Source organism: Drosophila obscura, unplaced genomic scaffold, assembly GCF_018151105.1.
Source record: "Drosophila obscura isolate BZ-5 IFL unplaced genomic scaffold, ASM1815110v1 contig_17, whole genome shotgun sequence".
In the NCBI taxonomy this organism is placed as follows: Eukaryota; Metazoa; Arthropoda; class Insecta; order Diptera; family Drosophilidae; genus Drosophila; species Drosophila obscura.
Window position 1 is genome coordinate 359844 of NW_024542757.1, and position 52503 is coordinate 412346.

The following is a 52503-nucleotide window of genomic DNA, read 5'->3' on the forward strand; positions in this document are numbered from 1 at the left end:
TTGCATAAACAACCAACAGAGGGCGTGGACCAAGTGTTTTGCTATTTTAGCAGACACCAAAAATTGCAGCACAGCCCCTAGCACGGGTCCCCCGCTCCGCCTGCTGTCAGTCCCGCTTGCTGGCTGGACAAACTTGAGCCAATTTCATGCTGCAGCCCACCAGCAACGCCAGGCAAAAACTGACTTCTATTACTTGCTTTCTCAGCTTTCCCAGCCCACCTTCTACGCCACTGCCAACGCCAACGCCTCCGTACCCGCTTCTGTCGCAGGCCGGGGCTACTCACTGTCTGGGCCAGGGCCATAAATTATTAAATTTTAACAAGTTTTTATGCAACGGCCACTTCCTGTCTCCTTGTCCGTCTGTCTGTCTGTCTCTCTGTAGCTGCAGCCAGCGCTGCTCTAGTACATCTTCAGTGTCCATCTCCCATCACCATTCCCATACCCTGCAGGGCCCAGCCTGCCCGAGCGCACACAGTTGGCTCAAATGGAGAAACTTGGCTTACTTTGTCAGAGTGGCGTTGTGGCCGGAACGTGACTGAAAAACCGAGCTGTGGTGCCGTGCCACGCCCCTAATTGCAAAGCATGCGGCTACATTGATTGCAATAATGATTGTATTAATAGGAACAGAACAACTTTACCCTCCGCAAATTGCATTGGAAACTGGAGCAAAAACTCCTGCCCACTGCTCTTTAAGTAAATTATTCCAATTAAAGTGGGAAATAGTTGTGGATAAATTACATTTACGATACTTCAACAACTGTCTGGGAAAACAACGAAAAGTTTGTGTATCTACTAAAAAGTTCTAGCCCGCAGAGAGCCTTTGAAGGCAATCGAAGTCGAAGGATGGTCTATTAAGAAATAAACTCTTTTCTATAACTCCATCTGGCTGGAGCCCTTTGCCCGCCATTAAAGCCTTCTGCAGCACATCCTGAGGTTGCTTTAAGTTGCTGAAGCGCATAATGTGATAATATCTAGATGAGACTAATTAAAAACTTTCTTTTAATGGATTTAATTACATGAAAACCGGAAAGAAAACAAAAAGAAAAACATCAAAATAGAAGAGGATTTCCTTTCTTTGCTGGCGGCTCTTTTGCAGGTGTGGCTGCAAAAAAAAAAAAAGAAAACAAAAACCATAAAGAATAAAGCATATAAATTAATAATTATAATTAAAATTATAATGGAGATGGAGTGCGTTGCCCCATGCAGTGTTGCAACGAACACAAGGGTTAATTACCGCCAGCCGAACGAAAGTCACACGTGAATCCTTTGGCCAAGGAGCTACAGCTGGCAGCAGACGGTGGCAGCAGCAGGCACAAATTGTTGCCATAATTACAGAATATTATGCTGCTTAACCTTAACGAGCATCTTCTGACACTGTCTGTGGCACTGTTCTGGGGCATTGTTGCTGGAGCACCATCTGATGGGTATGTACATTATTTATGCCATTATGTGTGAGGCGTGAATGCTGCTGAAGAGCAGCGTAACGTAACCTGTGGATGTGTCCAAATCTGTGCGCAAATTTATTCAAAAGTGAGCGCCACGTGACCGACATGACAAAGCAGTCGAGCATCCCCAAAATATGCATACGGCCTGACATCTGATGTGGAATATGGCATCCCATATCCCATATCCCATTTGTGTGATGTGCAACTACTCGTATCAAAGGCATCTTGATGAGGGAAGCTGGGGGGTGCCACTCCTTTCCAATTTCCATTTGAATGCCGCTTTCATTGAATTTGGAAACCATTTCATAGCTCGGAGGTATGAAGACAACATTTTCATTATAAATATATCTATCAGAAAGAGTCGGTTTTGTGTTTGATTAGTGTTATTAAGTAATGAAAATTGTTTTCCCTGCCACTTGATGTACCGTTACAAACTCAACAGCAGACCAAAAGTCAAGAAAATTATAATAAAAATGAAATTTCCTTAGTTTTATTATGCAAATTGCTAATTGCACTCATCAGCGGTGGGGTAGGGGTGGGGTAGGGACATCCTGTCGCTCCTCTAATGAGAAATGCAAAATAGTCTCAATTTATAAAATGTTCAATGGAAAAGTAGATGAAAACAAAAAGGAAAAGTGGAAAAAGAGACTAGAAAAAAAGATGAGCGGAGGGTTCGTTAGGGCAAAAATTAAGCATTGACTCGAGAACTGAAGGATGAGGAAGAGGAAAAGGCAAAGGCAAAGGAGGGAGCGAGCAGTGGGACATGGGCTGTATAGAAACTTAAGTGCCCAGAAATGCGCACGCACTGAGGCGTACAAATTGTTACGGGACCTCGAAGGGCGCAGCGAGAGTGGGAAAGAGAGCTCCGAGTGGGTGGGTCTCCACGGCTCTCGCGTGGACTTAAACAAAGGCTCCCCAGCGCCTTTTCTTCGGCGGTACTTTTTTTCCTGCTGCTCCTTTATCACTATAGTGGGCGCATTATGCACAGGACACACGGCAAGGACAGCCGAGAGCTGCATGGCTGGCACTCCCCAGCAGTGGGGGTGGCCAGAAATGGCCAGAGAATGTCACGGATGCCACAGCAACGCGCAATAAGTGTGAAGTATTTGCATGAGAATAAACAGGGAACAGCAAAAGAAAAGGGAAACAGAAAAAAGAAGTAAAAGAAAAGGAAATATAATAAATAAAAGAGAGAAGAAAAGCTTGTAGCTGCTGGTGCCTTATGCAGTCACTTTCGAGGCTATTAACGAATTTCATGTACCTGGATATTGGTATGCAGTGTAGATCCCATATGTAGAATATTCATAGCAGAAGATGTCTAACTTATAATGGATGTAACTTCTACATAGATGCCGCGTAGATGTACAGATCCAAAGATCCAACTGCATCGTAATGCCCACCAATACCTGTCGCATAAGTATCGGGCTTCTTGCCAAAAGTTTCCCATTCCATTGCCAACTGTTTCGCCCAGCCTGTAGTATAACAGTTTCGCCTGACAATGCAACGCGTTGGCAATTGGAACAACACTCCTTCGGCGCCTGGCCTCTGGGAGGCGAGGACGAGTAACTTAACATAAATTTTAGTCAATTTGAAACTGGAATCATTTGCATATTTTATACATCTTGATGAAGCGACTGAACTGCCATGTAGAACCGGCATAATTGAGGCTATCAACTGCTGCTGGCTGCCTGCATACGCATACTCGTACGCTGCGAATGCAAATGAAACAAAGGAGGTGCTGAGGCAGTAGTCCTTGCTTGCCTAGCCCTGCCACATCCACATCCACCCCCCATTCAATAAGCCGAACTGATGTAGCTGCCCGAATTAGAAAATCTGTTTAGGGGCAAATACCTAGCTATACCTACACTGAGCGAAAATCACTTTGGCTATGAAGAATATATGTATGAACACACCAAAGGCAAAAACATATAATATATTCTAGAATATTTTCACTTTAATGTATTCGCGAGGATAACATTTTTGGTTGGTAATTTATTTTGGGTTACATTTTAAATGTTTAAATGGATGTCTAAAAAGAGGATCCCTACATCAAGATATACATATATATATGTTATATGTGTGTGTGTGTGTGCATGTAGGCCTTGGGGGAAAAGAAGGAAATGGAACATCCGATGCAAAGTACTAAAGTGCGCCACTGGAAAACGCAGAAAGTGGCAAAAACATGGACACGGAGGACACAGTCACGGACACAGACACAGACACAGTCACGGAAACAGACATACCCATCCGAAAACGAACTCAACTGCGAGTATCACACGGCCTGTAGACTCCAGTGAACCGCACTGCACCGAAAACTTAAATAAAGTGCCTAGCGACCAGCCAGCGACACACATACACACACACATCGCCCGTCTGATAATGCTGATGACTCCTAAGATGGGAGACCAACTCCTGGGCTTCTGATGACATTGCGGGGGAGGGGGAGGGGGAGGAAGAGGCAGCAGCGAATCCGAAAATCTGAATGCAGAAGAGCGGGAAATGGATGGCCATGAATGAATGAATTGCGGATGGTGGCGGCGGGAGCCGTCGCACCGATTACAACAACAATTAGAGCCCAGAAAGATGGCCAAATGGAGTAGAAGCAGGCAAGGGAGAGCGAGTGCGGACAGAGACACAGTGCACAGTGCACAGTGTGCAGGGCTGTGGGGATAAGCAAAATAATGTGACAAGGCTAAATGGCGTAGCTGACATTGCACAACTCCGGCCGGGCTCCCGGGCTCCCGGGCACCCGGGCATGGCCAAAAGCCAGAAGATGTCGGCAGCGTAATAGATAGACAGACAAAGAGAAAGGGAAAAAAGGAAAAAGGAAAGAAAGGAGAAAGGCCAGCGGGTCGCCGTCATGGCGACGCGACCAAGATTTCAGTATTTTAAACAGTTGACTAAGCCAAACTTTTGTGACTTTTAATTGCTGTAAAACGTAATTACACGATGCTTGTGTGAATGTGAATGTGCGGCATGCGGCATTCCCGATTCTCATTCTCCCTTATTGGTTACCTAATTAAAACTTACGGTTTTGGGCAGCTTTAAAGCTCAATAAAATCATGAATATTCATTTGAATGAGAATTTCTTTCATAAACTTATATTTAGTTGCCAGAGCTGCAACTCCATGATCAGGCTTATTGTAGACAAGCCTCTGAAGTGGGTGTATAAAGAAGAACAATTTTCATCCCTTTAAATGGAATATGTAGCATGATTCAATGCCTTTCCTGATTTCTTAATTAAAAATTATTAAAGGAAACAAACTTATTGCCTTTGTAATCAATTTTCTTCGGGGTATTCTCTAAGGGGGGCAAATACATTACTTTTTTTTTTGCCGCAAAGAATGGCACAAAAATGTTTGATGAGGCAAACGCTCAGAGTGGTAGCCGTTAACGGGCCGAAGCATGTTGCTGCCAGATCAGAGGTTAGAATGGTACGTATAGCAGAAAACGAAACCGACGAAGCTAGCGCGCATGCGCTGCCCGAAATTTTTTCTCAGGGCTACGCTGTAGCCGCCTCCCCGGGGATTCGGTTCCTCAGCTATTCCAGAATACCCGCTATCCACCAGATCCTCGCATCTGATCACTTCCAGCGGCTCCAAACTGTGATAGATGCATTTCATAGTTCTCTCTCCTCTTTCCCCCTAGTTTGTTGTTTGCTTTTTCTATTATTTTGCATAGATCATTAAACGCAAAGACGCCATATTCAGACCACTTTAAGAATGGTGTTGTTGCTGTTGGCGGACCTGCCATTTAAATGTTTTCGTTTGACATGAATTACCCTCGGTTTTCGTACCTAGTTACATATATTATCCAGCTGACAGGACTGAATATTTAGCCCACCAAAACCAAACATCCAAGTCGTTGGCAGCGCACTCATGCATAAGATCTACAATCGACATGCATGTTTCAATCGATAATAAAACACTCAAACCCACACGGATGCACACTACACGAATTTCGGCGTTATGGATACGGATTGCACTTGGAATCTATGCACTGGCAGCTTGAACAAATGCATTGAAACTTTCCCTGTGATTGAGTGTGTTTGGCATAGAAAGTTTTCCTCAAATTTTCACATCAAACAAGATTATTGGTTCGCCTTTACACATGTATAATGAATGGAAATGCTTGAAGTAATAGAGTAAAACGAACTGGCTAGTAATAACCATAGCTAGCCGCACATAGAGTAAAACAGTTGCAAGGACCACTCGAATTCCCATTCACCCATAAAGGCCAGTGAACGGCATGCAGTGGTTCACATTCCCTGACCATGTGCAGGCTGATGCAGACCCCAACGAATTGTTCGATTGCCAGACCATAAACGTGTGCGTGTACTTTTTGTCGACCATTCCCTTTTGTTAGCTTGATTTAGACGGCACTATAGATGAATTATTATTGTTAAATATGAATATTTATTGCATTTTTCGGGGCAGCAAATCCCCGTCCCTGAACGCCAGCTGATGCATAAAGCCTTTGATCCTTCAGGGCAATCTGTGGATATGCTCTTTTATGTGTACAATGTACATTTTATGGCCATGCTTAGTACCAGTTGTAATGCATTTTCCCCCGCTTTCATTTGCAAGCTTTCATGATGAAAACGCTGCCTTTTCTGCTGCCACTCGACTAGGGGACGACAAGAGCCTACAAATTAAATTACACAAAAGTTTTCGAGAGACCGAAAATCATGAAATGAGAAAGTTTTATGAGTAATCATAAAATGTGGGTGTGGGCGGGGGTGTGAGTGCGACGAGGGCTCTTCTGGAATGCACTTTAATTGAAACTTTTGGAAAAATCAAAGAAACCACAAAAAGTGGTCGAAATGTAATTAGTTTTGAAATGCAATCTAATTGCATTTCCATTAGAAACCTAGAAAAACAATCACATTAAATACGAACAAACAAGAGGAACTGCAAGCGCACAGGCTTAAGCGAAAAGAGCAGACGGAAATAAATAATTTATTAGGAAACCCTCTCGACTTGGTCCTGTTGCTGGGTTATTCCTTGGCCATAAATTGTTGCAGCTTTCGGCCTTACCTTATGCAGATTTGTTTGACTTCAAAACAGCAACAAATTGCCCCAACACTGGCTGCTGCTGCTGTTGTTGTTTCCAAAGTCGGTTTTATTTTTCTTTATTTTTTTTTATTCCGTACTCTCTCCAGAATTAATCCACTAAACCGTAAACAAACGAGGGCAGTCAACAAAAGACCAACAGGGCGTATGAGCTATTAAGTGTGGCATGAGTGTGTGTTGTGCGTTGTGCGTTGTGTGTGTTGGCTCAAGTTGTACTGTACTGTAAGCCCTCCTGGTCCCCTCTCTGCCCACATCTTGGCTGTTTCCGTTGTGTAGGTGTCCCATTTCTTTCCCCTGCAACTACAAGCTGTTTTCATTTCAAAGCGTGTCGCTTTTGCAATATACCAAGAGATTTACAGCACAGCACTGAGAGATGCATTAGGAACGGGATTCATGGGGGTGATAAAAAAGTAAAATGATATTTTCTTTGTAGTTTACTTTAAAGCAGAAAGTCAGTCTCCAACCTGGCTGGCAAATCATGGGAAATGCAAAGAAAATAATCTGTTATTCCGCAGCCACATTGTAAATTCGCAAATAGTTGAGTTTGAGTATATTTGCTGAATTCAGGCGAATTTTCAACTCTGCCAATTCAATATTTGCTCCCAAGTAAACTTCAAGACCTCGAGGGTGCTCTGCCTTACAGCATTACAGCACACACACAAAGCGCAAGGTCAAACAAGAGCTGAAAACTTGGCTTTCATTGGAAATTTGCTTTCTTTTTTTTTTTTGTTTTCGTTGTTTTGTGGGTTTTATTTGAGCACAAGCCAGGAGCGGGAACAGAAGCAGGAGAACGGGGTGGGGTGGCCGCAATGAAAGTTAAACAATGTTTGCGGGCTCTGCTATCCGTTTCCGCAATAATTTCTTGAATCTGCCGCCTCTGCAGTGGATGGGGGGGAGGGGGACCGCGAGCGTTCTGTGTCCTTGACACGATTTCCCCAGCCTCCAACGAAAGCGGAAAACTTTTGATTTTGCCACAAGATAATTTGCTAGCCCAGTCACAGCCGCTCCAGGATAGCGCCAGCGCCAGCGTCATGACTGGGGCCTGTGGGGCCACTTAAAGCCATGCAAAAAGTCGGCGGCGGCGGGAAAGGAGTACACACCAATCCAAATAAGGAAATCAAAATGACAAAGCGCCGCAAAAGGCAAGCGAAAATTGAACATCCTGCAGCAGGATGCCAAGAACGGGGGTGGGCCGCCCAGCCAAGATGTACACCATAATTATGGGCGACCGAGATAAGGAGATGCCAGTCCACTCCACTCCACGTTGCACAGGAGGACAATTGATGCCAAGGACTACACCCTAGGACTGTGGCTGTGGGTGTGGGTGGGGCAGGGAACCTTTCCGGCACTGGTCAGCCTGCATGGTGGACGTCCTGGTGCTCCACTTTGTGCAATGAGAAATTTCCGCCTGTTCGTTTCTCTTGCTTGAGGGATGACATTTTTGCAAATTGCCATCATAATAATAATCAAATTCGTGTAAATTTGTTTGCAAATTCAAAAAGGAAATGGTGTCAACGGCCCTTCCCCTCCCATTCCCATTCCATCAGTGTCCCAGTTTCCAGATGGCAGACGGCACGAAATTATTAATTTAATATCTCTTCTCGTTTCAGTTTAATGTTGCTGAAATTGAAAACATAAACTACAGTCGAGTGCTAGGCCGAGGCCTGGACGGGGCAGAGATTGAGCTGGAGATCCGAACAGAGCCATGGGCATGGGCAGGGGCAGGCAGTAGGAGGATAAAGTAAATTCCCCAGTGAAATGGCTGGAAATGAAATATTTTTGTTAATTAGAATGGCAAAACATTCGGATATGGCCATAGAGTAATTAAGTGTAAATATTTTAAGTGAATTTTACGCTCACAGCTGAGCCATCGCTTGGAAACCTCAAGCTAGTTTGATGCTCAGTCAAAGTGACTGCTAAACTTTGACAGTCGCATAGTCAGTGGGAAATCAATTCACACTTTTTCCACAGCTTTGAGTTTGCAAATTAAATTCGAAATTAAACCTGTCCCATACGTACATATATCTCAATGCATTTATGCTGCTCAAAGAAGCTCTTCCGACATGAATAAAACTTTAAATTGACTTGCCCGCTATTCATACTCAGGCACACACACACACACAGCCACTGCCTAAGCCACTGCCACTGCCATTCACACATACACATTTAGGCCAACACCTTGCTCCAGTAAGCCGCACATTTCTAGGACAGAGCCAGCGCACAATGCGAGATCTGTTTTATGGTAACCTCAAGTGGCTTATTTTAACGGCCAGGCCTGAAGAAAAGTTCCGACAAGGCCACACAGGGGGAGATGAAATGTGTGTGCATGTGTACCTGCAAGTGGGAGTGAAGGCGACACGGAAAAGAACTTGTAAAAGCCCAAGGATTGGAACGTTACGATGTTATTACATGCCCGTGCCTGGGCCTGGGCTCTGGGCTCTGGGCTCTGGCTTAAACTGCCCAGAAAACTTGTTTAATTTCAATTTTATGTGGTCACCCATCGATGACGTCTCGTGCCAGCTCCCAGCTCCCAGCCCTGTCAAAAGTTCCAGTCAACTTCATTAGGCCAAATCTGACGTTCAACAGAATTTCAGTCCCTACACGGCAGCAGCCACTTGTGGAATCCCAGACATGCCTCTTTGGACTCTGGACTCTGAAATGAAATGATGCAGAAACTTGGCAAAAGTTATTTAACCAGCGAGACCGTTCACGATAGGCTTTGCTGCTCGTTTTCCTGGGATCCATGGGATGTGCATCGGAAAAGGGTACTCGACCCGGTCGAGTATTTCGAAGACATCACCTGGCTGACTTATTTGCCCCTTTGCCTGCTGATTGTGGAGGGCGCAAAGTTTGCCAGCGCACAGCTCGAAAGTTGCCGCCGAGTGTACTGCCAAGGGTGAAATAACTTTGACACAAAACTTGGCAAGACCTGAAAGGTTTTTCAGGAGTCCACTTCTCTAACAAATGCTAATCAAGACTGGTCGCGGGAGCGGGAGCGGGAGGAGCGGCAACTGGTAGGTGGCTGGCGGATAAAAGGATCTGCATAAACTTTTAAAATAGCTCGCAGAGAGTGCGACAAAAGCCACTGGAGAACCAAACTTCCTGGCCGATAATTGTCTGCTGCTTCGGAGAATCCTCTCTATCCACTCTCGGTCCCGGAGCGGATTGGTTATATCTTATATCCCAGCACTGAGTTATCTGTATGACTTTGCCTGACAGATAGAACAAATTAAATGGTTTACTCTAAGTCATGCACACTCTCCGTTTCCGTTTCCGTTCACTGGCCCCCACCACGAGCTTTTGGCTAATCGGTCGCCAGCGGTCCACCTGTGTGGGGGATGGGAGTGCGACTGGGGAGTCCAAGGGCACCTGGACCAACGACTGGGACCAAAGCAATCCGATGGCAGCCCAAGTGAGCAAGGGACAGAAGTCGAAGGCCTCGCGACACATCATCATGGTGAGGCACGGGCATTACAAAAAGACGCCGACTAGCGGCGAGCAGCTCACGGACCTGGGGCGACAGCAGGCCAAGTGGACCGGGCAGCGCCTGCGGCAATTTAACATCAGCTGGGACCAGGTGGTGGTCTCCACCATGACGCGGGCCCAGCAGACGTCGGCGATCATACTGAAAGAGCTCGACTTTGATTCCTGCCAAGTAATCAATACGGATGAGCTGCGAGAGGGAGCACCGTATCTGGGTGATCCCCCGCAGAGAGGGAGCTCGCAGAAGCTGCAGGATTTCGTTCGACGTGATGGACCACGCATTGAGGCCGCCTTCAAGCGCTACTTCTACCGTGCCCCGTCCGACCAGGAGCGGGACACGTACCACCTGATCGTTTGCCATGCCAATGTCATCCGGTATGTGACGCTGCGTGCCCTTCAGTTGCCCCCCGAAGCCTGGACACGGCTCAGTCTGAACCACGGCTCCATCACCTGGCTGACTGTATTCCCATCGGGCCACGTATCGCTCCGCTTTATGGGCGACTCTGGCTTCATGCCCGTCGATGAGATCAGCTGCTGCCGTCGCATCGCCAGGGCGACTCCTGATTAAATCATTTCTGTGCAAAGTGGAATGTCTATTTTCGAATACATCACATCATTTGCATCCGGATAGTGTACCGGATAGTTACCCCCCAATACAGGCTCTCACCGGCCTGAAACGTGACTTTCATGCACATTTGGCCCAATGCGGACAGGCAACTGCGGCTGCACTTCATGCCGGAACAGCCCGCTGGAAAACCACTTTAACTTTGGCCAAAATCAAACTTTACACACAGATGTCGTTCGCATCTGGCAGGCATGCAGCATCCAGTGCAGCATCCAGTGCAGCATCCAGTGGCCACAGCGGTCATGTCATGGACCGTTACTCCATGCCATGCCATGCACCATGTAGCCACATTTTCGCTACACTTTCGGGCTGACTCTGTGCTCATTAGTGCGGCTTTAATTTTGGTTATTGTTCTTGTCCCCATGTTGTTCGGTTTTGGTTTCTGGTTTCTGGTTTCGGTATCGGTTTCGGTTGTGCCGCTGCTGCGACTGCGACTGGGGCTGCTTCTATCGTTTCATTAAATTTGCATCACTCCACAATTTTAAATTAATTTGTGCGGGCGCTCCCGTCGCACTCAACTGGCATTCACAAGTAGTGGCAGCTGCTAGAAGGTTCACTTGGTGGGTGCTGCGGTGGCTGCTGCAGAGGATGTTGCGGTGGCTGCTGCAGGGGATGCTGCGGAGGCTGCTGCGGATAAATGCAATGCAAAGGCTTTTCCAGCAGAGTTCCCCCTTTAAATCTGACACATTGAGTTTGTGTTGTGTTGTTTTGTTTTGTTCTGTTTTGCTTTTGCCTTGGGAAATGCTAATTATTGCTTTCGTTTTGGGAGTCTCCCTGTGGAGCTCGGCCGCTGAGGCCAAACGCGGTGTCGTTGCCGATCTGCACGACAAGACCTTCGAGATGCTAATTGCCGGCGGCCATATACCGGACAGTGGGATTCTGGTCAGGCACATCGTCTCCATACGAACCCTCAACTACATTGAATTCAGGGGCGACAACCACTTCTGCAGCGGCGTCCTGGTCAGCAGTCGGGCGGTGTTGACTGCCGCCCACTGCGTCACTGAGTAAGTGGAAGTTTGAGTAGCAGGACACGCATTGACAGGGCTCTGGTACAGCTGGTTCAAGGCTGCCATGAATCCGCGGGCACTGCTGATTGTGTTCGGAAACACGCGGCGGCTGGGCTTCTATGAGCTGGAGGAGTGCAGACGCGTGGACCGCTTGGTGCTGCATCCCGACTACAAACGCTACAAGGAAAACGATCTGGCTGTGCTGCAGCTGAGCAAGCGCATTCCCAGCAACATGATCAACGTGCGGCCAATGCTGATGCGCCACCGCTCCCGGGTCACCGTGGGCATGCACTGCATCACCATGGGCTGGGGCCAGGTCTATCCGGTACGTACGCCGCTCCAGTTCTAGCCGCAAATGTAGCAGCCACCGATTTCGCCTCCAGCACGGCCCCTACTCGAACCTGATCCTCTCCCTGGATGTTGTGATCCGCAATCACAGCTTCTGCGAGGGAAAGGTCTCATCGTACAACAGCCGGGGCCATCTGTGCGCCGAGCCCGATGCCAGCGGTGAATTCTGTCCCGGCGACATGGGCGGTCCTCTGATATGCAGGGACTGGCTGGCTGGCATCATTGGCGGCTCCAACCTGTGCGAGGGCGGCAATGCCATGAAGTTCACAAATTACTCGTACCACGAGAAGTGGATCAAGACTACGGTCCTCAAGCTGACTGGAGGGGCAGGCGATGCCTGCCCCCCGATTGCCACGCTCATTGCGTTGCTGCTCTCCCAATTGTTCGGCATCATGATTTAATATAAATGGGGATCCCAATCTTAATCGTAGTTGGGAGTTGTCCACGCTCAGTCCACCCACAATGCCAGTTTGCTGGAGTTAAATGAACCCAAATACCGGGTCCATACCACCTCAGGGGATGTGGATGTCATCATTTATATTTGATAAAATTTCAGAGTTAAAGTCTGAAAGCGTTTTCAGGCTGCCGTGCAATTCTCAGGGAAAGTGCATAAATCAAAAGCAAATTGAATTTCAGGCAGAACAGGCTGCCGGGCCCAAGCTGCCACAGCGGCAGAGGCAGAGGCATTGCATCGTTGTTGACGTTGCGCCACCACCACCACCACCCTCCCCCCGCGGCTGACAGCTCTGACAATATGTTGAGGAAGATGCCGTGGGGGCCCTGGCAACGTGAGCACAGCTCAGATCTGCATTGCTCCGCTCCGACGTTGGGGAAAAGTTTGCCCTGAGCTTGCAGCTCATGCAACTTTAAAACAAAGTCTACTTAATGCAAAGCTCAAGGCGCCAGCCGCCAGCCGGCAGCAGCCAACACAAACAGAACCTGCGAAATTGGTCGTTAGTACTCGAGCGCTATATTCGGCAGCGCCCAGGAGACCCAACTAATAGTTCCACTTCCAAAACGTTAGCTCCCCCAAAAGATTGCAGCCATGGAATGGATTTCTGAAGGTTCGACTTGGGTATGGGCAGAATCGATTGTGTTTAAAGCAACCTACCATACATTCACAGGGTTCACTTGCTTGCGATAAAGGTGCATCCATGTTTATTCCATGCATTGCGTTAATTGTGGGATAGATGGTTAGCCTCTCTTTGGTGTAGAAATTCACCACACACGGCCCTCTTGCTGCTCGGCCACCGCAAAAAGTAAAACAGAGAAAAATTTCTAAGTTTTCTTTTGCCGATTATTGGGGCCCAACACCTTTCACCGTTCAGTCGGCCGACGGCGCTTGTCAAGCTTTGTGGTCAATCGAATCGCTGCGCTAGGACACCCACACACACCCGATCATCATCATCATCGGCATAGCCAATCATTTTGCCAACTAATTTTGCTGAAATAAACAACAAATAATCCAGTGAGTGACTGTGTCTGTGAATGAAAATTGAATGGCAGAGTTAATGAATTCCGCATAAGGTGAATGGGTGTGCGACATGCAAATAATTCAAATTTCGAATTTGTTTAGCAACGAATCAGTTTCACCATAATTTAAATAATAAATAAATACCTGCTCGCTGGCCAAATTCACATATCAAACTAATTGCATTTGATATTAAATGACACTCAATTAAAAATATGACTTCGTAATCCAGTAACGTAGAGAGAGAGAGAGTGCGCAACAGGTGTGTGTGTGTAACAGCAGAGAGTGTGTGAGTGTGAGTGCAGAGACGTCGCTTCGATTTGGAAGTCTATCAATTAGGAAGGGAAATCCAACGAGCGAGGTGCGTAAGTTCATTTACCGTGCAATTAATTAATTAATCGAATCTGGCGCACTAGCAAAAACTGGAGCGTTAAGTCTAACTCATTATGGCATAGCCCTGTGTCGCTGTAGGGCGAGGGGATGAATGCAAATTGCCAACTTCATAATCGACGCCTACTGCACAGTGAAGTGCCCACTTTCCGGTCTTAGTTTTCGGTTCTTAGTGTGCGCCAAGTGGGAAGCTACACAGCGTTCCTTATAGGTATTACCCAACTACCCGTATTTGCATAGCTTTTTGCTTCCACTGTACTTCGATGGCAAGTGTAGCAGCTGTGCTGCCACTGCAGCAAAGCCACTCCAATAACTCCACTCTAAGCCGCAGCGAAAGCGCTTACACAAAAGTCTTTATGTACATGTGTGTGTGTGACCCAATGCATTGAACTCTGCCACCTCGCATTATAATGCTTGGAGTGCTATCATAAAACGGCTTCAACTAATATCTTTATAAAGAGCCAGCCATGGCAGGGAGCACAACAATGGCCAGATAATGGGCGACAACAACTTGGGCGACTTGCCTTTCAGCACATTGCGTATCGAGTTGCCTTCAAAAGAGCTTGGCCAGCAAATTCGAGCGCCTTGACTCGTGTCCATTGGGCCAACATAATCGCACATGGGGGAGACAGGCACACACACACACAAAAACCATGCTGGGTATCGAGTTTTAATGACCCACTTTCGGTCTCAAGACTGTTTAACTTTTGCTGGGCAGCGCCATTGGTTTGTTCTAATTCCGCCGGACAGTGTAAATCCCAGGGCAGAGCAATTAGCAGTGGCCAATGGCCAGCATGAATGGCCGATAAAGGCGGCAGGCGGCAAGTGGCAAGCGGCACGGTACGCTGCATACGGTATGGTATTGTCAAGGAAAACAAATGAGTTGAGTTCGCCCGGCAGAACTTGCGGGGCTTCTTGGCTTGGGTAGCTGCACCCAAGAGAGATGTCTGTTGGCAGACAGAGAAACAGAGAAATAGAGAAATAGAGAAACAGAGAAAGAGAAGCAACAGAGAGAGAGAGATAGAGAGAGAGTCTCTGAAAGTCATTACCCATTGGATATCATGTATAGCTTCCTTTTCTATAGAAACTTTTTTTTTAGCATGTTGACAGCATGGGAAAGGGCAAAGACAGCAAAAGAAACATAAAATAAAAAAATTAATAGAATTAACAAGTGAAAAATTGAATTCAAGGCGTCGCCATTCAGGGGCCAGCAATGCCAAAGAAAATTTCAAGTGAAACAGAGCCTAGGCGCACGTTGCGTATACGTAATATACTACAACTTAAAGTTGGGCCGCCCTTTTGGGCAAACAATTTACAGTACCAACTAAATTCATTTGCGGGAAAAATAATGGGAAAATTCCTCAGGCTGCCGCAATACTCATTAATTTGGTATATGTCACACATATTCTTTGTAAGTTGCTGGGGCTCATCCATGTCCCTGCCACACAATGCCAGTGCCATGCCACACAGGCCAAACACATACATACATACAGACTTACATACATATGTGTGTATGTACAATATGAATGCATAATTGGAACATAAAATTCCAAAAATATTTTACAACATCCTCTGTGCTCTCTCCCCCTACCCGCACTAGTTACATGGGTGTGTGTGTGTGTACGAGTGATATTCATGGTCATATGCCTGGTTCCTATATTTATTCATTCACAGCACAGCGCCTGGAGGAGGTCTCGTGCCTGGCCTGGCCACAAAACACACACACATTTCCGAAAGGGCGGCGAAGATGGACCTGCGTAATCTAACACTGCCACCGCCAGCCGCAACAACAATTATGTCCTCGTCATCATCAGCAGCCGCAGGAGCTGGAGCAACATCAGCAGCAGCAGTGGGAGCTCTAATGGGAGGACCAACCACAGCGGCACTGGCGAGTTTCGCAGCGGCCACAGCGACGAGCATAGCCTCAGCAGCAACCTCGACACCGACACCGTCGCCGACAACAACGCCAGCCACATTTTTTACATACAGCATACCGGGCATGGACATAGCGCCAGGACCATTTATATTCACCTACGTTAGTGAATTTTTATCGCTTATCACGCCCGAAGAATTGCCGCTCGGTAAGTCCTGCTCCCCCACCATCCCCATGGTCGTTGGTCGCAACGGATATGATGTGTGGTGTGGCTTGCCTCCACTGGGAGAAAACTGTTATCGAGTTGAGAAAATCGCCCAGGGATTACTTATGCTCCAGTCTATAATCCACAAATCGCTTCCCCAATATTTAATAGTCAGATAATCTTTCAGTTTAAGGTGTTACCTCTCAAGTTTCCCAAATTCACAGCTAGACGAATATCTTTTTGCGAGTGCACTTGTGTGTGTGTTTAGGAGGGCGCAAGGGTGGATGGAGATGCCATATCGCATTCAGGGAGTGCCGATGGTGTGGGGAGTCCTTCACCTCAGTTGAGAAGTTTAAGGATGCTAAGGATGGTGCATGAATCGGCCTTGGCCAGCGGCATTCGATTTAATGCTAGTATCCGTGGCCAGAGATGCGCATGAGGCTTCGGGAGAGAAAGTGGGCTGGCTGCTTGGTTCGAGGTGCGGCCAAAGGCGGCCTGGATACAGTGAGCAAGCCACAGCAAAATATGTTTTTTGGGATCCCTGTCAAAATTGCCAAATGTCCGATGAGCAGAAGCTGAACAGTTTTATGAAAAAGCATGGCGTGCAGGAGGATGTGGCCCGTCACTATCTAGCCGCCAACGACTGGGCCCTGGAGCGGGCCAGCGGCACGTACGAGTCGGATACGGGCGCCGGCAGCAGCAATGCCATTGAGGCGTCCAGCAACAGAGAGCCCCAATCGGGCAGCCAGCAGGAGGATGACCCGGAGGAATTCTTTACCGCGAGCTCCGACCACACTATAACCCCGCCGGAGAAGCGCGTCAGCATCGAGAACTCCACGCCGGCCCTCACCTATGTGGACAGCATCCGCAGCATGCGTGTCTGGGGGCAAGGCCTCCGGCTGGGCAGCGCTCATCCGATCAATCCGCCGCCACCGCGGAGCGCGGATCAGGACTCGGACACGGAGCCAAACGACAGCGAGCAGACCATTGTGGTGCTGCATCTCTGGTCGGAGGGCTTCTCCCTGGACGACGGCTCGCTCAGGCTGTACGATGTGCCGGAGAACGAACGTTTTCTGCGCTCCGTGCTGCGGGGCGACTTCCCCGAGGAGATGCTTGTGCTTGGCCAACGGCTGGAGCTGAGTGTCCAGGACCACACCAACGAACCCTTCAGGCGACACACGCGCAAACAGTTTCTGGGCTCGGGACGCCCCCTGGGCAATCCCTCGACTCGCTTGGACTCGCTTGCCTCGCCGCCCGAGTCCTTGGAGAGGCGCCAGGAGCAGCATGCCGAGGGCAGGCTGAACCTCAACGAGCGGTCGGCCCTGATCACGGTCCAGCTGCGTCTCTCCGATGGCAGCCGCATCTCAGCACGCTTCAATCCCACCCACAACGTGGCCGACCTCTACCGCTATATCCGACTGGCTCGGCCCCAGTACTCCAGCCGCAGCTTCGTGCTGATGACGAGCTTTCCCCGCGAACAGCTGGAGGAGACGGACGCCCGCACCCTGGCCGAGGCGAATCTCTGCAATGTGGTCGTCATCCAGCACATGCACGAGGAGCAGCCGCAGCAGTCTGCCAGCGACTGCTCCGACCTGAATGTGCATTAAAAACGAATACAGACAGCGAACATAAGACCCTCTTTGGTAGCATTTGAGTAAAGATTCCTTCAAATCGATTTCCAGATTCCATACGCGATGTCCTGCACAGAAATGTCAGCCTGCTCGACTTTGCCTCCAATGTAAGTGGATGGGTCTGCTCTGCGCTGTGCTGTGTCTGTGGCCAAGCAAATAAACTCAATTCTCAACCCATCCTCGTTTAGGCCATCAAAATCGAGTCCGGTTTCATTGGCCTGATGAGCATCTTTGCCATCCTGGCATTGGTTCCGCTGATTGCCACCTGTGCCTGGTGCTGCAGCCGCCGCTCCACCCAGGAGGAGGTGGACCACATACGCAGGGCCCCCGTCCACATACGCGACGAGGCCCTGGAGGAGAGTCTGCGGTGCCGCAAGAGCGCCGGCCTGGTCACACTCTGGATCGTCTTTGTGCTGCTCACGTAAGTTCCGGTTGAAGGGTTACCAGGCGACGAGAGATTTCATGGCTGCTTGCAGGCTGAGCGACCTGAGCATATTCTATGCCAACAGCCGCCTCTCCGCGGGCATCGAGATGACGCCCGAGATGGTAAAGTCAGCCGTGCACGATGTGGAGGTCTTCCTCAAGGACACGCATCTGCAGATCAAACACAAACTGGATAATGGCTTTCATGTTTCCGTCGAGAGAGTCGTCAAAGACTTGGAAGGTCAGTGCTGAAGTTGGCCCTGGCGAAGGGGCGTCACAAAAGTTTCCGCCATTCGCCGTTTGCCAACTTTGTGTCGCCTCGCCTTGCCCCGCCCCGAGTACATTTATAGCTTTCGATTCATGCATTATGCTAAAACTTTTACCGCACTGCATTCTGAGTTATGGCAGTGATTGTACACTCCTTGGCCCCCCGTCCTCCTCCTCCTCCTCCTCCTTATGCGTGTTCCCAAAATACATACTGATACGCGTACATACATACATGCATACTGTGTTTGCCGTGTGGCACTCTTCCACAGACGTGGATGTTCTCCTCGGCGAGCCAATTCAAGCGGAAATATCTGCACACACTGGCCTTGAGCTGGCATATGATTCATTGACGACACTTAGCCTGGGTAAGTATTCTGGTTAAGTGCTACCCGCTTGCCCGCTTGCCCGCTTACCCTTTTACCCCACTTCCCTGCTCCACCGATTGCAATTGCAATGCGATTGTCCGGCTGCGGACTTGACCCAAATTCCATTGTTCATTGTGGCACGACAATGCATGGTCATCGGAGGCCTAGCTGCGGTCGTGTTGCACAAACATGACAATAAACCAGGCTCAATAAATTACAGTGCTCGTGCCCAGAGGGCGTAGAAATGGTGACCTTTTCGTTTGTCGTTGCGGGTCAACCCGTTTAAGCTGTGGCCATTCTTTGACTTAAATTTTTGCCAAAACAGGCGATAGATGTGCCTTCATATATGCGTGTGCATCTGCTTAAGCTGTACAAGCAAGGCAATTGGTCGGATTAGATTGGATTGGGGAGAAGGCAGACGGAGGCAGCTGTTTCCGGCAGCCCACTTAAGCTCCCACAAGACGCTTTGCAGCCGCGTGACAGGACAAATGGCAAGACGACAGCTCCATTATGTTTGCCTTCGAACACAATGTGCAATTTAGAATCAGTCTCCTTTGATCCCGACTGCCGACACTGCCGACACTCCCGACTCCCCACTCCCGACTCGTGGCCGAATAAATATCCCATAATAATAGTCGAAATAATAATATTTTCGTGCATTTGTCGCTGCGACCAGCGAACGCGGAGCTCATCTATCGCGTCCTCATGCTGCAGGAGACTGTCGGCCGGGCCCTGAAGCTCTCCCAGGAGGCGGCGGCACGCATGGAGGAGCTGCAGATACAATTGTCCGTGCTGCAGCGGCAGTGCACGTACCGGGACAGGCCGCTCTGCGACACATTGCGTATACGCAGCTTCGAGGAGAACGGCGTCGTCGATGCCCTGAAAACTGTAAGTTCTCTCTCTCTCCCCTCTCTCTCTCTCTCTCTCTCTCTCTCTCTCTCTCCCTTTGTCTTAAGGGTTTAAATAATTCTCTGCTCTTACTTTGCCAACGTTCTCATCGCTCTCCTTTCACTCTCTGGCTGTGTTTTTCTTCTTCTAATTTTGCCACGCCATTTCTCATTTCCTGGACACAACGCAACGAAAACGTTGACAATTTGTCAGCTGCAAGAGGACCAGAGCATCTTCCGAATGCGCTACTTGGGCGAAATTGAATTTGGTGCCACTGTCAAAAACCTGACATCGGAAGTTGGCGTGTCACGTTCCATTTTCAGCAATTTCCCGCAACAAGTTAAACATGACACGGCATATGAGCGGAACTGTGAGTACAGCAATCAAAATAGAATCAAATAAAATATACAGATAAAGATAAAGATAAGTAAATGCTAGCAGAATGATTTACTTCACTCCATGCAGTATCCCAAATAATTTTAACTTAGTTGCTAGCTGTGCGACGCCGCACAAATCCCCACGTTGCACATTGTCCAAGTCCCAAACTTGATTATGGCCTCAATTTAAATGTACAACTCAATCAATGGCACACATCCTTTCATCCATCCATTCATCCCACATTCCACCCACATAGCAGTAAGCCCATGAATCTGGTAATGCAATTTCCGAAACAAAGCGGCAGCACAGCACAGCTCAATATTAATTAGTGTCGCCTGGTTGTGGCTTATGGATGCTAATTGAATATACACACAAACTTTCCAACAGATACTCTGGAGCAATTGTCGAGCATTCGTCACAGGACAACGGCGAACGCACAGCAGCTGACGTCGGCCATCAATGTGGTGCTGAAGCGACTGGAGGGCACCTGGCCCTCGATGCAGCCGGCCTACAATGAGCTTAAGGAGTGGGCGGACATGTACTGGAGCATGGGCTGGATAGCCGCCATGGTGATCGTCTGGGTGATGCTCTTCATGCTGATGTCCTACTGCTGCTTCCTCTGCGAATCGAACACCAAGTCCGGCGTGGTCTTCTTCGTGGCCGTGCTGATCATCTGCCTCGCCAGCGTCGCCCTCACCTTCTACGGTGTCTTCTCGCTGGCCGTCGGCGGCAACACGGAGGTCTTCCTCTGCCGCTCGCTCTACGACAAGGACTACGATATGCTGGGTAAGCTATTCGACAAGCCCGGCTATGTGTATGCCCGCGAGCCCCAGACGGGCATCATTGGGGAGCTGCTGCGACCGGCCGGCGTCAATCGGTCCGTGGTGAATGTCAGCCTCGGCGCCGCCCTCAGGTGAGTCGCGATCTTCACGTGCCCCGCCCACTAATCTGTATGTGTACTTAGAGTTCCCGTTCCCAGGTAGAGCAGCCCAATAACCAACCAACCAAACAACCAACAACAACCAATCCAGCGTTGAAGTAACGAATTTTGTTATCCAATTACTTTGATACTGTACGTGCCTGTAATTTTGATTGCCCGCTCGCCAAAAGTCCCCAGAGAACGAGTCCATTGGCCCTGTAAGAGAAAAAATACAACAACAACAAAAATAATGTACAAAAGTTTTCACAGTCGAATCGATTAAAAGTTCGACGAGCAATTAAGCTGAGTGTGTACCCACTCATAGGTGCACACTGCTCGCTCAATACGGGACACACTGGCAGCACTTAGCACTCCTTGAGTGCTAATCAAATGACTGTCAGAGACCCTCTTAAGCGATTCCACTGTGATTACCCGTTTCTGTGTTTATTGCAAGCCTCTCCGCCTCGCCTCGCCTTGTCTCTCCCCAACCACTTATAAGTTTTCTTTTGCCAATACCACGCAAGCCAAAACTTGTCACTGACCAACTCGCACAGCCCTGCAACCACAACGCACTCTCTGCAGACTACAAAAGTTATTCTGCTTCAAATCCCATCCATCCCCAGAGCCCAGGGCCAGCCCAGCCCAGGCCTGTCAGGCGGCAGTCGGAGAGAACCTAAGCCACAAAGTTTTGAAAGCCCAATGAAATTTGCTAGCCACATGGCACTCAATTTTACGAAGAACATACCAATGCCAATCCACCCACAAACACGCACCACACACACGCACACAGCCAGCCAGCCAGCCAGCCAGCCACCACCCACACACACAGAACTTGCAACCGCAAATTTTAAGCACGATTCCAATTATCTGAACAGATACAAAATTCGCATGCAGGCGGGCTGGAGTGGGGCTGATGCTGGGGCTGGGCTAGTGGGCATAAATTTGTGTGCCCATTCCCATCCTCCACATCCGCCCCATGTGTGCATGTAAGCTACGAGATAGTGTGCCTGCGGTTCCTGGTCCAGTCCCACAAAATCCGTGCTCGATGCGGCTGCAAGCTACGAGTATAATGCGCCGGCAAAGCAAATTCCTTTGACGTTTCTTTTTTGAAAACTTGTCGCCCATCAAACAGGGGCTGCGAACAAAATCAAGCGTCGTACAATGTCTTTCAATTGGATGCGTTCGTGAATACCACCAAAATAGCTGATTTGAAACAGTTCCCGAAAGTTTCGACGGCCATCGATTCAATTTCCGTGTCCGGGCGCACGCTGCTCTCGCTGACCCAATCGGTCCAGAACATATTGGAGAATATGCTGCAGACGTCCGCATTCAATCTGACCACCTACCGCAGCAGCGTGGGGGCGCCCACCCCCGAAAAGGATTTGGCAACTTTCATTGATCAAATGCAGAGAGTTGCCCTACAGGTATGGTGCTACATATGCGCTTAACCGCCGCGATGACAGCGGCTGATTAGTTTCCATTACGGGTCGGACTTGAATACAGACCACTCCCCCGTTTGATTTGCTTTCCAGATTCAGGACGTGGCCACATCATCGCGCATGACAACCCTGGGAAGCCGTTCGAAGCGCCTGCAGGCGTCGATTCTGCAGCCATTGGAGAATCTGCAGAACGAGATACTGTACCATCTGACGGCGCTGGAGTTGCAGCGGGATCCCTGGGCCAAGCAGGTGAATCAGACGCTCAACCATTTAAAGAGCATCCAGGGCTACCTGGAGAACAAGGCCGGCGAGATTTGCCACAACATGACCCGTCACTACACGGACCGGTAAGTCAACCCCTCCACCCAAAACTAAATTATAAATTATACGAGTGGGAGTAGGAGTATTCCCCCTTCCCACACACCCACGCACGTTGGTCAGAGTTAATTGCTCCCAAATTCTCAGAGATTCTCTGTCGAAAGTTACGGTCACCCCCTCCCCCAGTGCACCCCTGTGGCAATCCAAACAGCATTGTGGGTCGTGGTGTGCGAGTGGGTTGTGGGTTGTGGGTTGTATTGTTGTTGTGTCTTTCCGATTCCGGCAGAGAAACAAACAACTCAAACAACTGAAACAACTGAAACACAGTGGGGCAGGGGCAGGGGCAGGGGCACGGGCAGGGGAGGGTAAATGACTGCACATAGTTTTCCTTTTTATCAGATAATTGAAAGTCGTAATCGTTTGATTAAGTTTGCCAAGTGTCATGATTGCATTTTGTGTGCGTGTGCAACACAAACGAAACGAAACGAAACGAAACACATGCAACGAGGCGACGGCCCTGAAGCTCCAGAGGGGTGCGGGGTGAACCCTTTTTTGTTTGCTTGCTGCCATTTGGATTTTGTTTGGTTTTGCACTTCAGCCTGAAAGCGTACTTGACCAGCAGTCGAGCCACAATGGAATCGCAGCTGGGCGACACCACCACCAAGTGCCGACCCTTCTACGACACCTTCGACGCCAGCCGCACCTTCCTCTGCCGCAACATGGTGGACTTTGTCAACGGCCTCACCTTCTTCATCCTGCTCACGCTGCTCCTGTGGGCCATTGGCACCCCCGTGGGCCTCAATCTGATCACCATCCAAACACGCCTGAATGTGATGCAGGCGGCGCAGTCCCGCAGCAAGGCCAAGCAGCGGAGGAGCGATCGCAGTCCGGAGCGGGAGAGGGAGCGGGAGCAGCGCAGCGACAGTCGGGGCGGCCGGAAGAAGCAGCGGACGAGCAGTGCCTCGGCAACTGGCAGAAGTGGCCGTCGAGAGCAGAGCCGGGAGCGCAGCACGAGCAGCACGGCACGGCCCAGGCCACCGCTGTAAGTAGATGGTCACTCAGAATGGGATTAATCTGAATAATTGCCACTCCACAGACGCCGCACCGCCACCGAGGAGACACTGGACTTGGACGAGGACTCGACTCCAACTAGGCAGCCACAGGAGCAGCAGCAGCAGCAACCATCGCAACGGCGACAGGAGCAGAATCAGCGGGAGATGGAGCGAGAGCGGGTGCTGGATCGCGATCAGCACAGTCGGGAGCGGGAGCTGAGTCGCGGGCGGGACGTTTCGCCGAACATCAACACGCCCGTGCGCAGTCGCAGCCGCCAGCAGCTGTGAGTATCGATCTCTTTGGTGAATCCATCGATTGTGTGCCATCTCTCAGACTCATTCCATCCATGCATCGACTGCGGCAGGCGGCACGACCCCGAGGATGACAATTGGGGCTCATCCAGTGGTCCCAGTCGAGCCACCTCCAATGAGCGCGAGACCAGTCAGACTAGAAAGATTCTCAATGTTTGGCAGTCGAGAAATAAGATCAAGCCACCTGCTCTGTAAGTTAGTAGGCCCCACTGTCCCCTACCCCTTCTCTTCACCTTCTGACAGCTGATCTCTTTCGCCACCCCCCCAACGAAAAACAGTCGGAGACAGGGCACCGAGGAGTACGACTTTAATGTGGCACCCGATGACATTGGGTGGCGATCCAATGTCCAGTCCAGTGCCAGTCCCGAACATCGGTCCGACCATCGCAGCCGACAGCCACAGTCGCAATCACAATCACAATCACAGTCACAGTCACAGGCGACAGACACTCGCTCAAATCTCCGTACTAAGCAAAAGTTGTAAGTGTCCGCCCCGCGTGTCCTTGGCTCACCTCACTCTCTCTCTCTGTGTGCCCCCTCTTCTTCATGCCAGACGTAGTACCAACGCGGATAGAGCTAGCAGCGAAATGGTTCGTCGTCCCGTAACGCCCGTATTGAGAGTCAATCCAGATATTCCGGCCGCCGTTCCAATGCCCCGCACGCCGATGCGTTTGAAGAGCAAGGTCTCGCTGACTGCCCGAGCAGTGCAGGATATTGTCAACAAGCGGAGTCAGCGTGTGTGAGTGTCCCAATGCCAGTCCCAGCTCCAGTCCCCTGAGTGTGCCTGCTCCCCCCAACGCTCCATTTCAACTCTCACCCAGCCATAAGCAAAGTCATTGAGTCCCACACCCATGTCTACCTACTTATTCAACCTTTTCCACAGGCAACGCACTGGTACCGATGAGTTTGACTTTGATGAAAGCGATGCCTACGGTACTGGAGCACATCTAGAGGCGGACCTAGCAGCGTAAGACAGACCCTTGATGTACTTCCCCAAATACTTTTCCTCAATAACAAAGATTTTTTTGTAATTTTTCAGTGCCCGACGCACGCCTCCGCGCGGCGCTCCCCCGCCCCCACCACCGCCAGTGCCCGGCATGAACAGGTTCTACCAACGTTATTAACCATAGTATTCAGTTGCCGATGTTTGTTTTTTGTGGTCTTGAGTTTGCGTTTGAGTATTATTATTTTGTTTTGTTTTGGATTTGATTTTTGGTTTTTTGGTGATTGATTTTGTTGATTTGATCGAATCTTGATGTTGTGCGGAATGCCAGTGACAAAATTACCAACCGAAACACACACAAATTCTTATTGTGTTCACAGCGACAAAGTCTATATATTCTGAAATTACTTTCTCTCCCCGTATCGCCAACCAACCCCCCCGATAACCGACTGGCAGGGGCCTCAGCGTGCGCACTGTGCGGTGGAACGAAGACGAGGACGATCTAGTCTTCGAGGATGTCGACGCACCGAAAAGTCCCATTTACTTGAGCCAAAATCTACCCTGAGCCCGAGCCTGAGTCCCCACGACACACAATTTCGAATTCTAGTGCTAATCCTAAGTCTTACATCGCAATTTGTTTTATATTTCGCTTCTGCCACTCGATAGTTCTTAAAAAAAAAAGAAGATAGCCATAGAGTCACCCACTGACGGTCTCGTATGTATTAAGCATTTAACAAGGTGTATCTGCCATTAATAAATAAAGAAAACTGGATAACTGGAACCCCCGTGAGGCCTGATTCTGTCCCCCTTATTGTTTTGAAGATAACTCAAGGCTAATTTCAAGTTTCGCTTGATTGGGAGCTTTATTTAGTTGTCATATTGTTCGGCTGGATGAACCAGAAGGTAAGCACGGGACGAGCGTTTACTTCTTCTTCAGGAAGGGGCTGACGATGGCTGGAGCAGCATAGGTGGAGTACGCAGGAGCAGCCGCGGCATAGGAAGTGTAGGCAGGAGCAGCAGCGGCATAGGTGGTCACAGGAGCGGTATAGGCGGGGGCGCCGTACACCGAGGCGGTGTAGGCCGGCGCAGCAGCAGCATAGGTGGAATAAGCTGGAGCGGCAGCAGCATAGGTGGAATAAGCTGGAGCAGCTGCAGCATAGGTGGTCACGGGAGCCGAGTAGGCCACGGGCCCGGCGGCATAGGTGGCAGCATAGGATGGAGCAGCAGCATATGTAACCGGGGAGGCCAGGAAGCCAGCCTGAGCGACGGCGAAGCAGAGAGCCAAGCAGATGAGGAACTGCAAGGATAAATGGGTAAACGTTAGCGAGACCAGATCATCCTGGGCATACCCAGGCATGCAGTGGCTTACCTTCATGTTGAACTGTTTTGGGTTGGTTGGTTTGTCAGTGACTGATGCTGTTTGCCAATTAGCTCGATCGTTTTATAGGCCAACTCTGCGTGCTGCGTGGCGTGGCGTGGGGGAGGCCTGCCTGCCCGCAACCCAAACGGGTTTACGGCTTAGGCAGGCAGGCATTCCCAAATAACAACTGAAATCTAAATTAGAACACAATTGCGTCCGCATTGAATTTCTGCATGGTAACGTTCAATGAACGCGGACTCCACTGCCACTGCCACTGCCACTGCCATTGCCATTGCCGCCGCACCTTTGTGGCAGAACCAACTCAGCGTCCGATGTTTGCCGGGTATTAGCAGTCGATGCCGTGTCAAATGGATTACTCTTTCCCTCTTTCGCTTGGCGTCCAACTGGGTGACAACTGAAATGAACGATTCTGATTACCGATTGCGTTAATTGATTATTGTGTGTGTGTTTGCTGTGTGGGTAGAGATCTCACCTGGCATCTGTTTATGCCCCCCTCCGGCAGCGCCAACGCACTCCACTCTGAACCTGCCGAGTATTATTGTCATGGCTAATTGACCATCGATTGACCCGCGTATGCATCACACTTATCAAATAGATTAAGATTAATTCTTTGGTATTACAAATGCAAACATAGTCATAATATTAACAGAGATTATGCATTAATGGACTAGAACTCCCTCGGTTCACTCACGAGAGACGCGTTTTTGTACAAGTTGCAGAATGGAATGTGTCTGGATCTGAGCTTAACTATTAATTGAAGTATTTCCAAGCCAACAACTCTATCATAAGGCACTTCTTGGACACTTTGCACAGCAATGGACGTGTACTCTTACGCCCCAGCTTCCGGCAGGGGAGGAGCTGGAGCCGTCACCAGGTCTAGGGTGCGCACAACCTGCCTCGGCCGCTTGCGGCGCACATCGATCTCGTAGAGCGCCAGCCCGAACTGATGCACGAAAGAGCTAAACTGCTTCGTGAGGTAGAAGTAGCTGAGGGCTGGCGGCTGCTCCACGGCACAGGTGCCCCGTAGGTCGTCGTGGGCCCAGTGCGGTGCATCCACATCGCAGGGATGGCGGCCCTGTATGCGGGGAAAAGCCTCCGTGGAGAGATGTGGATAGAACACGTGAAGCAGCTCAAAGTTCAGATAGCTGCTGGCATTGGAGCGCACCAAGGCCTCGTGGAGATCGCTGCTCAAGGAGGCGGGAATGGACAGGTACAGCTTGTAGCGCAGCCGATTCGGTCCGGATAACTTGACCTCGCAATTGCCGCTGATGAGTTTGACCTTGTGCAAAAGATTGTCCAAGGACTGGCTCCCGTACTCGTACAGGTAGAAGTCCCGCTGGCGCCGATAGCGGCTGTGGGTGCGCGGATTGAATTGGAGCACTCGGGAGCTGGGAATGTTCACCAGGTGCAGGGGCAGACTGTAAACGTGCGAGGTCATTAGGTGAACGTGTGTGGCCGCTGGCTTGGTGGCCACCACATGGGCCATGTGCTCGGCCAGCGGATAAATCCCCGCCTGGTGAATGAAGCCAAAGAAGAGTGTCAACACCACGTTGCTCACATACCAAATCCTCAGCAGATGAGGCGCTGACGCTTTGCTGGAGAGCAGGCGATCGTAGAACCAGCGCAGCAGGTGGTGCTCCTTCTGGAAGGGATACTTGGCACTGAAGCCAGTCACCAGCTTGGGAGCATGCAGCAGAAGCAATGGGAAGGTTATGGGGATAAGAAATCGAGGCTCCTGATGGTTGATGAGCGACAGGAAAAAGAGTGGCACAAATATGGCACCGGACATGAGCGAGACGATGCTTTGGAAGCGCGGAAGCACTTGGTATTCGGCCCGAAAGAAGCGCAGCAGGATCTGAGCGAATGCCCCTAAGGCTGCCAGGGCGAGAACATTGAAGAGCAGCGGCATGTTGACCATTAGGTGGACATAGCACGGATGGACGCCATGGCTGGCCGTCTGGGCAGAGTTCAGGTTGTACTTGACAAAGTTCCAGGGCGTAAACACAAAGTTGTCGATGCCCAGCTGCATCATGTGCAGCTCTCCCACGGTGAGATGCTGATAGTACAGCGAGTCGCAGAAGATGAACAGGAACAGCGCTGGCAGGGCGCACAAGCAGAAGAGTCCGATGCGCAGGTTAAAGTCCCGAAAGGTTACACTGCGTGTACCCATCCCGCGCAGCAGCCAGAAGAAGACCATGGGGGCGCCAAAGAGCAGGAAGGTGGGACGATTGAACACGCCAGCCACACAGATGCTGGACACGACAAACATGTGCTGGAAGTTGTGCGACGGCAGGGCATTTTTTAGCTTCCAGATCTTGACGCGCTCGCTGATGGACTCCGCCTTGTCGTACTTCTCCTCCAGAAACTCCTTCTTGTATACCACCGTGTTAGTCCTCAGCATGCACTCGGCCACCAAGCAGAGCAGCCACGAGCACATGGCCATCTCGAGGCTGTTGGAGAAGGTTCGCGTGCCGAAGACCAGCAGCACCCAGGAGCTGCCCATGGCCAGCAGGCGTATCTCAAAGCGCAGTCCGTACAGCCGGCAAACGCGAAACAGACACCAGTCATTGATGTACGAGATCAGGGTGTAGATCAGCCGCGGAAACACCACATAGGCGTAGGTGCTGATCAGCTCCACATTCCACAAGTTCCGCATGTACAAGGCGCAGAACTCGTAGAAGCTCCAGGGGACGCGCAGCAGCGCAAACGGAAGGGTGACACTCCGCAGCGGCATCGAGTTGTTGAACTCCCAGGTGCGTGTGTGCTCCAGCCGGAAGTGGTCGCCTGCAAAGGAATAGGATGTCTTTACAGCAAAACGGCAAGCGCCACCCTGTCCCTCTTACCCGTCATCACTTCCACGCTCTGGAAAAACTCGTCGGGATGTACATATCCCGGCTGCGGCACGAACACCAGGACAAGACGCGCGACCGCAAAGAAGAAATAGGTGTTGAGGTGCCTGTCGGTTGGGACACGGTTTTGCCAAAGCTGCGATATATGTCTGGTCAGGCGCATATCTCTGCCGTAGCGCTTTTTTGCTATTTTGCTATTTTCTATTGCTATTATTCCTTAAAATTAAATAAATAAAAAAATCCAGTCCTTATCGATCAAATATACCAAAATATACCGCAAAAATACCAAAGAAAAAAGGCCTTAGCCCACTTAACGCCCTACTATTTAAACAGATGAACAACTTGAGTTAAACCGCGGAAAATAATACTCTTTTGTAAAGGCTCCTTTTAGCTCCATCCTCCTTTTTACTTAAAAAACAAAAATGACCACCGACATCTTTCACCTGTAATGCGTAAAATATGTTGAAGTTACATAAATTTCGTGGCAACATTAAATACCCCCCTGGTCAACAATGGGATAACGTTCTATTTTATTGATTGAAATCGTATTTCCTAATTTTAATATTCAGGTTAATATTACTAGCTAGTTGATATTCTCAGCCCTAAAAAAATAATTTTATCCGATAGATACAAAAATTTTCTACAAGATTGGCAAGTTTTCAGGAGTCCTTTTTATTGCATTGTTTTCATAAAAAGGTTCAAACATAAACGGCCAAAGCATAAAACGTAAATGTTGACTAAATGTGACGTCATTGTTGCTGGTCAACCAAATTTCTTCTATGCGTATGTACTGTTGTATACCTTATTTCTTTTCATTGGTATTAAATGTTTTGTTCCAAGCTGCATTGAAACATTATTTATGATTTTATCCTAGATTGACATGTTTTTTACCTATTAATGCACATGTTTGTGTTTTATATATATAGTTATCCCCGTTCTGATACCTATTATTGGAACCCGTGAGATGCAAAACTTTGTTAATATCTTTAAAACAGAGACTGAGAAGTTTCTGCATTAATTGGAGCCTGAAATTACAAACAATATCTAAAGCCCATAATATCCATATTCTCAAGGTATGCAGATTGTTGCTCATTTCGTGCCAAAGTTGCACAACAATGCTGCTAATTCATTTCCCCATGTTGCTGAAATTTTTCCCATACAAATCAAATGTATCTTACGGGAACGCGTATGGAATGACGCAACAATGAATCTTCATTCCATACGCGTTCCCGTTAAGAACATGCTGCTCACACCACGAACATTTTTTTTTTTACGCTAAATGAGTTTGGCGGTCATTTTCAAAAGTATATATCACTTGATTTGTTTTGTCGAGTGTGACTGGAACCTCAGAAACGTCATTTTCAAAATATTCCGATGGCACGCTATTGCGCCATAACAGGGCGCAAACTTAACATAACATAAGGCGAAATCATATCTAACAGGCCAGAGTTCTACACGAGCTAGTTCAAATGAACGAATTCTTGTCTTAAAGTGTGACCGTTTTACTTGCTCTCAGCAGTTGCGGAGTCACTGAAGATTTCGGCGCCACTTAGTTTTGAAATCATTGTAAATTTGAAATTAATTATTGTCTACGTTCAGCACTTGTGATTCATAAAGCTGCAATGTAAATGCATAAATATAAACACACGTATAATAAAATGCACTTGAGTGGGAGTACAACCAATTATATCATATTTTAAGCTGCAGCCCCTCTCTTCGGCAGCAAATGATTGCATTTTCCTAGATGACGTAGTTTGCGGTGGGGCCTAGGAAATGCGATATCGGCTTACAGTTATACAAGCCAGCTTTTGTGGCAGAATAGTTCAAAAACGCACACCCCAACGTACGAGTATCTGATCTGCGATGATCTGCGGGCAGAGGTGGCGGGCCCAATCACATGATTGGGCATAGAATAGAGCCGCAGATTGGATGGGTTGAGTGTCGTCTGTGCAAGCACATCTCAATGGCCCATTGTCAATGTCCCATTGACAGACAGAGCGTCTGAGCGCGGCTCGCGGCCCACGGCCCACAGCCCACGCTGACTGGGCCAGAGATCAGATCATAGATCAGATCCGTCAGTATCGTTCTTCGTCAACATGGGAGAAGTGCGCCCCGCAGCTCTCATCGGAGATCATCTCTCGCCTACCCCAACCACATAAAACGTGTGCAGCCCCAGGCGGTGGCAATCAGTTCACTCCAGATACCGCACTCGCCCCCACGCCACATCGCGACCTGCAATTAAGTTAATTTACCTACGTGACAGTCGATCCGCAGTCCGCGTTTTAAATTCTCCAGTGCAGCTCCAAGACCGCTACGCTCGGCATAATTAGCAGATTGTGAATGAATGTTTATTTTGTTTTTTTTTTTTGTTGGAGACTTCACTGGAAGTTCTCTTTATCGATCGAGTTGGCAGGCAGCAGCACAAGAGCTCTTCAAATGGTAAACAACTTGATATTTCCACGAGGGAATGGGAATGCGAATGCGATTGGAGTTTCTGTTTAGTTTCCATTGAAATTCAGTTGGGTTCGATCCAACTGAAACCAAATTCAACCGAATTAACTATCTATTTAATGCTAAAGGAAAGTGAGAGAAGATAAACCCGAAGGCTTCACAGCTTAAAAGTGTTACTAAAAAATCCCAATGGGAATCTCAGCTATAAATCTATAAAGTCTGACTCCCGTTTCCGTGTTAAGTTTCCAAAGACACGAAACTTTAGTTCGTTCCAGTTATGTTGCCAGCTAAATTAGTGAAATAAAACTTTTGTCAATCGGGCTGGCTGGCTGCCACCCCACTCGTGGGGCATGGGCTATTCAATCAACTTCGATGAGCAACAGTTTGTTGCAATTTAAGTTACGCTTTGCCACCTGTACAGCTCCACTTAGCCACGCCCCATGTGCCCGACACGAAGGGGACTCGGCTAGTCCTGCTGCCGAGCACTTCGTGGCTCCCGCCTGCGCATCGCGCGTATAAAAGGAGCACTCCGGCCGGAGGATTCATCAGTTGGCCCAGCGAAGCGGCGCGCGTCTCTCAATTCGAGGACCAAGGACCAACCTCCAACAGTTTTTCTAATATTTTACAGTGTCTTTCAAAGTGACTAACAACAAAAACAATACAAAAAAAAAAACCAAAAGTACTATTAAAAAACCATTGAAGAGAGTAAGTAAATTTTATGATTATTTAAAACAGAACTTAACAATTGTTAATTGATTTTTGAGATTTATAATTGTTTTACTTTCCCTAATTTAATCCCGTCTGAATGCCAGGGATTCCTTTTGTTAAATATTTTCATATACGTACTTAAAACCTATTTTAAAGCAAACTCTTCTCCCCATCGTATCTCTAAGTATCTTTTGATTGTTTTGCGCTGCTTTCGTGGGGCTTATTTTTAGCACTTGTCTTATCAGAACTTCGCATTTAACACCTCCATCTGTTGCCACACGCATCGGTGCTCTATCTCTGTGTGAGCCACAATTAAATGGTAATTAAAAAGTCTCCCCACAGCAAAGAGCAGCGAGCGGCAGCTACACATGTCATTCGTTCTGTAGATTGTATATTCATTTGCCAAAGTGGGTTAGGGGCTCCAACCCATTAACATTAATCATACGACGATACGCCGTCGGCTGCAGAGTAGCAAATAATTCATCCAGACCCCACCTTAGATGGATATCCCCCAATGAAATAATGTTAAACCCTTAAATGGAACAATTCCAATGTGAAACAACAGTCCTGAGGTCAGTTGGCACTTTAAAACATTGACATTGAATGGGTTTTTGGGCTGTGCGTAGGTCAAGTGGTCGCCGGGGCATAGATTGCCAGCAAAGGACACCGCAGGGAATCCGTATCCGTATCCGTATCCGAATCCAATGTGCATGTGCAGCGGTCATCGTATGTGAGTCGAGGGTCGAATGGGTCGAATGGGTCGAATGAGAGTATGGTAATTCGAATGGGCACCACTCTACCCTTGAGGGCTTTGCAGAGTCAATAAATATCTACCCCCCCCTCCCAAGTGGAATCGGCCATGGCATCCGTGTTGCAGCTCCATTTAATCTGAATGCTTAACCGCTTGCAGTTAATGGCCAGCAGAGGCATCGAAGCCTCCACCAGTCCGCCGGAGCCGTGCAGCATGTGAGAGGCTGAGGGGGAAAATGCCATTGACGCGACCACAGCGCTAAACGGGCCGGAAACGAGCAAGGAAACTGCAAGGAAGCAGCTCCTGAGCAGCAGTGCAGCAGAGGACCGAGGAAGAGACCTTGGCAAATCCCCCACCCTACCCTTTCGCCCCTGGCCCCTGAGCTGTGTGAGGAGCGATTCCGGCTGGCTACGCTAGTGCCGCGATCGGCGTACACGGCCACGCCCCCCGCCCAGGCCCAGGCACAGGCACTGGCAGCAGTCGTTCCCTGCCCCAGAACGATGGAGCACAGCGCGAGTGTGAATAACAGCTCCGAGTTCGGCGGCGGCCAAAGCTCAGCCTCGAAGGCGAGCAGATCCACGGCCACGCCCTGGACCAACAACAAGGAGTCGCCGAACAACGAGGATGACTCCAACGAGGACGATGGCGACACACTTGCCACACCCGCCAAGGTCACCGATCCGCTGGCACCGCGTCTCGCCAACAATGAGGTGATCTACATTTGAAATTTCCTGTCTTCTCATTGTCTAGGTCTTAATTTATGTTTGGTTGCCCTTCCAACTGCTTGCAGCGTGTGTTGGTGGTGTCCGTGACGGAGCGTACCCGCGAGACTTGGGGCCAGAAGGCCGAATTCCTGCTGGCCGTCATCGGTTTTGCCGTCGATCTGGGCAACGTGTGGCGCTTCCCATACATCTGCTACCAGAACGGCGGCGGCGCCTTCCTGGTGCCCTACTGCCTCTTCCTCATCTTTGGTGGCCTGCCGCTGTTCTACATGGAACTGGCACTCGGGCAATTTCATCGCTGCGGCTGCCTAAGCATCTGGAAGCGCATATGTCCGGCACTGAAGGGTGAGCCACAATAACCATTTTTTAGACTACAAATTTATTGCACTAAAAAGGTGTATAATATCTGGTTAATATCTATTGTAAGTAGGAAAGCCATCCAAGTGGGAAAGCTCTTAACTTGCATTATGCTTCAATGAAATTTTTATTTATATTTAATTATTTCTGCAAGGAATTTCTGCTTGAAATTTACGTTCAAAAAAACGAAATACCCGGATCCTACCTTACCCAAAAAAAAACCTATACATATGTACTTTCTGCCTGCAGGCAATCAGCGCTTTAAATACGCTATGAAACGGCAATTTAAATGAATTGCAAATATTGTAACGGCACAGACATCACATGAAAAAGAACGAAATTGCATATTGAAGCGAAATCTATTAAAGCGTTCAATATTTGCACAAGATGTGGGAGGGAAATAAGGAAGCGGGCCAGGCGGGCCGACCCCGGGGCGAGTGTGTTTTGTAATGAAAAATTAAGTATACGCTGGCTGGATCTGGACATGTGGCAGGAGTGGCTGCTACTGTGACTGTAACTGCGACGAGTATGTTGTTGATGTCTGATATTTCACGCTCTGTTTGGCAATGTGAACTCGTATTATCTGGGACTAAGCCAGAGCGGCTACCAGAGTGGCTGCCCGCACAAAGGAAGCACAGTTCATTCTGCATTGTTTTTTCGGTGCTGGGCCACAGTTAAGTGGGAGGGTGGGCGGCAGGGCGGCAGGCGGGTCATTGTGTGCCGGCGACATTATCAAACAGGACGTTGGATAAGAGAGTCGTTGGGGCTGAATGCCAAAGATTTGTTGCAGCAATTAATTGCGCATTCAAGTGGACAAAAACGACACAAAGCCCAAATCAAGCCCAGCCCCCCCGCCAATCCGAGTGCGGGGCTCTAATTAAATTGTGCTCAAAATTGATTTACAGCAGCAGCATAGAGCCGAACGAACGAGCGATGAGAGCAGTTCCATTCAGAGAGTTTTGCATATCAACTTGATAATTTCGTTAAATGACAAACAAAATGTACGACGGGGTGAGGACGAGGGCGAGCGACTCTCTGAATGCTCCAATGGATTTGCCATCCATCTGCCTTTCAACTCGGTCAAAAGTTTTTTTGCCAAGTCACTTGTCTAGGCCAAGTCCCTTTCCCTACTCCATGGAGGCCCCCTCCTCCGCCTCAGTAGAACAGCAAACATCACTTTGTGGCAAGTCATCATTTGCTCAACAAGTGTTTGCTTTGGGAAACCTTTTGCCAGAGCGATTCAAATGAATAGAAAAAGCACGAAAGGAAAGCAAAGCAAACGGAGGGAAACGGAAGCCGACGGCGCAAATTCTTGGCGGAGCGTCCGGGAATCACGTGACGTGTCTTATTGGCCTCATAAGTAAAATGGAAATGGAAAATGGATAGCCGGGGGAAAGAGGGAAAGCTGTGTGACTAAGTAGATGCAATCGTTTGCCAGAGATAAAAACCTGCAAAATGTCACGTGGGAATCCTGTCCAATTTTGCCTTTTTATTCATTTCCCATCGCTCTTTCAATCAGAAATGTTGCCAGTCCCAGGCCAGATTATGGCTGGGGGAGGCATGCAATGCAACTGGGGAAATATAAGTTAAGTTAAGTTGAGAGGAAAGGAAATCGTTTTAATGGCATGGCACTCCACAGGTGTTGGCTATGCGATTTGCCTAATCGACATCTACATGGGAATGTACTACAACACAATTATTGGATGGGCGGTGTACTATCTGTTCGCCTCGTTCACCTCGAAGCTGCCGTGGACGTCGTGCGACAATCCGTGGAACACGGACAACTGTATGCCCGTGACCAGCGAGAACTTCACCGAGCTGGCCACCTCGCCAGCCAAGGAGTTCTTCGAGTAAGAGCTCTTCCAGAGCCCGGAGCGCAGAGCCCTCACTTTGGTATTCAATGCATTCTATTCTGCAGGCGCAAGGTCCTGGAGAGCTACAAGGGCAACGGTCTGGACTACATGGGACCGGTGAAGCCCACTCTGGCGCTGTGCGTCTTCGGGGTCTTTGTGCTGGTGTACTTCTCGCTGTGGAAGGGCGTGCGGAGTGCCGGAAAGGTGGTCTGGGTCACGGCTCTGGCCCCGTATGTGGTGCTGATCATCCTCCTGGTGCGCGGCGTGTCGCTGCCTGGCGCCGACGAGGGCATCAAGTACTATCTGACGCCCGAGTGGCACAAGCTGAAGAACTCCAAGGTGTGGATAGACGCGGCCTCGCAGATCTTCTTCTCCCTGGGCCCCGGCTTTGGCACACTCCTCGCCCTCTCCAGCTACAACAAATTCAACAACAACTGCTACCGCGATGCCCTCATCACGAGCACCATCAACTGCCTGACCAGCTTCCTGGCCGGATTCGTCATCTTCTCGGTCTTGGGGTGAGTCGGGGAGAGAGAGTTAATCCCCGCTGGGCGGATTTCTGATTCCAGATTGATTCCAGATACATGGCCTATGTGCAGAAGACATCGATTGATAAGGTGGGCCTGGAGGGGCCCGGGCTGGTGTTCATCGTCTACCCCGAGGCCATAGCCACGATGAGCGGCTCTGTCTTCTGGAGCATCATATTCTTCTTGATGCTCATCACCCTGGGCTTGGACAGCACTTTTGGCGGCCTGGAGGCCATGATAACGGCGCTGTGCGACGAGTATCCACGTGCGATTGGCAGGCGTCGGGAGTTGTTCGTCCTGCTGCTGCTCGTCTTCATCTTCCTGTGCGCCCTGCCCACAATGACCTATGTAAGTACTGGGGTAGCTGGTGGGTTTATCTGTCTAAGGCTCGTCCAGTGATTCGTTTAATTAACGCTTAAGTGAGATTGTGGCTTATACATATGCATATGCAGGCGGCTCATTAAGCGCCCGACCCCCAGCATCCCATCCTCACGCACCTCCTTGGACTCGATGGATGGCCGAGTTAAGTGCTTTTTATCGTTCCCCAGTTAATCTTCACACAACACACACTCGTCCGTCGAGTGTCTTTGCCATTATTGTTTTTTTTTTCTGCATTTTTATCACCTGTCAAGTTTGGTCTCCTGCCCCACCCTGACCAAACAGCAACCACCTTATCCTTGCGATGTGTGTGCGCTGATGCGCTGTCTGCCTGACTGCCTGACTGCCTGCCAGTCTCCTGGTGCTGTTCAAACACTAAAGCTGGTCCGTTCCGTTTCTTCTCCTGCCACTTTATCTGATTAAATTTGAAATTGTAATTTGCTGCGTTGCTCCGACTCGGAGTAGCTTCTATCGGTCAATGGATCAAGCTATTCAATAAGCCAGTCCCCCCCCCCATCCATTAATCAGTTCCACACACACACATGACAGGGGCAGGGCAGGTACATCTCTTCTAGGATTCAATTGATTGCAATGTGTGTGTATTTTCCAGGGAGGCGTTGTCCTGGTCAACTTCCTGAATGTCTACGGACCCGGACTGGCCATACTCTTTGTGGTGTTCGTGGAGGCGGCGGGAGTGTTCTGGTTCTACGGCGTGGACCGCTTTAGCTCAGATGTGGAGCAGATGTTGGGCTCCAAGCCGGGACTGTTCTGGCGCATCTGCTGGACGTACATCAGTCCGGTGTTCCTGCTGGTAAGATCGAAGCACCATCCACGACAGCCACTCACAGCAGCCACCCCTTTGCCTATTTTCAGACAATATTCATATTCTCGATCCTGGGCTACAAGGAGATGCTGGGCGAGGAGTACTACTATCCGGACTGGAGCTACAAGGTGGGCTGGGCAGTGACCTGCTCCTCCGTGCTCTGCATACCCATGTACATCATCTACAAGTTCTGCTTTGCGTCCAAGGGTAATTGCCGGCAGCGGATGCAGGAGTCCTTCCAGCCGGACGTTAGCTGTGGCTCGGTGGTGCCCGGCCAGCAGGGCACCTCGGTGTGACATGACAATGTCGTGCACTTGAACATCCAGACCAACAGGACCAAGATCAAGATATATAATTTGAATTGTAAAAGCTTCTCACCAACAACGACAGTACCAGTACCAGTACCAGCACCCCTCGAAGACAGCAGCAATAGGCTGCTGAATAGCTACCACTCCTACCACACAAATAGTCTTAGCTACCACTATCCGGAGGCAGGTGCCGAGGCAGATAGCCCCACCCCGGATGGGGTGCATCAGAATTTGAACGGCAATGATATTATTACCTATAGCGCTAGTGCCAGTGCTAGTCTTAGGCCCTCGCATTCGCATAGCCATAATAGTTTAGGTCTCGGCTCGGTCCAGAGCCGGACGATGAGCAGAACCACGACCCCCTTTGCTGCCACTGCTGGCGAGGACAATAACTACGGCCTGAGGCTCGGCAGCTGCAGGCCGCTGAAGTTCCCCTTGGCCAGCGAGTGGCTGGTCTAAAGGAGCGACAACCAACCAACAGCATCCGCGAAAGCCCTGCAATCAGCCATTTTGCAGGGCTTTGCCGTGGTGTGCACAGTGCGCACTCTGTCCCGCTGGTGAGTCGCTGAAGGATGCTGCCGAAAAGTAGTTAAGTATTAACTGCTGCTCGTTGCAGCAATCCTCGTGGCACCAACACACACGGACAGGTGCGCATTTCACGTTTAGTTCGTAAGCTCAGTTCGTAAGTAAATCGACATTTTATTTGGTAAAATGCTTTCATAGAAACGTAGATAAATTACATTCTCCTCTACACATTACAACACACCACTCCAGCCCCTCCCGACACTGTTTTCGGTTAGAGAAACAATCGTAAGACAGCCATTTACATTGTTTTTCTAACGCGTGCCAATCGTTGATATTAAATTATTCCATATATTATTTCGGTTATACGAAATAAGAAAACACAAAGCAAATACCAAAAGTGTTTCATTTTTGGGGGAAATGGGCAACTAACTTTAGCTCTGGGGCTGAATCAAACAACGAATTTTATTTTTAAATTATTTAATTTGTAATTACATAGACTTGCCGTTCGTTCGTTAACTCATACGCATAGCTGGCGAAATAAAGCAGGTAGGCGGGGGATTCTACATGAACGATTGATGATCGAAAATGGACAGACACACGCTGATTAATTGATTGCTTGGTGATTGTTATTCCAGTTTAGCGGGTGAGTTTCGGATGATTCGGATTTCGGATGTTCATAGATGATAGTGTCGCCTGCAGCCCTTGTTCTTTCGCTTGCGACGTGGCTTGTGCTTCTTCTTTCGCTCCTATTTCTTGGAACTCTTGCTGCCCTCGTCCTTGCTCTTGTCCGACTTCTCTTCCGTCTTCTTGCCATCCTTATCTTTCGTGTCCTTGTTATCCTTGTCCTTGCTCTCCTTGTTCTTGTCCTTGGCATCCTTGCTGTCAGCCGACTCAATCGCCTTCTTGCCCTCCTCGGCATCACGATTCGCCAGCTTGTTGTTGATCAGGTTGTGCAAGGCAATGATCGAGCGCACCATGGAGGCCAGATAGACGACCAGCATCTGGTCGTTGGTCTTCACGTACATGGTGCCCGTGAACTGGTCGTTGGTGATGTCCGGCAGCAGGTTGAAGATGTCCTGCAGCTGGTACACGATCTGATGGTTGATCGGCATTTTGCCATCGCCCACACGCTGCAGATACTGCTTGATGTCGCGCAGCTGGGCATTGAGGCCCTTCAGCCCCATCAGCTGGTTGGTGATCTTCTGCGACAGGCTGCCCACGGTGGTGTCCTTGATGTCGCGCAGCAGATGCTCCACGCCCACCTCCTCAGCCTCCTCGGCGCCGATTTCACTGGGCACATGCTCGAAGGTCTTGCTGGTGGGCGAGCCATCGTCGTGCACCTCCTCCACGGATATGTACGCCTCTGTGGGCAGTCCCAAGTCCTTGGGCTTGGCATCGATGATGACCAGCACCGAGTTGGGGCAGTAGCGGCGAATCAGCTCATTGATGGCAATATCGTTCTGATGCAGTTTCGGGCCCGTGTGATACCAGCCCACCACGCGCTCCCGGGCATTCACCTTCTTGAACATGCTGTACATGTTCTCGAGGTAGTCGTGGTCCAAGAACCACACCGATTTGTCCTTATCGTCCTCATCAAAGGGCACTGCAAAACGAAATCGAAACAGTAGAGCTAATGTCTTAAGATTTGCCGACCAGTTGACACTCACCTGCGAAACTATTGGACACATCGAGCACACCCTTGGAGCGCCAGCAGCCGAGCAGGACACCAACGACGCGCTTCTGGTTGCCAATCTTTCCCATGCGATTGAAGTGATCGACGACGGACAGCAGCACCAGCGGATGCACTATCACTTTGTTTACGCTAACCTCCAACGACGGCATTTCTGTTTCTGTTGTGTTTTACGTTAAATTGTAGTTTGCTTTACGCACAGCGTGCTTGGCTCTTAACTGAGCTCGGAATTTTCCGCACAATTGGGAACTCTGGACAAATATTTGGCAACAAAAATGCGTTTGTTGCGTTTGCGGCAAAAATTGTGGGGCCAAAATGACAAGCAGAATCCATTAGAGTGTGACTGCGGATTTATCAATCGAATATACCGCCTGACACTCTGAAATATACCGAAATATACGTTATAGTTTTCGAAATATACCGATTCTTCCTCTTCCTAACAAGGCCAGTTACCCCGAGTCAACATTTTGTCAGGCTTGCTGTGACCGGTGTAGTTAAATTCATATTTATTTGAAGCATTTAACTTGAAATCATTTCATGCAAGCAAACTTTTAAGGCCATATTTTACATGTACTGTCGAAATATTTCTAATGGTCAGAGGGGTATATTTGGTCAACAAATCTGCGGTCACACTAGTTGGCAGAGCCACTTCGCTGCCGACGGAAAAAAATCATGAAAAGAAAATTTCTCAGCAAACAAAAAGAAAGCGGAAAACTAGCAAGAAGTGGTGCAAAAAGAAATGTGCAAAGCTGTCAGTGAGACTGCAACTGCAGTTCTGCGTCCAATGTAAATGCAGTACGTAGTTCTTGGCTTTATTTGTTTTCAGTGCGTGTGTGGTAGTGTTGTTTCTGTTGTGCCCTTGGCGAAAGCAAATATTGCTGCTCTCCTCTAGCACAGATGACCTAAACGCCATTTTTGGCGCACGTTGCCAGACCGCGCATCCAAGTGAAACGATTCGGTCACACTGCAGTTGCGCGAGAGAAATTACAATACAAATAAAAAGCAGCGCAGTCAAATCAAATTATGTGCAGTTAAACACGCTTTTATCTAAGCCAAAGAGTTCATTCCGACCATAAAATACCCCCTGTGTGCTGTTCTGTGTCATACTGATACCAATAAATGAGTGTGCGGCCGCTCGCTGGTATGCGGATGAGGTAATTGGTGGCTGCCTTCGTCTACAGTTTCACGCCCATCCAGCGCAGTTTCAGGCGGCGGCTTCGAATTCGTAATCATCAATGAGCTGTCGTTTGCTCCATTGCCTGCCGTTCGCCGAGGTCCGCAACTGTAAATCGTGGCTTCGAGTGCGCGTCTTGGACACATATTTCGAAGTGCATTTGCGTTAATTCAGGTGTTATCACAGTGTTTTGGACACTAAAATTTCACTGAAGAAAACCACCGAAAGCCCAGAGACCAGCTCACAAATACTTAGAAGCCGAAAGACAGACACACACAGCCGCAGACACACACACACACACACACACATGCACGCACGCTGTACGCTCTTTTGTCTACGTCTTTGACTTTTTCTCGTTTGTAATCATTTTCCTCCCATTCGTACGTGTTTTTTCTACAAATATTAGAGCTTGCGAGCTGCTAATTAAATTATAAAACATACAGAAGCGTTAAAAGAAGACGACGACCGTCCAACCAAGCCCACAATCCCCACTATTTGGCCTATTTCGCTGAGGCAGCGCAAAGAAGATACGACAATAGGCAGAAAAGCAGAATCAGAAGCAGAAACAGAATCAGACAGAAAAACGACTAATAGAAGGTGAGCCACAGTTTAAACTAGGCGCTTAAGCGGTCACTTGGGGATGGATTGGATCCGTAGAGTGTTTGGCCTAATTTAAAACCAAACTCCGTTACGGCGGATCTCCAGCACCTGCTGCTTCCCCGCGCTGCCAACACCACTGCCACTGCCACCGCCAATTGGCATCCGTGCCAACACTTGCCTCTGGTCTGGCTCTGGTGTCTGGTCTCTGCGCCAAGTGCAAAATCAATCAATGAACGTCGCACTGCACATACAAATATACAAACCCCATGTACACTCGTATGTTATGTCTCTTCAGCTTTCTCCAAATCTAGTTTTCCTTGTTGGACTCTCGCCCAGAGGCCATCGCGAGCCGAGCTCCTGCACTATGTAGAGGCCAAAATATCATCCAACTGAGAAAGACCAACTAAAGTAGCAACTAATTGCCTGTCTGGCGGCGAACGGGGAAGGGGAAGGAGAAGAATCAGAATCGAAGCAGAAGCGCAAGCGCAAAGATGTCGTTTATAACTAACCTTAAAAAGGTCTTTCACCTCGGCGGGGGTGAGGCCAAGAAGAAGCGCCTGTACAACAACATCAAAATGGACTCGGATCCGGCGGAATTCTGGGAGATGGTTGGCGAACTGGGCGACGGCGCTTTCGGCAAGGTCTACAAGGCCCAGCACAAGGAGCATAAACGCTTTGCAGCGGCCAAAATGTGCACGCTCGAGGATGAGGAGAACCTGAGCGACCACATGGTCGAGATTGATATCCTGTCCGAGATCAAGCATCCAAACATCGTCGAACTCTACGAGGCCTTCTCCCTAGAGGACAAGTTGTGGGTAAGCTGATCGCCAGTGATTCCCATCAAGGACCTATTAACCGAGACGAAACATACCACACTTTAGATGCTCATTGAGTACTGCGATGGTGGGGCCTTGGACAGCATCATGGTGGAGCTAGAGAAGCCATTGACTGAGCCGCAAATCGCCTACGTTTGCAAGCACATGACGGAGGGTCTGACGTTTCTCCACAAGAACAAGGTCATTCATCGTGACTTGAAGGCCGGCAATGTTCTCCTCACCATGGAGGGGGGCGTCAAATTAGGTAAGTTATAGATTGCCAGTTTTATCAGATACCGATGTGGCTTACACGTATCCTTCCCCCCCTCCAACCAATCTCCGAACTCTTCTCAGCGGACTTTGGTGTCTCGGCCAAGAATAAACATACAATGCAGAAGCATGACACATTCATCGGCACGCCCTATTGGATGGCGCCCGAGCTGGTGTTGTGCGAAACGTTTCGTGACAATCCGTACGACCACAAGGTGGACATCTGGTCGTTGGGCATAACACTCATCGAGCTGGCCCAAATGGAGCCCCCCAACAGTGAGATGTCGCCGATGCGCGTGCTGCTCAAGATCCAAAAGAGCGAGCCCCCCAAGCTGGAGCAGCCCAGCAAATGGAGCAAGGAATTCAATGATTTCCTAAAGAAGTCTTTAGTCAAGGTAGATCGCCTCTCTGTTCTGTTTCCCCTTCAATGATGGTTGCTAACATTTGATTGTTTCTCTCGATCATCAGGATCCGCAGCTAAGACCCACGTCGGATGTGCTGGTGCAGCACAGCTTCATCAACAGGGATCTGGACTGCAAGCCCATTAAGGATCTGCTGCTCGAGTACAAGGCCGAGGTCGTGGAGGAGGTGGTCGATGACGAGACTGAGGTGAGTCCATTTTTTAAGGCCCTGAGCACTGGCCCTGCACTGCGCTGCACCCTCGTAGTCCAATGCTAGGAATGACACAATATTCTATATAATCTCACCTCTCCAACTCTCTATTCTCTCTTACACGCTGCTGCCTCAAACCAAAAACCAAATCGAAATCTTAAAACTAAAAACCAAAACATTCTCGCACCGTGCGATAAATTCTTTTTATATATTTTCGTTTCGTTTATCTCCCTCTGTTGTTGTGTTATTCTTGGTTTCTTTTCGTTTCGTTTCGTTACCCTTCCGTTCTGCTGTCTGCCAAAAATGTCGCAATGTTCGTTCTTATCATTTCTTATTTCACAATAAAAACGATTAATATAGAAGCTTAAACGCCAAGTGAAGCGGCGCTCGCTCTATCAGAGGGTTGGTAAGTCGTTCTACAGCAACCCGTTCCATGCTCCGTCCAAACCCACCCATCCGGCATCCCCGCACTATCTCCGCTGTTCTCCGATAACGGGCATACAATTTTAGTTTAGTTATTTTATCAGTAAAATATCACACCCCCTGCCCCTGCCCCAGCCTACTCCCTTGCCCTTCCAGCCATGTTCTGGTCTGGGTAGTTCCATCTTGCACGCTTTCGTTATCATTTCATATCAGTTTCTTGCAGTAATGATAGCAGGTGATAAGTGTGCAATGCCTTAGCTTTAATGCTATCTGGTGTATTGTCGTACTACCCCAAGATCCGCAGAATACCCACTGCAGGGTATTGAAGGTTCGGCATGCCGAAATCAGCTTTTAGTAATCTTTTGTAGTTAGTCGCTGGAGCAGTAGGAAACACTTTCCACCAGATTATTGAATGCTAATGAGAGGATTCCCCTTTGATTTTCCATCAGGAACCCCGCAACTCGGCGCTCCAGCTCGACCTGGACGATGACTCTGCCTCGCTGCGGAGCCAAGACATTGACAAACGTAAGTTGAATGCATTCACGTGGCAATCATTGTCACCGGACCTAATTTTCACCGGAACAGTTCCAGGTACACCTACATCCATATTGCGGGATTCCAAAGAGCAATCCCAACCAGCAACAGCAGCAGCAGCAGCAACAGCAGCAACTAAAGCCACAATCCCAGACAAACAATCAAACCACAAGGAGGACAATGCACTGGTGCTGGCTGAGCCGGCAGCTCTACCGCCGCATACCAAAGTGCCTGCCCCAGCGCCACCCAATAGCTCTGCCCAACAAAACCAGCAACAACAACAACAACAGACACAGCCACAGCCACAACAACAGCTATCGCAAGCTGCTGCTGCTGTTGCTCCTGCTGCAGTGCTGCAAAAGATACCCGAAGATGTTGCTGCTTCGGAAGCGGACAAAAAGGTAGGGACTACCATCCCCATCCGCTGTACACTGTACTCACAGCAAATTCCTTGTATTCCACAGCACTTTGTCAAAAAGGAGAAGGGCAAAGCGCCGCCACCACCATCGACATCGTCACCGCCATCAGGGGCCACCGCAGCAGCCCTTGTCGCAGCCAATGCAAAGCCTCAGAAGCAGGCAACCACGCCCGAACACCTCTCCCACTCACCCACATCAGCCATTGAGGTGGCTATTGGTGGCACAGAGGCAATGGAGCAGCAGAAGCCGCAACCACCCTCGCCCACAGCCTCATCCATCATATCCGTGCAGTCGGTGGCCTCCTCCAGCTCGTCGTCGGGCGGCAGTGTGTCGAATGCTGTCCTCAGCTCCAGCACCTCCCTGATCACCATCAACAGCGATGCCCCGCCACAGCAGCAGTTGCAACAGCAGCAGTTGCAGCCGCAACCACAGCACCTGGTGCTGCCAAACAGCCTGGAGTCCGTTAGTCAGATTACAGTGGTGACCAGCACCCATCCGCCTGTCATCATTGACAACTCTGTGCCGCCCCAGAACGAGGTGGTGATTGTGTCCAACGACTTGAACAAGAGCACGCATCTGAATGAGTCGTCCACGGACGACGACTTCCCCTCACTGGACGACAGTTTGGGCGATGCCACGACACCGCCACACAAGCAATCCTCGATGATATTGTCCGTCAATGAGCCATCGGGAGCTCCAACTGCGCCGCCGCAGCCGGCAGCAGTGCACGCTCGCAAACTGGACGAGAGCGAGGTCCTGATTGTGAGTCCCTCCTTTGCGGACGATGATTCAGCCTACAACACTGCCTCGGGCAGTCACAGTCACGACCACAGCGACCAGCTGATGGACACCAGCCATGTGTCCGTGGTCACTGTGGGCGACGAGGTAATTAAGGTGAAGGACAGCAGCAACGAGGTCCTCAAGCGTCCTCAGCCCAACGGCCTTGTACCCGAAGACGTGAACATAATCGTGAATCGGTTCAAGCCCGCCGCATCCAGCGACCAGGAGAAGCGCACCTCGCCGGACAGCTCGTTGAGCGAGAACGGTTCGGTGCGGGGACGTCGCGGCATAGAGGTACAGATCAGCGGCTCCGATGTGGACAGCATCGGCACCAACACTAGTCAGGACAGCCGACACGAGACGGACCACAAGTCGCAGTCGCAGCAGCAGCCAGCTGCCAGCGTGCTAATGCCGCCGCCTCCGCCGTCGGTGATGACCAACTACAACAACCATACGCAGACCATTGACGAGGAGGAGGAGGTCGTGATACGGCCGAAGACGCGCGTGCCGCCGGTGGCCAAGTCCGGGGGCTCCAGTGGTCTCACCAAAGAGGAAATCGAGCTGCGTAACCTGCGCAAGAAGACGCGCAAGCGGACGCGTAAGTTCGAGATCGATGGCGTCCAGATGACCACCACCACCAGTCGGGTGATCTATGGGGATGAGGAGAACGGGCGCATCTACGACGATCACGATTTCCGGAAGCAGGAGCTGCGCGAGCTAAAAATGCTGCAGAAGCAGGAGAAGAAGCAGCAGACCGAGCTGCATGTGAAGGAACAGATGGCCAAGGAGCAGCAGGATCGCCGCTTCGAGCAGGAGCGCAGCTCGCTGGAGAAGACGTACGAGGCGGACATGGATATGCTGGCCCGCCAGCACAAGCAGCTCGTGGAGAAGACCGAGCAGACGCAGGAGAACGAGCTGAGGTCCTCCTCGAAACGCATCCGCTCCGAGCAGGAGCAGGAGCTGAAAATATTCCGCGAGAACCTCAAGCAGGAGATCCGTCTGCTCAAGCAGGAGGTCGATCTGTTTCCCAAAGACAAGCGCAAGGATGAGTTCAAGCAGCGGCGCTCGGCCATGGAGCTCGACCACGAGGAGAAGGAGCGCGCCTTCCTCGACTCGCTGAAGGAGCGTCACGAGCTGCTGCTGCGGCGGCTCAGCGAGAAGCATCGCGACCATCTGGCCACCATCAACCGCAACTTCCTGCAGCAGAAACAGAATGCGATGCGGACGCGGGAGGCCCTGCTGTGGGAGCTGGAGGAGAAGCAGCTCCACGAACGCCATCAGCTGTCAAAGAGGCACGTCAAGGAGCTCTGCTTCATGCAGCGCCATCAGATGATCGTACGCCACGAGAAGGAGCTCGATCAGGTGAAGCGCATGCTGCAGCGCAAGGAGGAGGACATGGTCAAGAAGCAGACGCTCGAGAAGCGTGCCCTGCCCAAGCGTATACGCGCCGAGCGCAAAGCCCGCGACCTTATGTTCCGCGAATCGCTGCGCATATCGACGAACCTGGATCCAGAGATCGAACGCGATCGCGTGAAGAAGGTAAGCAAGCAGCAGGAGCAGGACCCCCAAACATAACGTAACCATTTAAACTCCAATTCTATTTTCAGTTCCAAGAGCAGGAGAAGAAGCGCTACATGCAGGAGGAGCGTCGCTTCGACATCAAACATCAGAAGCAGCTGGAAGAACTGCGCGCTACCCGCGAAAGCGCCATAAGGTCAGTCCAGTGGGAATATCCTGAGCGGCAACAAATTTTCTTATCCGATTACTTTCCACAGGGAACTGGAGCAGATGCAGAATGAGAAGCGCAAGGCGCTGGTGGAGCACGAGCATGCCAAGCTTCTGGAGATCGATGAGCGCCTGAAGGCCGAGCTTCGCGAGTGGCGCGAGCAGTTGGTGCCCCGCAAACAGGTGTGTACAGGCCTTACATCCTACCATCCCTCCATATCCGACCCATTCCATTCCCATTGAAGAATCGCTGCAAGAGCCAAACCCAGTGTTTGGCGTCTGCCAATGCCATTCGCCTTATTTTGTTGGTGTTTTGTGTTTTATTTATTGCTGTAAAAAGTAGATCAACTCAATTGATATAAGTTGGTACTGATTATTATTATTGTATATTGATTGGTTTACGGTGAAATTTGGTGTCTTGTGTATTACCGCCCCCCCCCATCCCTAAAAAATCCCTTTAAAAACTGACCCCAATCCGACGCATTCCGCCAAATGTCTGCGGCTTAGAGTTGAGCAATGATCGCGAGGGGGACGCTGACCGTTCGAGTAGCTCCATGGGATATCTTATTTTCCTTATCATTCATCGTAAATTGAATAGACTCCGACTCCGACTCTGACTGTGACTCATTCATTTGACAATTTGTGACTAAGTGTGAGCTGAATCATCGGGTGGCTAATGATCTAATTTGTGGGACTGTGTGACTGCCAGTGGAGATTGCTCATCTCTAATCCATGGCCAGGTGGCGGAACCATGGCTAAACAAAATCCAATTATTTTTTCAACTTTTTCTCTCTCTCTTTACACCCCACGCAAATGCATACTCTTTGGTGGCCTACTGTACCTACTACTACCTAAAACAAACCAAAAAAAAAAAACAAAAAAATTATGATAACTGATATAAAAACAAACCAAAAACAAAATGCTTACCGCTGTGCTTCCCAACTACTAACCAAAACCAACAAAAAACCAACCAACCAAACCAATCAATCGACTTTGGGATTGGTCTTGCATGTGTTTTTAACCAACCGAACGAATGAACGAACGAACGAATGTCCAAACTGTGGCCGCATCCAGAGAGTGAATGCGCTGATCAAGACGGCCATCGATGAGCACGAGAAGCGCTTTGGTCTGGTGTCCAATCGCGCGGAGTTCGAGGACCAGGAGGTGAAACTGCCAGAGCGGCTGCGGGGTATATTCAACGAGCGCTCCTCCAGACTGGTGCCCCGCAACACCTTCATCGATGCGCAGCAGATGCCGCGCTCGCGCTCCTCGCTCCTGATGATGGGCGGCAATGCCGGCCGATTGTACAACTTCCGCGGCTCCGCCCCAGATCTGAGCCGCAGTGTGCCCAGCACCCCCATCATGCACAAGCAGCAGCGGGCCCAGATGATGGGCGATTTGGTGCTGGAGGAGGACGAGGACCTGCTGGTTGAGAAAATGAAGCGGGCTAGCGTCACCACCCTGCCCGGCCAGAGTCAGCTGCGGCTAATCACCGTCCAGACGCCAACCAACGAGCTGGTTAAGGTGGTGACCAGCACTCCGCCACTGAACAGTGCCGAGGAGTCCAATGTGAAGCCCGCCATGAGCACCTTCAGGCAGAGCACGCCCACACCACCACCACTGCCCAAGACGCCAGACGATCTGGGTCTGGTTAGCAACCGATTCAGCCGCATCGATGCCAAGGCCGCCGAGGAGGCCAGCGTCGAGCTACGCATCCAAGAGGGGCCGGTGCTGACGGCCCACACCAAGCGCCTGCTGCACTCCACCTCGTTTGCCATCAAGCGGCCCTCCGTGACCAGTCGCAGCAGCGGCAGATCCTCCCTGAGCAGCGCCCAGTCCATGTACAACATGAACGAGCTGACCAACAGATACACCAGCGATGCGGAGCTGATATTCTCCGACTGCGGCCGCAAGGCAGCCGCCCTCCTGGATGAAGTGCAGCCGGATCTGCGTTCGTCCGTCAAGCCGGGACACAGCCGTCAGAATGGCAGCGCCGTCTCGGCGGACTCTGCGGCCTCGTCCGACGACTTCTACTGCGAACTGTATGCTCAGAAGTACAAGCTGCCGCGGATCAATCACCGTCAGCTCAGCCTCGATGAGGATGCGTCGGCCATATAGAGATGTCTAGCGATGAACGACGAACAGAAGGATCTGCCACACTCCAGTTCCCTGCATGCACTCCAAATACTAATCAATCCAATCCACAATACAATTCGTACACTTACTTACACCGAATCAAATGGCTTTCCATTCCCCCCCGCCTGGTGCTGGTGCTAACAAAATACAGACTACACTTCCTCCCTGCCACCACTGCATATCATCTGACTAACAGCCTTTGAAAGCTTTCCCCCTAACTAACCACCGTCTATGCATCGCCTGCATCCGGATATGCCATAATTTGTGTCTTGCCAAAGTTGATTAGTTTTGTCAGTTAAGCGAAAAAAATGAATGAATGATTTTTTCCACATACGATCGATACATATAATATCGCGCCAGACGCGCGCACTCCATTCTAGCAGTATTATCCGAGTACTTAGTAAAAGAAACCAAAAAACAAAAACAAAAACAGAAACAAATGAGAATAAAGATGAATCGAAACGAAGAGAAACAATCCGCATTCCATGCATAGCAACATGCCAAGCATTTACATAGCTACTACTATATTCTACTCTAGAGCATAGACATTCATTCATATGAATATAATCATACAAAAAATATACGTATACACACACACACACACACACCACACACATATATATTACCATATCGCAATTTTCATGATGCTTCACTGTACACACACACACACCCACATATACCCAAAAACAATGCGCTGCTTTCCAAAAACAAACATAAAAACACACACAAAAAACAAATACCAAAAACCAAAAAAAAAAAAACAAATCTGTATCCAAAAACTTTTCTTGCCGGCTCTCCTCTTCTCGTTAATGCGTAAAGCAACTTCAGCAGCGGCTGCAACAAGAGGTTAGTCCTTTGATCTATCCCGCAGTGTGGTGAAAAGCTATGCGAATGGATCCTGATCCCAATCGCATAGCTCTGAGCTGCACTGCGTATTCTATGTACTGTATATTCCTTTCACTCTAAATGTCCTACTAATGCATGCGCTGTATAGCTAAACTTTCCTCCTCCTCCTAAATGAATTGATATAATATCGTAGTGAATGTCGTTGCTTAGAACCATAGTTTTGGACATGGATTTCGATGCGTTACTAATACCCTTTGATTTCTTCGCACGGACAGCGCCTGGAGGAGACCTTCGCCCAGCAGCTGGACGAGATGGAGACCCTGTATGGGGGCGCACTGATTGTCTCCATGCCGTCGGACACACTGCAGCGTGATCATTTCACTGGGTCCACCCGCAGCAGTCTCAGCTCCTACTCGGAGGGATGAGGGCTGCTTAATTGTAGATTCTGGATGCCTGCCACGTCTGTCGAGCAGGCAAACAAAGGAAATGGCTGCAACACCGACACCGACAGCGGCAGCGGCAGAGGCAGTGACAGCGGCAGCGGCACCGTCAGCTATGCAAAGTAAAACAAAACAAAACAATTGTCAGCCATCCATTAAGGCTTCCGCCAGAGAAAGAGCGCTTCTTTCCATGCTTAAGCATATACATAAAGTATGTGGGTATATACATATATCATAGATGGACATGCATGTGTGTGTGTGTGTCCTGGCAAGAAGCGCGTCGGGTCATGCTTAAGTTTTTGTGTCGTAAAATGTAATGCATAAGCTTAATTTTATTATTTTTGCATTGTATGTTAGCCTATTACTCTATTATTATTAGCGCACTATCCAGCGTTCATCTGTTCTATCTGAGTTGTACATGCATATGTATAAGCCCAGACCTAGGCCAATCCAATATGTTATATGTATGTATGTGGCACGAACCGTCGGGAGCAGAATTAAATTTACTTAATATTTATACAGACATACAATACGTGTTACACACAAGCCGCCACAACCCAACCCAACCCAACCCAACTCAACTCAACCACTGGACAAACGAAACATACGTACACCCAGCAAATATTCTTTTTTTTGTTGACCTTATCGCTATTGTAAATATATCTATAAATATATACATATATATATCGCATAACTATGCAACTTTATCACACACACTCTGACCGACAGAAAGACAGACAGATAGACGTAAACAGATGCACGAGAAAGTTTTGCAAAAATTAATGTGGCAAAAAGGAGAAATATACGAGAATGTGAGATGTTGGGATTCCAGAACACAAATTGTGTGAGAGCTCGAGAGCTTGCAGATGGAAATGAAGATGGGAGGCCGTCGGGTAAAGATAAAAGATATTTATATTTGTAAACGTTTATGCTTATATATTTTATATGAATATATATTTACATATTTAAATTTAAACAAATCAAAAAAACAATAGCCACAAAAAAAAATTTAAAAATTAATAAAAAAAAAAGGATAGAAAAATTGAAACCATGCACCTTTTGTCCTAGTTTGGAATCAGTTTATTTTCAGTATATATATTTTTCTTGGAATTTCTCTTTCGCGAATTTTCTGCGCAGCATTCAACTTCAATATATTCTCAGAAAATCATCGCTGTCCTGACTGTGTTTTCTGTTGCTGCAACAGTGAACTTTTACTCAAATGCCAACACAAATACTCCACTTTGTAAAAGATTCGGAGAATTTGCTAGGCAGCCACCTTACATGGGCGAACGGTGCGGATGAGTGATCGAGGGGTGAGGTGAAGAACAAATGAAGAACTCCAGGCCTTGTGCTGGCTGGCGCGTGCCGATTACGAAATTCCAGCATATGGTTGCAGTGGCTATGCTACAGATATGTTGTATATGTTCTATTACACTGCAGCAGGTCCAGTTCATCGAAATAATCCCCAATAGCCGCCCACTCATGAACTTCACTACCCCACATATAATCCACCCCATGGAACATCGAGCGGGCCAAAGCTCCTACTCTTCTTC

General features: G+C 49.3%; 9 protein-coding genes across 24 annotated transcripts; 7 read left to right on the forward strand and 2 right to left on the reverse strand.

Moving 5' to 3' along the window:
- The first annotated feature begins 9721 nt into the window (after window positions 1–9721).
- LOC111080392 (serine/threonine-protein phosphatase Pgam5, mitochondrial) lies at window positions 9722–10657 on the forward strand. The gene has a single exon (XM_022375979.2). The coding sequence runs from the start codon at window positions 9768–9770 to the stop codon at window positions 10566–10568; it is 801 nt and encodes a 266-aa protein (XP_022231671.2). The 5' UTR covers window positions 9722–9767; the 3' UTR covers window positions 10569–10657.
- A 656-nt stretch (window positions 10658–11313) lies between these two features.
- On the forward strand, window positions 11314–11633 carry LOC121403899. Its single transcript, XM_041592117.1, has one exon. It carries the CDS (start codon window positions 11367–11369, stop codon window positions 11631–11633), a length of 267 nt encoding a protein of 88 aa, XP_041448051.1. The 5' UTR covers window positions 11314–11366.
- Window positions 11634–11696: 63 nt separating this feature from the next.
- Window positions 11697–12510, forward strand: LOC111080394 (ovochymase-1). The gene is made up of 2 exons (XM_022375981.2): window positions 11697–11957; window positions 12016–12510. Exons 1-2 carry the CDS (start codon window positions 11697–11699, stop codon window positions 12379–12381), a joined length of 627 nt encoding a protein of 208 aa, XP_022231673.2. The 3' UTR covers window positions 12382–12510.
- Window positions 12511–13269: 759 nt separating this feature from the next.
- LOC111080395 lies at window positions 13270–25634 on the forward strand. 5 transcript variants are annotated; one of them, XM_041592099.1, is made up of 19 exons: window positions 13270–13448; window positions 15516–15922; window positions 17602–17657; window positions 17739–17971; window positions 18027–18214; window positions 18510–18605; window positions 19282–19493; window positions 19707–19863; window positions 20259–20784; window positions 21923–22214; window positions 22323–22576; window positions 23146–23589; window positions 23644–23883; window positions 23965–24102; window positions 24190–24390; window positions 24464–24649; window positions 24794–24877; window positions 24950–25015; window positions 25310–25634. In XM_041592099.1, the coding sequence occupies exons 2-19, from the start codon at window positions 15589–15591 to the stop codon at window positions 25416–25418; spliced, it is 3816 nt and encodes a 1271-aa protein (XP_041448033.1). In that variant the 5' UTR covers window positions 13270–13448; window positions 15516–15588; the 3' UTR covers window positions 25419–25634. The 5 variants fall into 5 exon arrangements, with proteins under 5 accessions (XP_041448033.1, XP_041448032.1, XP_041448034.1 ...); XM_041592098.1 differs by lacking the exon at window positions 13270–13448 and adding an exon at window positions 13557–13812; XM_041592100.1 differs by lacking the exon at window positions 13270–13448 and adding an exon at window positions 13557–13812 and having other exon boundaries at window positions 15521–15922.
- On the forward strand, window positions 16416–17720 carry LOC111080396 (NSFL1 cofactor p47). Its single transcript, XM_041592102.1, has one exon. The coding sequence runs from the start codon at window positions 16477–16479 to the stop codon at window positions 17524–17526; it is 1050 nt and encodes a 349-aa protein (XP_041448036.1). The 5' UTR covers window positions 16416–16476; the 3' UTR covers window positions 17527–17720.
- A 37-nt stretch (window positions 25635–25671) lies between the features above and the next one.
- Window positions 25672–29355, reverse strand: LOC111080399 (GPI mannosyltransferase 4). 4 transcript variants are annotated; one of them, XM_022375998.2, is made up of 3 exons: window positions 29078–29355; window positions 27127–29018; window positions 25672–26234 (listed from the first exon to the last, which is right to left on the reverse strand). In XM_022375998.2, exons 1-3 carry the CDS (start codon window positions 29244–29246, stop codon window positions 25776–25778), a joined length of 2520 nt encoding a protein of 839 aa, XP_022231690.2. In that variant the 5' UTR covers window positions 29247–29355; the 3' UTR covers window positions 25672–25775. The 4 variants fall into 4 exon arrangements, 2 of the variants coding, with proteins under 2 accessions (XP_022231690.2, XP_022231689.1); XM_022375997.2 differs by lacking the exons at window positions 27127–29018; window positions 29078–29355 and adding an exon at window positions 26707–27061 and having other exon boundaries at window positions 25683–26150; window positions 26223–26628; XR_002608496.2 differs by lacking the exon at window positions 25672–26234 and adding an exon at window positions 26494–26628 and having other exon boundaries at window positions 26707–29018.
- Window positions 29356–31162: 1807 nt separating this feature from the next.
- Window positions 31163–37952, forward strand: LOC111080400 (sodium-dependent serotonin transporter). 2 transcript variants are annotated; one of them, XM_022375999.2, is made up of 8 exons: window positions 31163–32239; window positions 33153–33703; window positions 33784–34060; window positions 35712–35922; window positions 35991–36443; window positions 36506–36800; window positions 37441–37641; window positions 37704–37952. In XM_022375999.2, exons 2-8 carry the CDS (start codon window positions 33494–33496, stop codon window positions 37947–37949), a joined length of 1893 nt encoding a protein of 630 aa, XP_022231691.2. In that variant the 5' UTR covers window positions 31163–32239; window positions 33153–33493; the 3' UTR covers window positions 37950–37952. The 2 variants fall into 2 exon arrangements, with proteins under 2 accessions (XP_022231691.2, XP_022231692.2); XM_022376000.2 differs by having other exon boundaries at window positions 31163–31522.
- Window positions 37953–38922: 970 nt separating this feature from the next.
- LOC111080401 (26S proteasome non-ATPase regulatory subunit 7) lies at window positions 38923–40528 on the reverse strand. Its single transcript, XM_022376001.2, has 2 exons — window positions 40154–40528; window positions 38923–40089 (listed from the first exon to the last, which is right to left on the reverse strand). The coding sequence occupies exons 1-2, from the start codon at window positions 40326–40328 to the stop codon at window positions 39233–39235; spliced, it is 1032 nt and encodes a 343-aa protein (XP_022231693.2). The 5' UTR covers window positions 40329–40528; the 3' UTR covers window positions 38923–39232.
- Window positions 40529–40688: 160 nt separating this feature from the next.
- On the forward strand, window positions 40689–51919 carry LOC111079165 (serine/threonine-protein kinase 10). Of its 8 annotated transcripts, XM_022374208.2 has the most exons (14): window positions 40698–40971; window positions 41757–41947; window positions 42246–42765; window positions 42832–43030; window positions 43120–43430; window positions 43504–43644; window positions 44008–44049; window positions 44520–44595; window positions 44656–45005; window positions 45069–47342; window positions 47411–47517; window positions 47579–47711; window positions 50484–50510; window positions 50786–51919. In XM_022374208.2, exons 3-14 carry the CDS (start codon window positions 42442–42444, stop codon window positions 50933–50935), a joined length of 4134 nt encoding a protein of 1377 aa, XP_022229900.2. In that variant the 5' UTR covers window positions 40698–40971; window positions 41757–41947; window positions 42246–42441; the 3' UTR covers window positions 50936–51919. The 8 variants fall into 8 exon arrangements, with proteins under 8 accessions (XP_022229897.2, XP_022229895.2, XP_022229898.2 ...); XM_022374205.2 differs by lacking the exon at window positions 50786–51919 and having other exon boundaries at window positions 40689–40971; window positions 44662–45005; window positions 48603–50504; XM_022374203.2 differs by lacking the exon at window positions 50786–51919 and having other exon boundaries at window positions 40690–40971; window positions 48603–50504.
- The last annotated feature ends 584 nt before the right edge of the window (window positions 51920–52503 follow it).

Coding starts and splice junctions, on each gene's coding strand:
- LOC111080392 (XM_022375979.2), top strand. CDS start 9,768: ATGCACACTCTCCGTTTCCGTTTCCGTTCACTGGCCCCCACCACGAGC.
- LOC121403899 (XM_041592117.1), top strand. CDS start 11,367: ATGCTAATTATTGCTTTCGTTTTGGGAGTCTCCCTGTGGAGCTCGGCC.
- LOC111080394 (XM_022375981.2), top strand. CDS start 11,697: ATGAATCCGCGGGCACTGCTGATTGTGTTCGGAAACACGCGGCGGCTG. Junction 11,958..12,015: donor GCTGGGGCCAGGTCTATCCG/GTACGTACGCCG, acceptor TTTCGCCTCCAG/CACGGCCCCTACTCGAACCT.
- LOC111080395 (XM_041592099.1), top strand. CDS start 15,589: ATGGACCTGCGTAATCTAACACTGCCACCGCCAGCCGCAACAACAATT. Junction 17,658..17,738: donor TGCTCGACTTTGCCTCCAAT/GTAAGTGGATGG, acceptor ATCCTCGTTTAG/GCCATCAAAATCGAGTCCGG. Junction 18,606..19,281: donor ATTGACGACACTTAGCCTGG/GTAAGTATTCTG, acceptor CGCTGCGACCAG/CGAACGCGGAGCTCATCTAT.
- LOC111080396 (XM_041592102.1), top strand. CDS start 16,477: ATGTCCGATGAGCAGAAGCTGAACAGTTTTATGAAAAAGCATGGCGTG.
- LOC111080399 (XM_022375998.2), bottom strand. CDS start 29,246: ATGCGCCTGACCAGACATATATCGCAGCTTTGGCAAAACCGTGTCCCA. Junction 29,019..29,077: donor GAGCGTGGAAGTGATGACGG/GTAAGAGGGACA, acceptor ATTCCTTTGCAG/GCGACCACTTCCGGCTGGAG. Junction 26,235..27,126: donor GCCGCAAGCGGCCGAGGCAG/GTTGTGCGCACC, acceptor AACCCAAAACAG/TTCAACATGAAGGTAAGCCA.
- LOC111080400 (XM_022375999.2), top strand. CDS start 33,494: ATGGAGCACAGCGCGAGTGTGAATAACAGCTCCGAGTTCGGCGGCGGC. Junction 33,704..33,783: donor CGCGTCTCGCCAACAATGAG/GTGATCTACATT, acceptor AACTGCTTGCAG/CGTGTGTTGGTGGTGTCCGT. Junction 37,642..37,703: donor TCAGTCCGGTGTTCCTGCTG/GTAAGATCGAAG, acceptor GCCTATTTTCAG/ACAATATTCATATTCTCGAT.
- LOC111080401 (XM_022376001.2), bottom strand. CDS start 40,328: ATGCCGTCGTTGGAGGTTAGCGTAAACAAAGTGATAGTGCATCCGCTG. Junction 40,090..40,153: donor TGTGTCCAATAGTTTCGCAG/GTGAGTGTCAAC, acceptor TTCGTTTTGCAG/TGCCCTTTGATGAGGACGAT.
- LOC111079165 (XM_022374203.2), top strand. CDS start 42,442: ATGTCGTTTATAACTAACCTTAAAAAGGTCTTTCACCTCGGCGGGGGT. Junction 44,050..44,519: donor GGCGCTCGCTCTATCAGAGG/GTTGGTAAGTCG, acceptor ATTTTCCATCAG/GAACCCCGCAACTCGGCGCT. Junction 47,343..47,410: donor AACGCGATCGCGTGAAGAAG/GTAAGCAAGCAG, acceptor TTCTATTTTCAG/TTCCAAGAGCAGGAGAAGAA.